This window comes from Setaria italica, chromosome III (genome assembly GCF_000263155.2).
Source record: "Setaria italica strain Yugu1 chromosome III, Setaria_italica_v2.0, whole genome shotgun sequence".
Classification (NCBI taxonomy): Eukaryota; Viridiplantae; Streptophyta; class Magnoliopsida; order Poales; family Poaceae; genus Setaria; species Setaria italica.
Window position 1 is genome coordinate 39,788,397 of NC_028452.1, and position 64,907 is coordinate 39,853,303.

Sequence of the window (64,907 nt, forward strand, 5' to 3'; positions counted from 1 at the left end):
TGTGCCAAGTGGCGGGTTAGTATAAGAATATGCCTGAAAACACTAGTTAAATGACACTACAATAATGAGTGTCAATACTTATGTGGACCTCGCGTATGGGGACCACGCTCTCATCGGTTTCAGGGCTTTTCCAATTGTAAAAGCTTATTGGGATGTTATCCCTTACAAGAAACCCAATTTGATTCACCAATTTGGTCTTAGCATTGTCTGGAGCAATTGATTCACCCTCTTGATTAAGTTCCATGATGGTGATACATCCCTCTAACTTTTTCTTCTTGCCTCATTTCTGTTTAGGCCTGCTCGATCCAGATGGCTGAAAATGAAAGAACTATTAATTCCCAATAATCTTGATAAGTAGAGAATTGAAATCATGTTTACATATAATAATTGCTATACCTCGCCTTGTTGCCCATCATTGCATCCCTTGGCAATTAGTTCCTCCTAATTGCCATCACCAGACATATTGAGGTAGATGCGAGTTTAGCTGTGATCGACCTGTTCGTTTGGGGACCTTGAGTAATCAAGTCCATTAGGTATTCCTCGTTCAATCGGGCCTGCTCGTCCTCTGATCGTGGCATTCTAACTAATATAATATAAAAAGAATTATTATAAGAAATAGTAGGCATCAACGATAAAAAGAATGACTAAAAAAAGAATTAAACACTTGTACAATTTGTTATAGTGAATTGCTTGTCATTGACAACCATCATAAAAAAATAGTTGGCATCAACAATTTTCTAATATTTTATGCACATTTATTGAAAAAGAATGACTAATAATTATACATTTTGTAACAATAATTAATAACTAAAAAAAGAATGAAACACTTATATAATTTTTTTACAATAAATGACTAAAATTTATTTACAGTGATTTGCTCTTGATTCACAACCACCATCAAATTTCTTGTAACTAATGTAGTATAAAAAGAATAATTCTAAAAATTAGTAGGCAGCAACAATTTTCTAATATTTTATGCACATTTATTATAAAAAAATGACTCTAACTTATACATATAATTGCAAAAAATGACTAGAAAAATGAATGACTGATAGTTATACATTTTATAATAATAAATGACTAAAAAAATGAGGTACTTATACAATTTGTTACAATAAATGACAAAAAAATATTTACAATGAATTGCTCATCATTCACAACCATCATAAATTTCTTGTAACTAATATAATATAAAAAGAATTATTCTAATAGTTAGTAGGCATCAACATATTTCTAATATTTTATGCACATTTCTATACCTTTTATAATAATAAATGACAAAAAAAATATTTACAATGAAACATAGTCATTCACAACCATCATCAAATTTCTTGGAATTTTCTAGAAGTAGGAAACCAATTTTCACTTATTTCTAGACTTTTCTAACAATTAACACGATTTTCAAGCATGGCATAGTCAATGTTGTGCATGGATCAAATTTACAATTAATAGGATTTTCCAACAATTTTTGTATAATTTCTAGCTAATTCAAGAATGTTTCTATATTTTCCCGCTAATCCAACATTTTTCCTTCAATTTCTAGCTAATTTCATATACTGCAAAAATTAAATAGGAAAAATAAAAAATATGACATCAGCTGGCTGCGGGCTTACGTCAGCAGAGAAAACGCGAGCCCGCGACCGGCCGTGCACGTTCGTGGAGGGGGCTGGAGGAGGCGCTGGCGGTGGCATTGGGAGGAGGCCAGCGGTGCGTCATTCGGGAGGATTGGCCGCCGGCTGCGGAGTGGGGGCCAGGAGGCGCTGGCGGCGGAGTGGGATGGGCGCTGTCGGCCGGGTCGGGTAGGAGGCTGGTGGCGCGTCATCGAGGAGGACGTGGCTGGCGGGTGGAGGAGGCCGCAACAAAGTGGGGGGGGGTGGTGGGGGTGGTGGCGTCGCCGGGGTGAGGAGGCGGTGGAGTGGGACGGGCGCCGGCAGCCGCGCCAGGAAGGAGGCCGGTAGCGCATCATTGGGGAGGACGCAGTCGGCGGGTGGCGGAGGAGGAGCACTGCGGTGGTGAAGTGGGGGGCGGCGGTGTTGTCGGGGAGAGGAGGCAGTGTTGTGGGGCGGGCACCGGCGGCTGGGATGTGGAGGAGGCCGGCGGCGCGTCGTCGGGGAGGATGCGACTGGCGGGTGGTGGAGGAGGAGCACCGCGGCGGTGAAGTGGGGGGCAGCGGCGTTGCGGGGAGAGGAGGCGACGGAGTGGGGCGGGCGCCGTGGCCGGGATGTGGAGGAGGCCGGCGGCGCGTCATCAGGGAGGACGCGACCGGCGGGTGGAGGAGGAGGAGCACCGCGGTGGTGAAGTGGGGGGCGGTGGTGCCTTTAGGGAGATGAGGCGGCGGTGCGGATCGATCAATGTACGGCTAATTAGTGTTGGGGGAGGAGGGGATAGGCTTATATGCCCCCTTTAGTACCGGTGCTTCCAGCACCTGGTACTAAAGGTACCGGTACTAGCCACCACCCGGTAATAAAGAAGTCTAGAGGGCGCGAAATGAAACTGCCGCTCCTTTAGTACCGGGTGTAGCTATCATCTGGTACTAAAGGGTTTGTAGCCCACTGTTTCAGTCCCTCCAACGCAATGTTTTATTTTGTTTCTCTTTACAATTGCCATTATATTTATTTATTGCATAGTAAATCAAATAAAATTCATAAAATTGCAAAAAAAGTTTGTTAGCTTGATGTTTATTTACACTACAAAATATTAGATGCAGTTAAATATCAAACATAGTAAAATTAGTAATTTTAACTTAGTAATAGGTCATAAATGGTCATAATACTTACGTTATCTTAAAAATTGGAAAAAATAAATATTTTGACTATGCAAAAATTTAGAAAAATAGTGCATGTAGTGTTTACCATGACTCAGTAATGTACTTTTTTAATTGTGTCTAAATTTATTCTTTAACATTTAATGGTGCTACAGAAAATCAAAATATTTACTATTTTAACCATGCAAAAATTAGTTCTTGTTTAATTAGGTGAGATTTTTGCAAATAGTATTGTTAATAAAAAGAAAATTGCATAAACTCATAGAATACATGACATATCATTACAATGTGTTATTACATTATTTTGTCACTTGACCACAAAATATAGTATAATGGTTCTAATATATTACACATCATCATCTAGCAGAACGTTAATAACCTTCCTCTTGACAAGCGTCCCTTGGTTGTGATCGAAGCGTAAATATGGAGCGTCCTCTTTAGGTAATAGGATGGTTGGGTTAACATCGACTGAAAATGGAGGAAGATCATCGAACTGATCATTATCTTCTGAAATGTCAGTTTTGTCCTCAACTCCAACGATTTTTCTTTTTCCAGGAAGAACTATGTGGCACTTTGGCTGGTCATCTAACTTATTAGAACCCTTCTTTATTAGTTTTCTTGACATGTCCTTCTCTGTATTCAATCTTGTTGAGGTCCACTATTGTCATCCCATAGTTCTCTGTTGTTACACCTCCTCTAGTAAGTTTTACCCATTGGCATCGAAATAGAGGGATTTTCAAAGGTCCATAGTCCAATTCCCATATCTTCTCAATGACACCATAGTATCTATCTTTTTTTCCATTGTTGTCTACTGCATATATATGGACACCACTATTTTGGTTTGTGTTGTTTTGGTCATGGGCTCTCATGTAAAATGTGTACCCATTTATCTCGTATCCTTGGAACGTCGATATTGAGATAGATCGACCCCTAGCCAACCATGCTAGTTGTTCTTCAATCGTGTCATCACCCATCAGTCATTGCCGCAACCAAGAGGCAAAAGTGTCAATGTGATGACGTATAATGCAGGCCTCAGTCTTCCCTTTGTTTGAGGACCGTACAATGGACTTGTGCTCCTCCATATATGAGCCACCAGGGATGATTGTTGCAGGACCGTGAAGTGTGCGTTATGAAATGTACTCCTATCGATGTCCATCCGAGTTTTCCTCCCTAGTGTGCCCTTTCCCTTGAGTCTCCCCTCATGGCATGATACAGGGACTCCAATCGAACTTAGGTCATCAATAAAGTCAATACAAAACTCAATAACCTCCTCTGTTCCATATCCCTTTGCGATACTTCCTTCTGGATGGGCACAATTATGGACATACTTATTCATAACTGACATAAACTCTTGAAAGAGAACATATTGTGTAGAAATATAGGACCGAGAAGAATAATCTCTTCAACAAGGTGACCTAGAAGGTGGGTCATGATATTAAAGAAGGAAGGTGGAAAGAGCATCTCAAAGCTGACAGGGCATTGCACCACATCATTTTGCAGCTTTAGTAGATTGTTTGGATGGATTGCCTTCTGAGAAATCATGTTGAGGAATGCACAGAGCTTCACAATTCACATTCTCACATGCTCTAGTAGAATACCCTTCAGTGCAATAGGTAGCAATTGTGTCAAAAGGATGTGGCAGTCATGTGCCTTTAGATTTATGAATTTCTTCTCTTTAATACTTTTTACTCCTTGTATATTCAAGGAGTAGTCTGATGGGTCCTTGATACTATTCAAGCATTCAAACATGCTTTTCTTCTCTTTGTTGCTAAGAGTGTAACTAGTAGGATGTAAGTAATGTCCATCATCTATCTTTTCCAGATGTAGGCCATTGTTGGTATAATTAACTAATGCGAATAAATCCGCAAGTGCATCGATACCATTGTAGCTTTCACCTTAGAGTATTCCAAGGATACCAAATCCAAGGGAACGTGTGTGCTCTAACTTCTAGTCTAGTCGATCCAAGGACACACCCAAATAGGTGGCAAGGGTATTTCCTATAGGTAGCACTTGAGGCAAGTTAGAGGTCAATCTCTCAATTAAAGATACTCGCTTCAGGCACCAGCTTACCCTGAATGAGTCAGGCACCTCTGGCCAACAGCTTTACGCCATATCCAAACGTGGAGGATTGCAAAGGACCAATAGGCTGTCACCACCTACGGCCTACCTCTAGCAATCCGTGGGATATAAGGCAAACAAAGAATAACCTCTAGCCTAGACACCATGTCTACGCTATTAATTACTATTGCAATCTAACTACGTTTGACATCTCGTAGCAAACTACAACACTCTGTATAAATACAGAGCGATGAACCCGCAAGTAAAGAGAACTGATCTCACTTGGATATAAGTACTACTTGAAGAAAGGAATCACGAATATGAACTTACTTACTACCAAAGGAAGCTAGCATCCATAGAGGTACAATCTTGGAGAAGGATGTCGACAAACCCGACGCTTCCCCGAACTACCCCTCACTCTCTCCCTAATCTAAGCACTAGCTAAGTAGCACCCCACCTTCGCAATGAAGCTCTACACTCTTCTTGAGACGTGTTGGTGGTGTGTCCTCAAAAGAGCCCCCTCCCGTTCTATTTATAGGCACTTGGGAGAGTGGAGATGCTCCAAGCATCTCAAGGGAATATTCTCCTCCAACTCCTCTCCTTGTGCCACCTAGCGCTGTCCTGAGGCGGTAACTCCTGGGGACACGGTCATAACTGCCTTTGGGATGTCACGAGGAGCCGACATGTGGAAGATGGGCTCGAGGGGCTACCAGAGTGGTTTGGCCGACCCTTGGTTGGCTCCCTTTCGCCGTCTTTCTTCCGGGACACTGCCAGGTGGGTCCCCAAGTGGGTACAGGGTGATTGGCGGTAAGTTTAGGTGGTTTAAGCCCTGATGTGGGTCCTCCAATCTGTGTGCTTGCTCCTGATTGGTTGAGAGTATGTTTCCTTGCTCTTGAAGTGTGTTTTCTCCTTTAATGAACCTAAATACAAATATTCACCAACACTTGTGGAATTCGTTAGTAATAACTCCTACCACTACTGTTGATGCTCGTCTTTTATGTGTTTATGTAGAGTTAACAGTTTAGATTTGGTACTTAAGAGTCATCAACAACCATCGTGTTGTTTCATACATTTCAGGTCCTGATATGCTTCAATTGTATCTTTTGCCTTTCCGTGTGTAACAAGGAAACCAAGCACGTTCACACAAAGATTTTTTTGCAGCTGCATCACATCGATTGCATTAGGACCTCAAGGAATTCTCAATCTCAATAAGGCAGCTCCCAAAATATAGACTTCTTCTTCCACATGGGTGCATGTTCGTCCTCATCGTTCGGAACATGTTGGCTACCAGAGCCCTTGCCAAAGACTACCCTTACATCCTTTATCATGAAAAAACACATTTACCCTTACAGTACATAGGCTTAGAACATTTATCTTCCATCCCTTCAAAATGATTCCCTTTCTTTCTTAACGGGTGGTTAGCCAAAAGAAATCAACAATGGCCCGTATAAAAAATGCTATCAGTATCATCTAAACAATGCGTGCATGCTTGATATCCCTTGTTTGTTTGTTCTGACAAATTACCAAGCGCGGGCCAATCATTGATGGTTACGAACAACAATGCTCATAGGTTAAAATTCTCTTTTTTGTCCTCATCCCACACACGTACACCTTCTTCCTTCCATAATAGCAAAAATTCTTCAATCAACAATCTTAGGTAAACATCAATGTCGTTGTCAGGTTTTTTTAGCCTTGGATAATTACCAGCATCATAATGAACTTCCGCTTCATGCACAGCCAGGGCGAAAGGTTGAACATACATAAGGTCACACGCCAAGTGCTATGACCACTACTAAACTTACCGAATGGATTGAATCCATCCGTATTTACACCAAACCTTATGTTCCTTGCATCCTTTTTAAACTTGGGAAATTCTCTATCAACTATTCTCCACTAGGACCAATCAGCGGGGTGTCTCATCATTTCATCTTGCTTATGTTCTTCCTTGTGCCAATGCATCAACTTTGCATGTGCCTTGTTTCTGAACAAATACTTCAAGCGCGGTACTATAGGAAAATACCACATTACCTTCGCAGGAACTTTTCTTCTTGCTGGGCTACCCCTCAACATCTGTTGGCGCTAGAAATCACTGATCGAATTCCCAGCGTCGAACACACGACCCGGGAGAATCTGCTTCGCTCCTGTTCGGGTGAATCGCCCTGGTGCGGTTCGCGCGGCGTGCCAGCCAATCTGACCTGTTGATTGGTAAGGAAATAGACGTGTCAGTTCCCAGGGGTGGCGATCGGCTAAAGTTCTGATCTTAGGAAAGCTTATCAGCGAATCGGCCAATTTGCAGTAATGAAGGAAATCGGCTATGAAGCAACCGATTACCAAGTAACATTTATAGAGAAAACTACTAGAGCAATCTAAACAACGTTAAGATAGCAACACTAGGAACAGATCCAATCGGCTATGTGGAAAAGCGATAAATTAAGTAGTAAGATATGATAAAGCCGAAGGTTCTAATTCCAAGCTGGATAACTGGTGATAAAACTAGAACAACAGGTAAAACCTAGAATCCTAGTGAATATCGATAACTAGTGAATAAATCTAAACGAAATGACAGCGATGCGCCCGAAGTTAAAGCTTAGAAATTACTCAATAAATGGAACTTACAAGATCAGCCAGAGGTCAAGTTGATGCAGCCCCGCCAACCCGTATGAACTCGTGAAAAAGAAGAAAAAGTGTTGGCGAAGTCGCCTGCTTGAAAGTAAGTACGAGGAAAAAGTAGTTTGTTGTATTGAGTTGATTGTTGTTTACAGATCTACAAAGGTGGCTATTTGTAGCCCCGTACAGATGACTTCTTATCCGACTAGAACTCTATCTCTAAATTTAAATAGAAAAACTTCTTATCCGACTAGAACTCTATCCCCAAATCTAAACAGAAAACAAATATTTACAAGTACGATTCGTACTATCTTTACGCGCTTCATGGGCTGACCCCCTCTTCATCTTCATAATCCTTTTTAAGCCCACATCGTCCCAATTACCTCTTTAGCAAGGAGGTAACCGATCAGGACCCATATGTCAAGGGCTCAAACTCATCCCGACCCTGAGCACTAGGGTCGGACGAGGCGGAGATCCTCCTTTGGAGGGGTCGGGCGCGTCCGATCCCAAACCTCAGGGGTCGGGCGAGACGGAGATCCTCCCTTGGGGGTCGGGCGCATCCGATCCCAAGCCTCAGGGGTCGGGCGAGGCGGAGATCCTCCCTTGGGGGTCGGGCGCATCCGATCCCAAGCCTTAGGGGTCGGGCGACGCGGAGATCCTCCCTTGGGGGTCGGGCGCGTCCGATCCCAAGCCTCAGGGGTCGGGCGAGGCGGAACTCCAAGGATCAATCGGTTGATCCTCGACTGTAGCATCATTTGGCCGATCCTTGACTGTAGCAGCAATCGGCCGATTTCCAATCGTCGCCCTTGTATCTCGCCGCATCTTCCGATCTTTTCTTCTCCTAACGCCGATTTTACACGTGTCAAAATTTGGCGTCAACACATGCCCCCTAGTTTCGGAGTAAAACATGGTCTTTACTTCGAAATTCTTTTTAACTTCACATCCGAAATAGACGCCATGAAAACATCCTTCCGTTTCGCGGTCTCCAACCTGATGATTGCAATCTTTTCGAAACGGACGCCCACGACAACCACTACTCCCGAAAAACTCGAAACGCCGGCGCGGTAAAAATTCCATTTTTACCCCTTCTCAGACCTTCTTTAAATATCAGCACATCCCGTACTCCTTATGAGCTCACGTCCTTCTTCTCCAACGCACAGGCTTTCTTCCTCCTCCAATACTTTCCTCAATCCTCCAATTCTCCATCTCCTCCTTCCCTTCGCATTCTTTCCTATTTTTCCAATGGCGGCACCTTCAGGCACCTCGCAAACGCGCGAAGCTCCAGAAATGGCGCTTTCGGCGAAGATTCCAGTGGCGACAGCGGCGACTCCATTGACGGAAGAAGGAGCTTCATCGGCGAAAGCTGAAGCCTCTTTCGAGATCCCATTGGCGGCTTCATCCTCTGCAGCTGCACCGGCGACTTCGCCGATTACGAGGAGCTTCTTTCCAGAGGTTATTACCGAAACCTTCCCTTATCGGTAGTGCATTTATCTTAGATCTATTTCTTACTCTCGCACCCCCTTTTCCTTTTTAGGCAGTAAGGCATCGCATCACCATTCGCCTCACAGAAAGCCTCGGCCTTATCTGCCTCGGGCCCATGGGGAACCCAGATCCTACCGACCTGATCAACTTGGAAACCCACAGGATCCCCTTCAAACAATCAACCATGGACCTAGATCAATGGTCGGGTACCTTTAGGTCTTGGCCGAACGAAACCCCTGGTTGGAGGGATTTGTACCAGCGGATAGCCGCCTCCAAGAAGCTCCAATGGGACGAGCACAAAATTGGCCAATGCATCGACCTATCCTTGTCCCAAATGGAATGGAATGAACCGTTAGTGATGACAGCTTCTTACTTTTGGTCTGATGCTCTCAACGCATTCTTGTTTGGACACGGACCCATGACCCCCACATTGGCCGATGTTGTCTTGCTGACCGGCCTGGACATCACTTCCCCAAACACTCCTTTCCGCCTTATAGCCGCAACATCACATCGGCTGGACACAAGGGGAATCGGCGGGTGGAAGGGCTTCATCAGATGCAACAAAAGGGCCGGATCTGTCGAGAACAGAGAGTATACGACCTTCCTGATGATGTGGCTAGAAAAGCACTTCTTCTGTGGGAGAGCAGCCGGTCCATCTACCAATACCTAAGCTCTGGCCGAAGCACTATCAATAGGGACTTCGGTTCCTCTCGGAAAGCACTTACTGGGAGCAGTTTACCACATGCTTCATCAGATCGGCATCAAGCTATCCCAAGGGGAACCGATTGGAAACCCAGGTGGGCCCTGGTGGTTCATTAACTTATGGCTGAACCTATATATGAGCGAGATCTCTCAGCAGCGAGTGGAAAATATGACTTTCCCCAGCGTCGAATCGGAAGAGAACCTTACTGTCCGACGCCGGTGCATGTCCTTTGGCGAAGCAGCATCGGCCTTCTCTGGTTGCTCGTATTCTGCGACCAAGGTGGCCGAATACTTTCGGTGCTTCTACAATGGCTTCAATGAAGATGTAACCGTCTGGTTCCCTTATCGGAGAGATGACTCAATCTTTGAAATCCCTCCTTGTTTTGACTCAATCACCGGCCGATTCAATGAAGATCTAACAGATGAGTTAATTAAACCAGGGATCTTACCGGCCAACTTCTTCTCAGGAAAAGATGCCCCTACGTATGAATTCTACAATCCTTCTGTTGCAGCACGGCAATTCGGCATGGGTCAACTGCCGATTCAGGCATACTTCATTGGCCGAGCAAAGTTCAGAGATGAGCTTACCAAGGGCCTTGACTACAGTCGGCTGCGAGATCGGATACCAGACTCTAGCACCATAGATCTGAATGACTGGATAGTAGCTCCCTTTGCTGTCCAACAATTCAAGTTATGGTGGGCCGAATGGAAACAGTACCTGTTCTGCGCCTCCGCATCAACGTACTGCAACCTCTTGGATCCAGCCAACATCGATCCAAACGCTGAGGTATTTTCCCCTAACCGATCTTCATTCCTTTGTTAATGCATTTAAATATGTACACTAACATCTCACTTTTATTCCAGTCTGAAAACCGTGTTCCCCCAACACACAGTCGGAGTGGTCGGCCAATAGAGGATCATCACCCCTACACCATTTTCCCTCTCATCGGCTATGATGCCCCTTCCGTGGATGTGATCGCCGGCCGATCGAAGCAAGCGCGGAAGAAGGTTACCAAGAAGACCAGTCGCCGAGTACGAACTCGTATAGAATCGGCCGACCCTCCATGATCATATCGGCAGAAACTTTGGCCGCCTTGCCCCTTCCAGCTGCCGGAGAAGTGGAAACTCAAGTCATCACGCAAGCTGGAGCGGTCGCTGCATCGTTACTGGTGGAGGCTATGCAGCTAAGCTTGTTGTCTCATTCTGCCGATTGCCATCCTCATACTAACTCATCTTATTTTAGACTGCACAAATCCCTCCTGTGGATTTGCAACAATCGGCAGCAACCCAATCGGTCATCTTTCAGGGAGCCGGCCTGAGCACAGCACCAATCATGGTGGAGCCTTCTACTCATGACGAATCAATGGAACCAGTCCCTGAGTCGAGGATAACAGCCTCCCGACCGCAACTTGAAGAAATTCGTTTTAAGGAGGTAAGAGGCTTCTTCTCCTTAGTTGGCCGATTTGCTACCATCATCGGCTGACTTGTCCTTCCCCTTGGCTTACTACTTTTCCAGGAACAGGACACCCCCAACAATAGCCTCTTCTCCTTTGCGGTCGCACTCTCCGATGACGAGGAAGTCGCCTCTCGCTAGGTCACCTTGAGCTCTGTCCCTGATGACGTCTGTGCCAAACTCGTAAGCATCGGATCCCTTCTGCAAGAGGACATCGGCCGATTGGTAGAAGATGCCTCGCCGATTCGGCAACTTTTTGGTGACGTCAGCGGGCGAGTACCAGAAGAAGCGGAAGAGGCCTTGGCGCCGGCTGCATATATCGAGTCAATGAGGATTCCGGTCTTTAGGTCCCTGCACCGTATGGCCGACCGTGCCAAGCTGACCAAGACTCGTGAAGAAGAAGACACATACAAGCGTCAAGCTCAAGAGGTGCATCAACGGATTCACTTTCTGGAGGATTCTCGCCCGGGGATCGTCGGCACGATAGATCGCCTCAAACGCCGAAGGGCGGAACTTGCCAAGGAGATGGAGCAGGTGACCAAGGCAATAGACGCCGAAGAGAAGAGGCTCCAGGAACTCCCCTCTGTCATCGCCGATTTGAAGCGGGAGAGGCAGCACTTAGCTCACGAAGCCCTCAAGCTCCACCGCAATACGTCAGAAGTCCCCGGATCGGCAGAAGATGACCAACGCGTCTTGGACTCTGCCGATCAGATCCGGCGTCGAGCGATCGCGGCTATCGATGCCCTTCTGGGTAGTACTGACAGTTCCTGTACAAACATTTAATACCCCCTTTGACCGTCCTTCGCGGCGCCCCCTTTTATTTATTACCTTTTTCACTTTCGATGGGACGCGTCTTACCAAACATCCGTGCCTCCCTTTCTTATAAATGCCGGCCTAGGCCCCCGTTCCGAGAGTACCAATCTAGCTCGACTTCATCTTCCTAACCCGCTTTCGTCGGTGCGCCTTTCAGTCATGTCTTCTTCATCCTCTTCCTTTTCCTCTTCCTCTGTCAACCAGGTGAAAGTTTTTGCCTTCATCCTTTTTCCTAGTTTAGATCTTCTAAAGGGAATCACCTTTTTTGATCGTTACTTTCCACAGCCACGGCGCCTTAGCCCTGAACTCGAACGAGCCATCGAACTCATGCACTCCGATGGACCGTTGTCGCAAGAGGACAAAGACTTAATCCGGGCTCATCGTAATGAACTCCAAGAGCATATCCCTGCTGACATCCGACAGATCTGGGATTTTCTGGATGGCAACGCCCGCCGGCGGCCTCAAGCCGACAGAAGTCATCCGCTTCGTCCACAAGTCATCCTTGAAGATGCAGCAGCAGGAACATCACGCCCGGCAATGGACCGGAGCCATCCTCTCCCCCGTCAAGTTGAAGCGAAGGCTGCGATGAAAGAGATAGAAGAAGAGTACATCCGTCTTCTGATAGAACTAGGTCGGGCTGAGAGAGAGCGTAAGAAAAAGCGTGGTTAATTATTTTTTGTTCTAAGGGCGACTTGTACCTTGTCGGCCGTGTAACCCACCGTCCGTACCGAATAAATACATCGGCCGATTTGGACGATTACATGTCTTCTCTAGACGAACCTTTTTGTATCGGCTGTGTGCTGTTTATCGTGGTCGATCCTTTATGCTCCGACCCATATACTAGGGTAGTACCTTTTCAAGTTCCTTCCGTTCAGAGCCCTAGTAAACTCTTCTCCTTCGATTGTTTCCAGAATATAAGCATTTCCTGGAGCACATCTACCGATTTTATACGACCCTTCCCATGTAGGGGACCACTTTCCGAACTTGGGATCTTTCGACCCAATCGGCAACACTAACTTCCAAACCAGGTCTCCTGGAGAGAATTGTTTGACTTTGACCTTCTTATCGTACCACCTGGCCACTTTCTTCTTGTTTTCCTTGATGCTTATCAAAGCTCTCAGTCGTTGGCCAGCCAAGTCATCAAGCTCCCTTTTCATGAGTGAGGAGTAGTCGTCGGCCGTCAACTGGCCTTGGAGCGAAGTGCGTCTCGACCCCGCCGTCACTTCCCATGGTAGTACTGCATCGTGACCGTACACCAACTGATAAGGGGATAACTTGGTGGACCCATGGCAAGCCATCCTGTATGCCCATAGGGCTTCAGTTAGACATAGATGCCACTTTTTCGGCTGCTCCTCTATCTTTCTCTTGATTAATTTTATTATTCCTTTGTTGGAGGATTTGGCCTGGTCATTAGCTTGGGCATAATATGGAGAGGAGTTCAACAATTTGATTCCCATATCGGCCGTGAACTCCTCGAATTCTCCTGATGTGAACATTGTCCCTTGATCGGTTGTGATAGTCTGGGGAATGCCGAATCGGTAGACGATATGGTCCCTTACGAAGTCGACCATGACAGCTGATGTTACGGCTCTTAACGGAATTGCCTCCACCCACTTGGTGAAATAATCGGTGGCCACTAGAATGAATTTGTGCCCTTTGCTTGATGGAGGATAAATTTGGCCGATGAGGTCTATTCCCCATCCTCTGAACGGCCATGGTTTGATAATAGGATTCATGGCCGACGCGGGCGCATGTTGGACATTCCCGAATTTCTGACAATCCTGGCATCCCTTATAATATTTGAAGCAATCTTCGAGGATCGTCGGCCAGTAATACCCATTATTCTTGATCATCCATTTCATCTTATGAGCCGATTGGTGGGCTCCACACACTCCTTCATGAATTTCTCCCATCAGAGTCTTAGCCTCCTCCGTTCCCAGACACTTGAGTAGGACGCCGTCAATTGTTCGGTAGAACAAGTCGTCCTCCAATAGTACGTATTTGGTAGCATGGAAACGCACCCGCCGATCCACTTTCTTGGATGGATCTTTCAGGTAATCGGCAATTTCTTTTCGCCAGTCATCGGCCGCGAGCTCTAGAGCCATAGCGCCTTGAATCGACCGATACCCAGATGCGTGTTGGGCGAGCTTGTTGGCATCCTCGTTGTGATTCCTTGGGATGTGTTCAATAACTGCCGATTTGAACTCTTTTAAAAGCTGCAGGCAATCTTCGTAATAAATCCTCAATACATCGTCCTTGCATTCGGATTTCCCTGTTAATTGATCCATAATAAGCATGGAATCCCCAAAAATTTCGACGGAATCAGCCTTGACTTCTCTTAGCAATTGTAATCCCTTCAGTACAGCTCGGTACTCTGCTTGATTGTTAGTGGCGGTCGCTTCTATCGGCAGAGAAAAATCGTAGCTTGCCCCCCGAGGCGATATGAGGACGATGCCGATTCCTGATCCGACCCCACATGACAATCCATCGAAGTATAAAGTCCAAGGTACCGGTTCCACGAAGGTAGCCTCTGGCCCGCAGTGTTGGGCGACGAAATCGGCCATGACCTGACCCTTGACGGCTTTCGCCGATTCATACCGAAGGTCAAACTCTGACAAAGCTAAGATCCATTTGCCGATTCGTCCTTTCAAAATCGGCAGTGACAGCATGTATTTTACCACGTCGTCTTTGCATACAACCACACATTCCGCCGACAGCAAATAGTGCCTGAGTTTGGTGCATGAGAAGTAAAGGCATAGGCACAACTGCTCCACTGGAGGATACCTTGTTTCGGCATCCAGAAGTCTTGTACTGACATAATAAATTACTCGTTCCTTTCCCTCGAACTCCTGGACCAGAGCCGACCCAATAGCTTTTTCATCGGCTGATAAATATAGTTTAAACGGCTTACCAGTTTGAGGAGGGACCAATACCGGTGGTGAGACCAAGTACTGCTTGATATCTTCCAGTGCCTTGCGTTGCTCTTCCCCCCATATGAACTCCTGGTCGGGCTTCAACTTTAATAGTGGTGTGAAAGCTTGGATTTGCCCAGATAAATTAGATATGAATCTTCTGATGAAATTCACCTTGCCGATTAGAGATTGCAACTCAGTTTTATTCTGCGGGGCCACGACTTTGTTGATGGCCGCTATAGTCTTCTGATTGATTTCTATTCCCCGCTCGTGCACCATGAATCCTAAGAATTGTCCGGCGGATACGCCGAAGGCACACTTATTCGGATTCATCTTCAGCCCATGTTTCTTAGTGCATTCCAACACTTTTCGCAAATCGGCCAGATGCTCCTCGTGTCCTTTTGACTTGACTACGACGTCGTCGATGTAGATTTCTACCAGTATGCCGATGAGTTTGTGAAATATATAGTTCATGGCTCTCTGATACGTGGCACCGTCGTTTTTTAAACCGAAAGTCATTACCACCCACTCGAATAAACCAAGGTGACCTGGGCATCTGAAGGCCGTTTTGGGTATGTCTTCTTTGACCATAAGTATCTGATTGTACCCAGCGTTTCCGTCCATGAAACTAATAACCTTGTGTCCCGCGGCGGCATCTATCAGCACATCGGCCGTCGGCATGGGGTATCCGTCCATTGGTGTGGCCTGATTAAGATTCCTGAAATCGACGCACACGCGTAGCTTTCCGTTCTTCTTGTATACTGGTACAATGTTGGAGATCCACTCGGCATAACGGCATTGCCGAATAAATTTTGCTTCGATTAGCCGAGTTATTTTAGCTTTTATATCTGGTAGGATTTTAGGATTGCACCGCCATGCAGGCTGTTGATACGGCCGATATCCTGGTTTTATGGGTAGCCGTTGTTCAACAATAGATCGGTCTAATCCGGGCATCTCATGATACTCCCAAGCAAAACAATCCTTAAATTTTCTTAACAAACTTGTTAGTTTACATTTGTATTCCGGATCTAAATTTGCACTAATATATGTCGGCCTTGGTTTGGTGCCATCGCCTAAGTCTATCATCTCTAATGAATCGGCCGACGTGAACCCGTGCCCTAGCTTCCCATCTTCTCGGGCGAACTGATCCATTTAATCTGAGTCTTCGGAGCCGACTGCTCGGATCGGCTCTAGGCCAAAATCGGACACCTTCAAGAAATCGGTATCCCATACTCTCCCGGATATGCACTTGACGGTTTCGCAGCTCCACTGCTGCGTGTCGGCTGCTGCGATGCTGTATGCGGAATCGGCGGTGACCACCTCGATGTTGTCGCCAACCCATTGTACAAGACATTGATGCATTGTAGATGGAACACAGCAATTTGCATGTATCCAGTCTCGGCCAAGTAGCATGTTGTAGGACCCCTTGCCATTAATAATAAAGAAAGTAGTGGGAAGGGTCTTACTGCCGATGGTGAGGTCGACGCAGAGGGCGCCGCGAGCGGGGGATACGTTGCCCTCGAAGTCCTTGAGTATCATATCTGTCTTGGTTAGGTCATCATCGCCCTTCCCAAGCTTCCGGAGCACGGCGTATGGCATGATGTTGACTGCAGCTCCTCCGTCTACCATTAACCTGGTGAGGGGTCGGCCGTTGACATGCCCTTTAAGAAACAACGCTTTCAGGTGTTGCCGTTTGTCATCTTCGGGCTTCTCGAATGTGGCTGTCATTGGCTCCAAAGCCAATTGCGCCATCTGTTCTTCCATCGCCGATATATCTTGTCAGTCGGCAGGAGTCATGAACTCCATCGGCAGTATGAAAACCATGCCGATGTCGGCTGCCGATTCGTCACCTGCCGATTCGTCGTCCCCTCTGTCGTTTCTTTTGGGGCGCCATACCTGAGACCTACCTTCCCTCTTGTCCGTCGTGTATTGTTGTTCTTCTTCCTGTTGTTCCCACTGGCGGAGATGCTGGATTCTTCGTTTTTGAGACTTGGTCAATCCGTCGGGACACCACCTGGGGTTCACTGGTTTGGTTCGTGGCCTGGCGCGTTCCCATTCCGGTTCGCGTCCTAAAGGGTTCTCGTCTGACGCTCGAGCATCGGCCATCTCTTCAAGCCGACTGTGGACACTGGCCCTGTTTTCCGGCCGGTCATGTCGATCAAATCTACCCCCCAGCCCATCATGGCGCCTGCCTTCCGACCGGTCATATCGGTCACTTTTGCCCCCCAGCCGATCACGTACGGGAGGGCGTCGGTCGTCTTGGTCGCGCAAGTTCCTGCTGATCGGCTTTGGTCTCCCGTCTCTGGAGCGAGACCTGTTGAACGGCCGATTGTTATGATACGGGCCGTTGCACTTTGGGCAATTATCGACCGAAGGCAACTTGAGGTTGCTTTCCCAACAGTGGATGAAGAACGGGCATCTCCAGTGATCTTCATGTCGCCGCATTGCTTCTTCCTGGGATCTTGAGCGTTCATGTTGCCGCTGATATTTGTGGAGCAGGAATTGGGAAGTAATGCGTGGTTCACCTGATCCGCCGTCATCGTCCTCCATCCGCCGCTTCCCCTTGACGTCTTCAGGCGTCGCTTGATTTCTGGGGTCTACGGCGCCACTCTTTTTAGCCGATTCGGATGTCAGCACCTTGGTTTGGAGCGAATTCTTTCCCGTGTCAACCATGTTGGTGGGGAAGGGGTGCTGATCGATCTTCATCGGCTTGGCAGGTTTTGTTGGCACTTCAAATTTAAGTCTGCCCTACTCAATGGCCATCTGTATCTGCTGCCGGAAGATTTTGCACTCATTAGTGTCATGGGATGTAGCGTTGTGCCACTTGCAATATTTTATCTTCTTCAGCTGTTCGGCAGAAGGAATGGTATGGTATGGCGAGAGCTTGATCTGTCCTTCCTGGAGGAGAAGGTCGAAGATTTTATCGGCCTTTGAAGTATCAAAGCCGAACGTTTCTGGCTCCTTTTTGCCGAACGGACATGATATCGGCTTTTTCCCTTTAACCCATTCTGCAAGACCGACTTCTGCATCTTCTTCGGCTTCAACCTCTTCCAAGTATGCCACCTTCTTCTGGAAATTCCTTCGTGGATCGAAAGAACGTACCTCTTGACTAGACAATCGGTGGACGATTTGGCTCAAGCTCTCAAACTCCTGTGAGGCGTATTTTTCCTTGATGTGAGGCAGGAGACCTTGAAAGGCTATATCAGCCAGCTGTGCATCAGTTAGAGCCAGAGAATAGCATTTGTTCTTGATTTCCCGAAACCTCTGCACATATGAGGATATCGGCTCGTCGCTTCTCTGCCTGAGGCTGGTCAAATTGGACAGCTTCATCTCATGTACCCCGGCGTAGAAGTATTTATGAAACTGCCTCTCCAGATCGGCCCATGTAATAATCGAGTTGGGTGGTAAGGTTGTGAACCACTGGAAGGCCGACCCAGACAAAGATGACGAGAAGAGCCGCACCCATAGAGCATCTTGCGCCGCTGCCTCTCTGCATTGGATGATGAATCTGTTCACGTGTTCTACGGTTGAGGTGTTGTCCATCCCCGAAAACTTGGTGAAGTCAGGAACTTTATACCGATGAGGAAATGGCAGTAAGTCGTACGTAGACGGGTACGGTGTCCTGTAGGTGTAAGTCTGCACCTTCGGCTTCAAGCCGAATTGTTCCTGAATCACCTCTGCTATACGTGCCGACCAGTCCGGCTGTTGCTGGAAAACTGTCAGCTGAGGGACTGGTACGTGCTAGTATATCGGCGGCGGGATGACTTGATGCTGAGTGAAAGTATGTGGCATTTGATGTGTTATAGCCGGCTGCGTATTCAGGGTCGGCTGTTTGAATGAGCCACTCGTTTCATCATATAGTACGAGCTCTGCTGCTTTGCTCATTTCTGGTGCGACAGGCTGGTACGGCGGCATAGTTGGTCGAGTGGCTGCCTAGAAAGACGCTTGGAATTGGGGACTTCCCTGGTTGGCCGATTGATCCTGAACGGCCGTAGCTGATGGTGCCCCCCAAGGCGCTGGATTAACCGGAGGGAACTGCGCGGAGGACAACTCAACGGGATGTGGCTGGAGGTGTTGTGTGCCAGTATACCCCATAGAGATCGATGATGAGGAAGCGCCTGGACCCCTAACTGGAAATTGGATCGGCTGAGAAGCCGAATTCAGATAACTCTTGTTTGGTGGAATCGGCGAAGCATATGCCGGTCCCTTGTACCCTTGAGATACCCCGCTAGCCAAGGAGCTGATGACGGCATTGTACACCGTATTTGCAAGCATCGAGGATTGATCGATGAAAGCTTGATAAACGGACTGCTGGACCATCTCGGACATCTTGTCCAAGTCCTCGGTGATTGTGATCTGGCGGGGAGTTGGAAACGGAGTCTTTTTGATAGTCTCCCCGCTTCTGGTGCGACTGAAGGACTGCAGGCAAGCCTTCCGGTAGTATGCCGTCTGCTTCTCTAGTTCTTCCTTCTGGTCGTCCCTGAGATCTGCCTCTGTCACTTCGATGACGTTATCTTCGGAGACTTCAGCAGCTTTCGACATGGTGGCGGTTGTATTGGTCCCACCGGGCGTGCCAAAAGTGTGTTGGCGCTAGAAATCACTGATCAAATTCCCAGCGTCGAACACACGACCCGGGAGAATCTGCTTCGCTCCTATTCGGGTGAATAGCCCTGGTGCGGTTTGCGCGGCGTGCCAGCCAATCTGACCTGTTGATTGGCAAGGAAATAGACGTGTCAGTTCCCAGGGGTGGCGATCGGCTAAAGTTCCGATCTTAGGAAAGCTTATCAGCGAATTGGCCGATTTGCAGTAATGAAGGAAATCGGCTATGAAGCAACCGATTACCAAGTAACGTTTGTAGAGAAAACTACTAGAGCAATCTAAACAACGTTAAGATAGCAACACTAGGAATAGATCCGATCGGCTATGTGGAAAAGCGATAAATTAAGTAGTAAGATATGATAAAGCCGAAGGTAAAACCTAGAATCCTAGTGAATATCGATAACAAGTGAATAAATCTAAACGAAACGACAGTGATGCGCCCGAAGTTAAAGCTTAGAAATTACTCGATAAATGGAACTTACAAGATCAGCCAGAGGTCAAGTTGATGCAGCCCCGCCAACCCGTATGAACTCATGAAAAAGAAGAAAAAGTGTTGGCGAAGTCGCCTGCTTGAAAGTAAGTACGAGGAAAAAGTAGTTTGTTGTATTGAGTTGATTGTTGTTTACAGATCTACAAAGGTGGCTATTTATAGCCCCGTACAGATGACTTCTTATCCGACTAGAACTCTATCTCTAAATTTAAACAGAAAAACTTCTTATCCGACTAGAACTCTATCCCCAAATCTAAACAGAAAACAAATATTTACAAGTACAATTCGTACTATCTTTACGCGCTTCATGGGCTGACCCCCTCTTCATCTTCATAATCCTTTTTAAGCCCACATCGGCCCAATTACCTCTTTAGCAAGGAGGTAACCGATCAGGACCCATACGTCAAGGGCTCAAACTCATCCCGACCCTGAGCACTAGGGTCGGACGAGGCGGAGATCCTCCTTTAGAGGGGTCGGGCGCGTCCGATCCCAAACCTCAGGGGTCGGGCGAGACGGAGATCCTCCCTTGGGGGTCGGGCGCGTCCGATCCCAAGCCTCAGGGGTCGGGCGAGGCGGAGATCCTCCCTTGGGGGTCGGGCGCGTCCGATCCCAAGCCTCAGGGGTCGGGCGAGGCGGAACTCCAAGGATCAATCAGCCGATCCTCGACTGTAGCATCATTTGGCCGATCCTTGACTGTAGCAGCAATCGGCCGATTTCCAATCGTCGCCCTTGTATCTCGCCGCATCTTCCGATTTTTTCTTCTCCTAACGCCGATTTTACACGTGTCAAAATCTGGCGTCAACAACATCACTAGGGTTATCTCGCCTGATCTTATAACGCAGCGCGTCGCACACATGACAAGCCTCCAACTTCTTGTATTCCGCACCACGATAGAGGATATAGTCATTAGGGCATGCATGTATCTTTTGTACCTCCAAACTCAGAGGGCAAACAACCTTTTTAGCTTCATACATTGAGGACGACAATTCATTCCCCTCAGAAAGCATGTTCTTTATGCTTTTAGTCAACTCATCAAAACCCTTATCAGAAACTCCATTTGTTACCTTCCATTGCAGCATTTCTAGTGTGGTGTCCAACTTTTTGTGCCCCAGTTTACAATCTAGGTACAACAGTTTCTTATGATTATGTAACATACGTTTGAACTTATTTTACTCCTTCATATTCTCATAGTCTTCCTTTGCATCTCACAACACATGAACGAGGTCATCAGTTTCACTTTCTTCTGACACCATCTCTTCTTCAGCCTCGCCCATTGCGACATCTGCAAAGGCACCTCCTTGAGTCCAGTCTGGAATGTAGTTATCATCATCTTCTTTATCATCATCTTCCACCATAACTCGTCTTTTCCCATGCTAGGTCCAAACAAAATAATTAGGCATGAATAACTGTATATGTAGGCTTGAATAGTCTTTCTGGATGAGTAATCCTTGTTATTTTTGCAATTTCTGCATGGACAACAAATGAAACCAGATGGCGGCTTGTTGGACTTTGCTAGATCAAGAAAATCATGCAAGCCATTAATGTACTCCATGGAGCGTTTGTCCATGTTGTACATCCATTACCGATCCATCTATAAAATATTACCAAACCAAAGATATTCTAATCATCCATAGAATTATGAAGCATAACAAACATGATACAAATTTCATAAACTCAAATGTTGCTGAAAGTTTAGATATAAATATACAAATTTAAATTTCAGACCCAAACAACATGATACACTACGACAAACCATCCACTGAGTACTATCTAGGAGGACTTTAAGCATCCTTAGGCAGCGAAGTCGAAGGTTAGCTGACCCAACCTCATCCTGTGGATTATTTGTACCTCTTGAAATGGTAGTACTCAGTGGACCTGAAATCTTTAGCTTATGGCTTCCACTACTAGCATCAAAACATAGACTGGATCATGCTATCTAGATGTGCATCTATGGTTGATCTAGTGAAAACTTCCCACCCACAAAGAGTTTTGCAACCTAGAGCCAATCCTAACTAGATACTATTCTAGAAAGTAAAGGCACTCAAGTTGCAAGTATGAAATGTGGAAACGTAAAGCAGTGGGTTAGGAAGGATGCAAACTCAGCATGATGATTTTATCCCGTAGTATCAGTAGGAAAATGCCACCCATAGTCCACATTGGAGCTACACCAAGGATATGCTCCCGGTCAGCAATTCTCTCCCGGTCAAAGTCTTGGACTCACCACAAAGGTTTTCGCTGAGCTGGATGAGAAGGTTTCCACAAAGGCAAGGCTCACCACTACTCTTCCGGTCACCTTGATGTTGTCTCCACTACGAAGATTCTCCACGAAGGAAGGGGCCTCCTCATCCCCCGCACACAGGTCATCGTCGCCACTCCACACCAAGCTGGTGTTGGTGTTTTGTACCCGGCAACCTACTGAGGGTAACCCGAGGTAGTAGATTGGTTGGTGGGGGGTCGCCGGACCTAGAGCTTGATGGTAAAAGCGAGGACACAAGATACAGATTTATACAGGTTCAGGCTGCCAGGGTAGCGTAATATCCTACGTCCTGTTTGGGATGTTGTATATTGCGCCCTGCGCTTGGGTGTTGTTTGGTGTTGGTTCTGAGGATGTCTGCCAATCTAGGTACCCCTGTCCTCCTTTATATACTTCAGGGGCGGGATTACTAGTTGGTTACAAGGTAGGAGTCCTAGTAGGATTACAGGGGAATCCTATTAGGAGTCCGTCTTCTTCCTTCCTTGTAGGTACTGGGGATTTATTCCCGACAGTCAGCGAGCCACCAAGGTCCCAAGGCCCGGCACACCAAGTTTACAATGGTGGTTCACTCCTTGAACCAATCACATGGTAGCAACACCTCGCACTCACTCTCTCTAGACCTATTCTAGCACTAATCACTCACTAAGCTTGTGCTAAGCCTTAGATTTGTCACTTTAGCACTTTTGGTAGTATGCATGTGTTCTTGATGAGTTTTGATCTTGAATGCACTCCTAAACACTCCAACAACCTTGAATGGGCGAGTAGAGGGGGCATAAATAGCTCAAGGACCTCAAAGAGTCGTTGCTCCAATGGCTAGTAAAAATAGTGAGCATCGGATGATCCAATGGTCACGTTTGGTAGGCATCAGATCATCCGGTGTCCCCTGCTGACACATATAGCCATTGGACCACCTACCCAAATTCATTTGACGCTCTGTCTTATGCTTCATCCGATGTACCATTGGAACATCTGGTGCTGAAGGAGTTTTACCTGAAAACTCTTTGGACGATTTCAAAGTAAATATGCTTCGTCCGACAGTCACCTCCACAAGGCATTGGATCATCTGGTGCTATAGGTCTCTTTCTTTCTGCTCTGCGCTCTGATGCTTGTAAAAATCATATCGTCGGATCATCTGGTGCTTGCTGCAACTCAAGTGGATTTTTTAGTTGTACTAATTGCTCCAACGCTTGTTCCAACGGTTGCTCCGATGGACCATCAGATCATCCGATGCTACTAATTTCTCTGTATTTTCTAGTATAATCCTAGATATCATGGCTTGATCGTTTGAATACCATGATTTGGATTGCTTGAATATCATGATTTGGACATTACTATGGTTTGGTTTTCATTCTTAGGATCTATAAAACCTACAAGACACATGCTTGACAAACCATTAATTTCAATGACTATATTATCACTCAATCACAAAATCTCTATAGTTTAATGGGCCATATTCGTTAAACATAAGTCAAGACGGAGCTGCCAACAGTGTTTTTTCTAGTCGCAACATGCGGCACATCGAGTTGATTGCTGCACCTCTAATCTGTGTCGAAGTCAATCTACAATAGTGTGTTTCAACAATCGTTCGGCTCTGAAGCAAGTTGATGAGTTTGTTATCTACAAAAGTTGATCCGCTTCACCGCTGAAGATTAATGCTCGGCCGTGTTGTTAATCCAAGGCATATTCGATTCTTTGTGCTATGCGATTTGGCAAGCTGGTTATCATCAACAACAAAGCCGGTCCGGCAAGGGGAACACTGCATTCTGTTGTTTTTGGCGGTTATGCCATATCCGTACTCAGCATGAAGGCCCGCATCCTGGGGAAGTGTGGTTTCTAATCTATACTCTGGAGTCCAGTTGAAGACGCCGATGCCGAGTAGAATTCTTGATTTCAAAATTCTGCGGTATCAAATCAGAACCCTGCCCCTCTCAAAAAAAAAAAGAAAATTCAGAACCCTGGCAGGAGTCGATTTTCGTAGTAAGTCGGAGGCAAAGCATGGAACTTGATGTTGCCACATTCCCACTAAAGAAGTTGACCCACGACCGATCAGCAGATCACTATGCCATGTCACTGCTACAGTGCTACCCCTTTATCAAAAGGCATAAATAAGACATCAAAGCGATGCATCAAAATCAAGAAACAGCCACCGTTATTCCCCGCCCCTGGAAGTCAATATGGCAGTATACACACGTGAAGCTGTGATGGATAGGGCTGCACAACAAGACAGCTCGGCACCAATAACAAAAAAACATTATGTGATTTAAGGAAGATTTGTAAAACATTACGAGTACACTCACCACTATGAATACACCTATAGTACACACACAATGTTACCTATGAGCACCTCCGAGAGACTGAATTAGCACATCTTAAGATTAATAAAGTCATCACAAACACATCATTGTCGACGGACACGTCGCCTAATACTTTAAAAATAATGCCGGTTAAATTTTAAAATAAAAAAATATGAGTACTCATGTCGAGTCAAAGATTCGAATCCAGATGGTAGATTCAACTACAAGAAATCTTAGGAACTATGTTAAGCTATGCTCATTTCTGCTCATTTCGCTGTTCAGTTGTTAGTTTGGACTCAGAAATGGTCGGTTTAACCACAAATCTGATATCAACTTGGTTGAGTCAACAATGAGCTCATTAACAACTGAATTCCTATGGTTACGAATTAAAAAAAAAAGATAAGTTGAACAACTCCTACTGCCCGATGTCACGATCAAATAAGCAAGCAACTCTCCATCAAGAAAAACGCCCCAGCATTATTTCTTCAGGTCTTCTTGCGAAATCCTACTAATTCTATGCAACATTGCTGCAGTATAGGTTCAAGCTTAAGAATTTGAATATATCGTTATTGTAGGTTTGTTGTACCAATTTCATTCTAGATTTAGTATAGTGAAATTGTTTTCAAGACTCTATCTAATACTGCTGTAGGTGTGTGAAATGGATTTACTTGAACCGAACGTGGTGATTAATACAAATCTTCTACTTGTACTAGACTACTAGTCCTGTCAGTTGTAAGTTTTTAAACTTTTAAATCTATCCATGAGTGTCACTGATATTACATAGCAATAAGTGCCTTGTTTTTAGTAGAATCAATTAGAACAAAAGAAATAAAATCAGTAAAAAGCAGAGGATCCTCTGCCCCCAAAAGCAAAGAAAGCACCCCTCTCTGCCTCAGGTGATGAGGAAAAGCAGAGGGTCCTCTGTTCCAGCAAACAAAAAAAAAATGAGGGTGGGCAACCTGAACAAAGGTGAGAAACCAGGGTTCGACCCCTGGTCGGCAAATGAGGGTGACTTGCCAGCTGCACTACAGGCCGCTTCTCTGTTCCAGCAAACTGATCGAGCGAATCAGTGATCCGAACCTGAGCTGCAGGATCGAAAGGGGGGCTCCATGTGTTGAAGAGGATGTACTCTATGGGGCTGTCCCCTTGACACTTATATTAATAAATATATGTCTATGCATTAAAATAGGGACGAAAAACGAAAGCTCTGCATGCCCCGAAACTCAGGTGGTAACTTTATACTAGGAAGAACGAGCGCTCCGCCGCGCCCGTATAAGCAGCACGCCTGAATAGAGGTAGATCGTCTCACGTGCAGTTATAATTCTGGAGCGTTTCATTGTGTTTGTTCGGCTTAAGGCAGAAATGCGGATTGTTCAGAGTGGGCTGGGCCTATTTCGCTGTTGCATACGTTGCAGTGTAGCTCAACGCCTCAAAGAAACTGAAACTCAAAAGCAATGATATGGTTTTCGATTTGACATAGAATCCTTTTAAATTGTATAATTAGCGCTGATATTTGGAACACGAAGTATGCACCAAAAAAGTATATTATATACTGCAACTAATTTTGTAAGCACCATTCCACAATGTCTTATATGAATAGCTTTGTAAGCATGCATATGAATTCTGATCGTCAAAGTGGTCCTGATGCCCTGGAAAATACCAAAGAAAAGAAATCGGCAGAAGAATTGCCACCTTACATGAGACACCCTCATAACACTGGTGCTAGTGTGCTGAATGGTACTAATGAGAAGCATATGCTTTAGGGCTCCAATCTTTTAATACCAATCCTGCAGTAACCATGTATTGAAGATGTACTTAGCTGTAACATGTAGCATATTATATACACAAAATTTATTTCAAAAAAGAATTAGTCGGGCATTTAATTTCTTAAAAGCAATATATTATCTTCATATTGTATGGCCATTTTAGTTATTGTTGTCATATGTAATTACCATACATGTCGTGAAGGGCCTAACCACATTATATTAGACAATGATATTTCTTAACTTCCAAATATATTCTGGATTATTAGAAAACATAACAGGAGGTACTGAGGTTTCATTTGGTATAAATACATAAAGGTTTTATATCTGGACTGATATACTATAATTTAAATCATGCAGCATCTTATCTTGAAAGAATTAGCAGGTATAAATAGACAAAGAGGGCCAATTTCAGTCTTCAAACATGCCAAATGAACTTTCATTCTCAGTATGTGGGCAAATGTGCAAGGATTTTTTGTCTACAATATTGACCTCATACCTGAAATGAAAACTGCAATTACTTTGCAGGCTCGACGTGTAGCGAACATGGCCCCATTAGACCATAGTTTGTGATTTTGGTGATTGAGTGACAACATAGTCATGGGGACTAATGCCTTGTCTAGCATGTATGTTGTAGGTTTCTAGGTCCCAAGAATACAAACCAAACCATGGCAAGGTTCAAATCATGGCATTCTTGATATCCAAATCATGATATTCAAGTATCCAAGTTATGGTACTCAAGTGACCAAGCCATAGTATCTAGGATTATTCTACGGTATTAAGCATCCAAATGATAGAGAAAATCCAGAGAGCAAGCATCCAAATGATGGTATCTTTGTTGTGCAAGTGACGGTATTGAACTCAGAAAAAACAGTACCATCGGATGTTCCGATGGCCCGTAGGAGCAAGCATCGGAGTACGCGTCGGAGCAATTGGTACAACTGGAAAATCAACTTGAGTTGCAGCAAGCACCGGATGATCCGACGATGGATTTTTTAGTAGCGTTGGAGCAATTCTTGGAGAAGGCAGAAAAAGATCTATAGCACCAGATGATCCGATGGTCAGGAGTTGGAGGCGTCGAACGAAGCATATTTACTTTGCGAAGTTCTAGAGAGGTTTTGGGTGAAACTCATTCAGCACCGGATATTTCGACGGGGCATTGGATGAAGCGTCGGATGAAGCATCGGACGAATTTTGATGTGCCGGTGAAGAACTTGGGCACGGGGAGGCCAACGGCTAGTTGCACCGGATGTTACGATGCATGCCAAAATAGACCATTGGAACATTCGATTGTATACTTTAACTAGCCGTTGGAGCAACGGTTCTTTGATGCCTTGGGCTATTTATACCCCATCCACTCATCCATTTGAAGTTCTTGGAGTGTGCTGGAATCCATTGAAGATCAAGACTCATCAAAAACACATTCAAGCCACCAAAATTGCTTAAGTGATTTATCAAAGGCTTAGCACAAACTTAGGAGAATGATTAGTGCTAGGATAGGTCTAGAGAAGAGAGAGTGCAAGATGTGCCTGCTTTGTGATCGATTCTAGAAGTGAACCACAGTTGTACAAGGTGTGTCGGCACCTTGGAGCCTTGGTGGCTCACCGGCAAGTCTTCAACCCTTCGGCTTGGTATGGCACGGCATCGACGACCGTGTGCGGGGGACGTGGAGACCCCTTCCTTCGTGGAGAAGCTCCTTAGTGGAGACGGCATCAAGGTGACTGGGAAACTTGGCGTGAGCCTTAGTGGCCAAGCCGTGGCAAGTCAAGGGGTGTCCTGGAAGAGATTTGGTGACCGCAAAACAATACTCTTATGTGAGTGCTTCAACAACATGGACTAGTGGTGGCTTAGTGCTTACCAATACCACGGGATAAATCATCGTGTCAAGAGTTTGCTTCCCCTTATCTCCTTCTCTTACGTTTCCGCATTATATTCTTGCAACTTGTGTGCCTTTCCATTCTTAGTGTAGTATCTTGCTAGGATTGGCTCTAGGTTGCAAAAATTATTTTGGACGAGGGTTTCACACTAGATCAACCATAGTTACATATCTTGATAGCATTAAGTTTGATGCAAAAGTAGTGAAAGCCATAAGTTAAGGTTTTAATTTGCCTCATTCACCCCCTCCCCCTCTTAGGCTACGAGCACCGATTTCTTACAAGACATCACCTACAGTATGCAACACAGTAGACATTCAAATCTGGTATCATAGAATGAGAAAAAGGATTCTATATACCTATGCTAAAACACATCAATTTGCAAAATGGACTTTGAATTTACCAATTTAGTCTGAACCCACAGAAAAGGCCGCTAGAACTGGCCAATGTCATGACTGTCAAGTGCTTTAGGTTGTCAGTGAACAAAAATTTGTACTGCAGCAAAAAGTAATCCATAATATTGTTACTGCAAGTCCATATAGGGTTCTCTTAGTGCAGGGACAGATGTAGAAACAAAAGTAAGAATAAAAATGTACACCGAGGTTACTTCATACTAATTTTGTCTCTAAAGCTGAAAAGGCAACATAGTTGTACCTGTTTGATAACTGCAAGTCCATAGAGATAGCCTGATAGTTCTTGCATTGCAGGATCAAAGGGCAGAAACAATAGCAAAAATCAAAAGCCACGCTGATGAGTTTGTTTTATACCAGTTTTGTTTGTAAAGCTGAAGAAGGAACAAAAACAACTTGACTACTAAAATGCAATTGCGCAGATGCAAATAAAAAGAAGAGGTAAACTGACATGGTGACATATGTGGTAGCTAATAAGAGGCAATCAGCACTAAAGATTAGTTAATTAGCGTCATGAAATAGGCCTATACAAAGATAACAAACTAAACTATTATGTTCATTCTTCGGCAGGCCATGAGCAATTTAAATAAAGGCAAATGATATATATACAATGTATAGTGGTGTAGGTCGCTCTCAGAAGAATAAAATTAATATTGCATTCAAATTTTGCACTAAATAAACCTGCTGAAAGCAAGGCAATAATCTGTAACATGTAGATACATGAGCATTATTTAGGAATTTCCAGGCAGCGCTTACCTCAATTCATATATCCTTGCCGAGAACCACAGGTGTTGCTTCTTTAGATATGATCCTGTTTTCAGTAGCAGCAGACAATGAAATGGATGACATTGTGAAATTTAGAAGAAGTTTGGATACATATACAGACAAAGAATTTAATCATCTATATCATATTAAATCACCAGTTGCTTTGATTATTAACTTGGATCAAATAATACCAGAAGACTATATCCTCACTGAACAAACTGATGCGAAATCGACATCTAGTTTAGGTGAGGATTACATGAATAATGAAATGAGCCAGCAGCAGGTACCTTGTTCTTTGCCGTGGCCATCAAACACTGAAAAGAGGAAAACTGGATAAATTATAATAGGAGAATGATAGTGAGAGTACCATGGAACAATCTGTATATAATTTCGGCGGAAGGCACTGACCAGGGGACTCGATGATGCTGAATCAGCGCTGAACTTGATGGGGGTTGGCAGCGCTGCGCAGCTCGGCCTTGCCACCGCGCTCGGCCCATAGCGTCGTCTTGCGGCTCGCACCTCGCAGGTGCGCCGCCCAGCTTGGCGTAGCTGCCGTGCGGCACGACCTTTGATCCTACCAGCGGCGAGCGAACTGAGTCTCTTCCACAGGAGCAAGTGGTGAGGCCGAGGGGAGTCTGGCGCCTGCTGCCACGTGGTTGTGTCTGTTAGAGATATTTGGTTGTTATCCTTTAGGATTCATGTTAAAGATAATCGAGGAATTATAATCGGTTTACACTCTGGATATCTAAAGATATCTCCAGCTTGTAATATTCGAACTCTGTACCATTATGACTATAAATATCAACGTGTAACCGTGGCGAGCTAAGATAGACAATCATGTTCCAATCTCTTTCCTGGTAATCAGAGCCTTTCTTTCCACAAACATCTAACCTCAAAGTCCTCCAACGTCATGGCGTCCACGAGCTTGGTGCCCACAAGTGCGGCGCCCCTATCCCTGGGGCTGGCTGTTTCAGAAAAGCTTACCCGGGAGAATTTTGTGCTATGGAAGGCTCAGATCCTTCCTACTATCCGTGGTGCCCAGATGATGGGATTCCTGGATGGGATGACTCCTTCGCCACGAGCAACAATGGAACGAACCGTTGTTGGTATAGATATGATGACGATGAAGAAGAATCTCCATCCAAGACCGCCAGTGCTGCTTATGGTGTTGGCACAAATTGGTACATGGACAGTGGGGCTTCACATCATATCACCAGAGAACTTGAGAAGATGACAGTACGTGAAAAATATGATGGTCATGATCAAGTCCAAGCTGCGAAGGGCTCAGGTATGAACATAAGTAATATTGGGCACACAATTTTACATACCCCAAGTAAACGCTTGCATCTCAAAAATATTCTCCATGTTTCTAGTGCTAGCAAAAGCCTTGTTTCCGTTCATCGTCTCACTTCCGATAATAATGCTTATATTGAATTTCATCCTAATTCATTCTTTATTAAGGGTCAGCAAACCAGGAAAATCATCCATCAAGGTAGATGCAAGGGCGGTCTCTATCCACTAGATGAGAATTCTAGAGAAAAACAAGTCTATGGCGTCAATAAAATTTCCTCATCAAGATGGCATAGTAGATTAGGACATCCAGCTTTTCCTATTGTACATCATGTGCTTAGAAACAATAAATTGTCTTATTTCCCAGATGAACACAATCAATCGGTTTGTGATGCTTGTCAAATGGCCAAGAGCCATCAGCTTCCCTATTCAAAATCAGCAAGTTTGTCATCATCTCCCCTTGATCTAATCTACTCGGATGTGTGGGGGCCGGCGCCCACTTCTGCTGGGCGGTTGTTCGTTGTGCTTCTCTATTATTTTTCGGTGGTGTGTTTTGAATTCCTTTGTGTCCAGGCTAGCGTCTCTAGCACGGTCTAGGCTAGGACCAGCACCGTACCACCATTGAGCGATTATTCAACTTGCTTTTGTGACTAACGTGGTGCAAGTATATTTCCTTGCTTAAGCCCACCTACAGCTCCACATATTCGACTACAGCTTGACAACTTTTTGTTGCTGCGGCACCGATACACTTCGCTCCACGGTTGTAGACTTGTTGGTTGCCGTCACCTCCTGTTTGGCTTGGTAAGAACTTGTAAAGGCTTGTTTGAAACAATTTGAGTTTGAGAGAATTACAACCGACACATCCTAGTAGTTGATAGGAGGATACATATTATTTTTGTGTTTCTTTTTTCTACTAATCATGGCAGGTGATACGGAGATTTTTAAGCTGTTAAAACTAGACTCTCATATTCAAGATGTCATTCAACACTTGTCGTTATATGATGGTAAGTTTTATCCTGAAGCTTATATTGATTGGGAGTTAAAAGTAGATAATGAATTTGATGAGCATGACCTATCTGAGAAACAAAAATTTATATTGCCTCTAATATTTTGACTGAATTTGCCTTGCTACAATGGAAACACATTTGTAGGCGTAAGAAAGTTCTAGAATCTTGGGAAGATTTCAAATGTCTTTTTAGAGATGCATTCATTCCTACATATTATTCTGATTATTTGCTTACAAAATTAGACAACTTGAAGCAAGATAGTAGGACTGTGAAAGAATACTTCCATGATTTTAAAATTTGTATCATGTTTGGTGGATTAGATGAATGCATGGAAGATGTTGTGAGTAGGTTCATGAGAGGGCTCAATTCTGAAATTCGAACCTTGTTAATTAACAATTCTTATAGCCATATTGGTCAATTGTTTTGTCTTGCTCTCAATGCTGAAAATGAGATTCTATTATCTGTGAATACTTGCAAGAATGATGTGACCCATTATATCTAAAATTTGTCCACTCTCCATGCTAATGAAGAGCAACAAATAGTGGAACCCATTGCTGATTTTTCTTTGTCACAATATGAATTACTTGGTGTTCCTTGTGATAAAGAGGACTTGTGTGTTGATGATTCTTTTACTCTTATATCACAAGTAGTGAATAAGTGTGATACTTTTGGTTTGGAACCATACAAATGTGCTGAAGAAAAACTTTTGGTTTGGAACCATACAAATGTGCACAAGACGAATTGAATTTGCTGTCCTCTTTAAATATTTTGGGTTATATGGAATTTGATATTCTGTGTAATGTAAATAGTCTAAAAGACAAACTTAAATTTGATTCTGGTTTGCCAAGTTTTAATCACTGTTCGCTTCATGCAATTGGCAAATATGATAGCAAAGGAGAATATTTGGTGCATAAAATTTATATTTCCTCTAATCTGAAATATTGCTCTAATCTGAAATATCCTTTTGGGCAACAATACCATGATCAAATAGAGGGCTGCACTAACACTAATAATGTCTTGCAAAGTTTTTCTAGTTTTTCCTATATGCAACAGGGTAAGGCCAAAGAAGGGGAGCATTACTAGTTGTGGCCATGCAGCATGGCTGTCGCTCTGTGCTCCAACATCAAAGCAAGCACCTTAGAATGCTATTGGAGCAAGTCGAGGATGACTTGCAGCCAAGAAGGGGAGAATGATGAGGACATCACCTACTCGGATACAACCACATTAGTAACTTGTGATTCACAGGTGAAACAATTCTTTACCATGATTGTATTTGATACATTTGATAAATTGATGTTGCACCATGATGTGTGTTCGTTGTCAATTTTAGAAATATATACGTGGATCAAAAATAGTGTTAAACACACATGGAAGGTATGGAGGATCAAAGAAGTAGATTGAGAGCCTAGTCCAAGTATTCCCAACGTTCTCCACCAGGCCACCACGTCACTTTTGGCCCAAGGAAAGAAAGAGATCCAATCCAACACGTTTTCGGGCTGGATTCGAACTGCAACTCTGTGCCAACTTGCAACAGCCGCCACGACCACATCCGGACTCCGTTTTAAGAGTTCAAGTACTTCTTGGAATCCTTATGAAGTCTATTTTCATATGGATCTAGACTCATATCTATATCTATTCTGAGGCGGCCACAATCAGCAAAATACTACCGAGAGGTTTTCTGTCCAGAGGTGCTGCGTCGCCTTATTTTGGCCCAATGGGCCGTGTATCAAGTTGGGTCCATTAGGGACATGTCCTAGGGTTGGAGCATGACCCCAACACCCCTCTGATCATCCTCCTAGGTATTAATAAGGATTAGAGCCGGCACAAACAGATTGAGTTTTATTTAGATCAAGTTTAGCTCTCACTACTTGCTTGTAAGTGCGCGTGCTGGATCAGCCGCCCGTCTTTCTGTCTTCATAACCCCACCTTATTGAGATTGAGTTGGAAACCTTCATCTTCATCTAGTAAATTCAATACTTGTTATACTTATTCTTGCTAGTTCTTCGATTGCTTGCAGGACGAGTGCCCTAGTGACCGGGTGACGCGCTCCATAAGATCGCGACAGCTATTGGAGGTGGTGTATCGGTTACTAAGGTGCAGCCTGGAAGGCTGTAGTCGGGCCGTGAACGTCATCTCCATCGACCAATCGAGTTATCCCACGCCTCTCATCGAAAGATCAGGAATAACCCCTAGCGGGTTCATATCAGTCTTTGTATTATGTGAGATTTATAGATGATTTTAGCAAATATACATGGATCTACCTTCTCAGGAATAAGTCAGACATGTTTTCTGTGTTTCAGAATTTTTAGAGTTTAGTTGAAAGGAAATTTGATAAAAAGATTATATCCGCAATCTGACTGGGGTGGCGAGTACGAGAAGTTGAATTCTTTCTTTAAGCAGCTCGACATCTCTCATCGAGTACCTTGTCCGCATGCCCATCAGCAAAATGGAGCGGCTGAAAGAAAACATTGACACATTGTGGAAGTAGGATTATCTCTCCTAGCGCATGCATCTATGCCACTAAAATTCTGGGACGAAGCTTTTCTTACTGCTGCATATCTTATTAATCTGCTTCCTAGTAAAGTTCTTGATTTTCACATGCCTACTGAAATTCTTTTCAAAGAGCAGCCGAACTACACTAACCTTCATGTTTTTGGATGTGCCTGTTGGCCGAATCTGCGCCCATATCATTCCTGCAAGCTTGCTTTTCGATCTACTCGTTGTGTTTTCATTGGCTACAACTCTCTTCACAATGGCTTCAAATGTTTAGAAATTTTTTCTGGTCGGGTCTATATCTCCCGGGATGTCATCTTTGATGAGCAAGTTTTTCCCTTTGCTAGCCTTCATCCTAATTCTGGTGCCCTTCTTCGTAAAGAAATCCTCCTGCTACTGCTGCATTTGCTTGGGGATGTACATTGTGCTGATCCTAATGTTACTAATGGTTCATCTAGCGTTGGTTTTCAGGAGACCTCTGGTGCTGCACAAGAAAATTTGGAGCTCTCTGAACCTGTATTGCCTGAATACACGGCACCACCAGTACAACTGCCTGCATCGGATCCCGTCACAAGTCCTGGAGCTGATCCGGCTGCACTGTCCTCCTTGAGTCCCAAGCGGATACGATCCGCAGGGGCAGCGCAGGTAGGACAGGTGCCGGTGCCGGAGACGCCATCCTCCGTGCCAACGACGCTCTCCGTCGATTGTCCCGCGCGCCCACGATTCAGCTCCCACCGGCGTCCCGCGCGCCCACGATTCAGCTCCCACCGGCGTCCCGCGCAATGGTTCTCCGACGCGTGGGCGGGACAGCGCGCCTGAGCTAGCGACCAGCACGCAAGACGGTACTTCGCCCGCGCAACTTTTGGTTCCCTTTGCTTATTTTTAAGCAAGATTCACATCAATATTTAGATACTAATTAGGAGTATTAAACGTAGGCTATTTATAAAACCCATTACATAAGTGGAGGCTAAACAGCGAGACGAACCTATTAAGCCTAATTAATCTATCATTAACAAATGTTTACTGTAGCAACACATTGTCAAATCATGGACTAATTAGGCTTAATAGATTCATCTCGCCGTTTAGCCTCCACTTATGTAATGGATTTTGTAAATAGTCTACGTTTAATACTCCTAATTAGTATCTAAACATTCGATGTGACGGGTGCTTAAAAATAAGCAAACCAACCAAAATGCGTCGAGCGCCTGGCACGGTCTGCCGGGATCTTCTGCGGCGGACGGTGGATCAGCTGTGGCTTCCCCACCAGATGTGACCAGACCAAGAACTCGTCTGCAAAGTGGTATTGTTCGCCCTAAGCAATTCACTGATGGCACTATTCGTTTTGGAAACTTCTGTGTTACAGGCGAGCCTGAAACAATGGATGAAGCCCTGGGTGATGTCAGGTGGAAGAAGGCAATGCAAGAGGAATATATGGCATTATTGAGGAATCAAACATGGCGCCTGGTACCTAATAAGCAAGGCAACAATATTATTGATTGCAAATGAGTTTATAAAGTGAAGAAGAAATCTGATGGCTCAATAGATCGGTACAAGGCGCGGCTAGTAGCAAAAGGTTTTAAGCAACGCTATGGGATTGATTATGAAGATACGTTCAGTCCAGTTGTGAAAATAGCTACAGTCAGATTGGTACTATCTATTGCAGTATCAAAAGGATGGTGCTTGAGGCAATTAGATGTTCAGAACGTGTTTTTACATGGTGTTCTGGAAGAAGAGGTTTATATGCGTCAGCCTCCAGGTTTTGAAGATCCGAGTGTACCTGATTATGTGTGCAAACTAGATAAAGCAATTTATAGTTTGAAACAAGCTCCGTGTGCTTGTATGCGAGGCTAAGTTCGAAGGTGTACAAGCTTGGTTTTGTGGCTCCAAAGTTAGATACTTCCCTGTTTATTTATAGGAAGGATCGAGTTACAATTTACATGATGATCTATGTGGATGATATTATTGTAACTGGATCATCAAAGGAGGCTGTGACATGGTTGCTTCAAAACTTGAGATAAGAATTTGCACTTAAAGATTTGGGTGAATTACACTATTTCTTGGGAATTGAAGTAAGTCGAACTAATGATGGGATTCTTCTGTCACAAGGGAAGTACACACAGGAAATCTTGAGATGGGTCGGGATGACAAAGTGCAAAGATGCACCGACCCCTCTCTCGGTGTCAGAACAACTGTCAAAGCATATAGGCGTGACACTTGGTGCTGAAGATAGTAAGAGGTACAGAGGTACTGTGGGAGCACTTCAGTATTTAACTCTCACAAGGCCTGATATTGCTTATGCTGTAAATAAAGTCTGCCAATTCCTTCATGCGCCTACCACAGAGCATTGGTCAGCAGTTAAGAGGATACTCAGGTACTTGAAACATACGGCTGATATGGGTATTAAGATACAGAGGTACAATTGTCGTCTACTTAGTGCATTCTCCGATGCTGACTGGGCTGGTAGTGTGGATGATAGAAGATCGACAGGTGGTTTTGCAGTTTATTTTGGAAGCAATCTTATTTCATGGAGTGCAAGAAAGGAAGTAACAGTTCCAAGGTCTAGTACCGAGGAAGAGTACAAATCTATGGCTAATGCTACAGCCGAAGTTATTTGGCTAGAGTCTTTGCTGGCTGAATTAGGGATTGGTTTGGATCAAGTTTCATGCTTATGGTGTGACAATCTTAGAGCAACATACTTATTTGCTAATCCTTTGTTTCATGCTCGTGCCAAGCATATTGAGATTGATTTTCATTTTGTGAGAGAAAGGGTAACCAACAAGCAGCTGCAGGTCAGGTTTATTCCCTCCAATGATCAGCTCGCCGATGGTTTAACTAAGGCTTTGCCTGTCTGCAAATTTGAGGAGTTTCGGCGCAATCTAAACCTCGAGAAAAGGAAGGTTGTAGATGGTTTAGATTGAGGGAGGGTGTTAGAGATATTTGGTTGTTATCCTTTAGGACTCATGTTAAAGATAACTGAGGAATTATAATCGGTTTAAACTCTGGATATCTACAAATATCTCCAGCTTGTAATATTTGAACTCTATACCATTATGACTATAAATATCAACGCGTAACCGTGGCGAGTCAAGATAGACAATCATGTTCCAATCTCTTTCAGCGTTGAGGATGGTAGGAGCGCGGAGGCCTCGCATCTTGATTGGGACGACTTGGAGCACATCCCCTACGCGGATCCGGCCTTCTCTCGCCGAGAATGAACCGCAGCTGTGGCAGCTTTGACGGTGCGAGGTGCCATCGCGGCTCCACCTTTGCGCAGGGCCGGATGGTGGCAGAGAGGAGGAGAGCAGCCATGGGGCTGAAGGGAACCTCTGTCTTTGAAGAGGCCGCTGACAGCATGGGAGGAGCGGAGGAGGTGAGGCTTGCGAAGGAAACGGAGGATAGAGACAGAGGACAGAGGGAGGAGGCGAGCTGCGGTCCGTTCATTTTTTTCAAGAGGCAAGGACAACGTGTCCGGCAGCGCGTGGAGCAAGCTGAGTCAAACTTCGGGCGCCTTTGGTAGGCGTCACCGGCTTTCGGTGAAGTCCTACGAGCCATCTCCAAATTGGCTGCACCACGGAAGCCCTGAAAATGCGTTGAGTAGTAGTGGAGGAGGGAGCCGGAGCTGAAAAACTTGGCTCCCCGCAGCTCCACCATCCTACCCGCGGGGGCAAAGTCTCCCCCCGCGTCCCTCGGGCAACATTGGCGTAGGCGAGCGGTCAACGGACGTGGAAAGGTGGCGCGGACGAGCTGGCCGGCGGCGTGCAGCGACAGTGCGAGCACATCGACGGTGTGGGTGAGGAAAGGGTTCCACATCTTCGATTGGGTCACCATTTAAAATTAAAACTTCCTGAGCTTCATGAATGGAGCCAAGACGATGAACTTGCTTGAATTTGAGAGAAAATGTTAGAAAATTAGCATTTATGGTGACGTGTTGCCTGCTAATCAAAGCTAAAGTTATGAAACCTAGAATATCTCTAGAGTCAGATAGTGATGGGGAAGCTTGTGAACATCTCTGGAGGATCACTGGAATTGTGTGTGATATATAGATGAGCTAGGCTTGAGGCATAGGATAATGTCTTCTGGGAGATCACATTGGTTGATAGCGGTGGAAAAGTTGGACCCATGTGTAATGAGGAAAATTATTAGATTAAGTCTCACATCGAAAATTGATAATGGAAGAGCATTACATATAAAGTGGTATGACCCTCACCTATCAAACTCGTCTTTTAGGTTGAGTTAGGCATGAAGCCTGAGTTATTTACGGTGTATTTGGATGGAGGGACAGGATGTGACGGTTCCAGTTTTGCATATATTTGGTTGGAGGGGCGGTGGGACAAGGACGACATCAAAGTAGAATATTCCTCGAAAAAGTGGGATGGATCCGTCTGTAGAAAATGGCCGGATGGATCCGTCCCAGTTCGATGGCGCAAACACCGTGACGCGAGTGCACGTTGGGGCGGTGGGGAGGGCGGAGCCCGGCGGCGCAGGGAGGCGCGAGCGCATGTCGGGGTAGTGGGGTTGGTGGGGCCCAGCGGTGCAGGGAGGAGACGGGGAGGGCGAAGCCCAGCGGTGCAAGGAGGAGATGGGGAGGGCGAAGCCCGGTGGCGTAGGGGATGCGGCAGCGGCGGGAGGAGCATGGCCGCGGCGGCGTGGGTGGCCGCAGCGGCGCGCAGGCGAGCGGGTGCGAAGCAACAGCGGCGGCGGCGCAACACGGCTAGGCAGCGCACAGGCGTGAGACTTGGCGGCGGCTCAGGTGGCGGCGCGCGACACAGGCGAGTGGGGGCGAGCGCGGCGCATGCGACGCTTGGAAGGATGGGTGCGGCGCAGGCGGCGGTGGCGCAGCAGGGTGCAAGGGCTCAGGGTGCAGCGTCGGGCCACAGCGGGATGAGGAAGGGGATGGGGCTCTAAGACTAGCAGTGGGTCCCGCGACTAACGGAATACAAACACCGTTTATTTCATCTGTTCTCGTCTCTCCAACCAATTAACGAAACTGGACGGCTAGGGGTGTATCTATTTCCAAACAAAGATTATAAAAAAATCAAGAAATCAGAAATACTAAGAAACAAGATGCCCACTATCAGAGGTTGTTTAAGTTGACTTAATTTTGAAAACTTTTTACTTGTGTTGTGCTGTCACTAGCATGTTAGTCACCAAGATAGAAGATCACAGAAGACATGGTATCTTGCATATTGGATATATTCTGTTAAGGACGCTTCTGTTACTTTCTTCTTCTCCTCTTGTTACTTTCTTTTTCTTCCTCTCTGGTCTTTCCTTTTCGAGTACCAATTGGTTTCTTACGTTGGCAGATTTTTCCAATTTGGGAGGGATCTCGCGTTACGGCGAGATCGAGAGCCCTCTCCATTTAGTTTTTGCGTTCTGTTATCAAGATGATATTACAAAGGACAGTTATCTATATCGATAACAATTTGGGGATTTTTTTGTTTCGAAAGTCAGGAACCAGCAAGTTTTTCTTATGGTGTCTGGTCCCTTCAAGCAGAGGATTGACTAATCTGTCCGAAGGTAAGTAGGTGGTACCTTTGGGGGCGGAGGGTGCTATTGACAATGACTGCAATTATAGCATTCACGTGAGGCACCAGTTGATCCAATAATGCGCTTAGCTGTTTGGATAGCGTGCAAGGCGGGCTGCAAACGAACATGGTGACAATGCCGCTTCTCTGGCAGATCATGACGAGTGTGTGGCCACGACGGAAAAGTCTGAAGGAGCTTCTTCAGTTCGTTTTTCATGGCTTGTTTCTCCACCATCTCCGTATTCTTGAGCTTCGACAGGAGGGCACTGACTCTACTCACACGTTTATCAAGCTCAATGCAATCCTCCTTATGCTGAAGAACCGTCTCTGATGCTTCTTTGATGTCGAGAGCAACTTCTGCTATTTGGTGTAATAGGCTGAGCAGTTGACCATCAGGAGTTAAGGATCGTTGGGGAACATGCTACATAATGTAATTATTTACATCATTAATAATGCAACCATTTTGTATAACATGATTAAATTTTAGTTAACATCAAAGACTAGACGATAATATTGAAATGCACAAAGATACTGTTCTCAAGTACTACCACTGATCAATGTCGTCTATGTATGGAAGTATCATACCTTGCGCTTTTCTACCATTGCACAGCAGGAACACAGGGTATCCTGATATGCAATGAATCACGCATGCTATCATCCACATGTATTAATTACCCAATGCATGATACTATCAAGAATTACGATTTTGTGACAGATGGCTATTCATACCATTGAGAAATCCCATTGGCTGTTACTTGTGACTGGATCGACTTCAGGTACGGGTGTATTAACCTGCAGACAAAATAATTCGTTATGAAGACAAAAAGGAAGAAAACTTTACAAGTATTTGTCAGGAAAGATTGACTGGAAATAAAACAAAATACAAAATACACTAAAAGACCGGGCACTACCGGAAAACTCATCATTCGTCCTGAGACTCAGTACCGGTTGCATTTTGGCCCGGTACTAATGTTAGCATTAGTACCGGACCAAACGGCTAGTCCCTGAGGAGCCCCCGTGATCCACTTTAGTACCGGGTAGAGGCTTCACCTGGTACTAAAGATCATCCCTTAGTACCGGTTGAAGCCTCCAACCGGTACTAATGTGCCTGAGGGTCTTTAGAACCGTGTGAAGCCTCCACCTGGTACTAAAGGGGTACCTCCCCCACGCTCACCCCCTCCCCACACATACTTATCCACTCGTCCCCCTCATTCGGCCTCTCACCCACACCTCTCTCTATTCTTCTCCCCACACAGATTGATCCCCTCACCATCCCTCTCCTCCCCCTCTGCTCGCCCCTCACCTCTTACATGTGGTGAGGAGCGGCAGCGGGGCAAGGAGCGGCGGAGGTAAGAAGGGAGCGGCAAGGCGGCGGAGCATCAGCAGGACATGGTGGAGTGTTGGCAGGCGTGGCGGAGCAAGCGGTGCGTGGATCTTAGAGTAGTGGCCACCTCTCCCTCAGATCCGGTGGCGACGGCAACCGGCAGCAGTGGCTGAGTAGCGTAAGTACGCCGCCTCCCTCCCTTCCTCTCTCTCTTTGGTGCGGGGCTTAGGTGCTGTGTGACTGGGGATCTGACGCTCGGGTGGATGACGGCGGGGTGCGGCCGGGGCTCCGGTGCTCGGGTGGACGGTGGCGGGGTACGGCCGGGGCTCCGGTTGGCGGATTTCTTTTTTTTATTTTTTAATATCCCTTTAGTACCGGTAATTTGACCTGTACTAAAGTCCCCCCTTTAGTACTAAAGTAGGATTACTGCTTGCACAATCAGTACTAAAGGGGGCTTAGGAATTGGTACTGAAAGCGCTTTCCCCAGTAGTAGGGTGTAACACCCTAATTTTCAACTTTTGCAAATTAATAAAATTTATTAGAATTTGCTAGAATTTAATTGCTTGTGTTTAAGGATCTAAGAATTTTCTAAGTTTGCATTTAATTTCTTAGGCATTTAATCTTTTCTAAAATAAGTTAATGAATCATAGCAGTTAATTGTTGCATTCATGCTGATGCATTGATTCTGGTTGTTTGAAATCAAATTTGTATTTGAATTAATTTGTTTGATCCCTTTCAAAAAATAGGAAAACCCTTTTTTTTCCTTCTCTTTTTCTCCATCTCCTTTCGGCCCACTCTTTCTTTCAGCCCGTAGAAGCAGGAGCGTAGCACCCTAGCAGCTGGCCCATCTCCCGCGGCCCCGAACCTCGCCGGCCCGCGTCCACCTCACCCGATGACAGACGGGGCCTGCTTGTCATACCCCTCCTCCGGCAACCCGCGCCCAACTCGAACTCGAGTCCGAGCTAGACCGCGCCTCCTGTGCGCCGTGGCCCGCACGCCTAGGCCGCCTCCCCGGGCCTATAAAAACCTGATGCCGCCTCCGCAACCCCAACTAAACCCTATCATCCTTGAGGTCTGCAGCGCCGCAAGCCTAGCCGCAGCCCGAGCTCGAACCTGCCACCATCATTTTCTGCTGCTGCCGCCTTCCCATCGACAAGATCACTACCTGGTGCTTCGGGAGCCACCCGTGAAGATCCCGTGCGCCCCTGTGCCTTCCTTTGTGTGCCCAAGCTCGTCGGAGTTGCCGCCGCCACACCAAGCTGCTCCGTCATGTCATCCCGTGCCGTCATCACCTTGGCCGCTTGGGAATCCGCCTAGATTGGTTCGCCGTGCCGCCATCTTCGTCTCGAGCCAGTCCATGTTGAGAATAATGGACCGCCGCTCGAGCTACGCTCAATTCCGGTAAGGCCGCCGCTCATCGCCACCGCGCGCCACCCGTCTTCTCCCAACCTACTACCTGCCATCCCATCGCGAACCAGCGGTCCAGATCGGATCTAACCGGAGTCAATACCGGTCAACTGAGCCACTCGAGCCACTTTTGCTAAAAATCCCCTGCTATTTTCTCTTTTTACACCTGAGGTCCTGCGCAGTTCAAAAGTAATTAGATCCTTTTTCTTCTATTTAGGCCCTACTCTTTTATAAAATCCCGTCTGCCGTCCTATTTGGTTCTTTACGAGTCATACCTTCTATTTATAAGCTTAATTAGATTTTAGCTCTCGGTTTTTTAAGTTTAGCCCTTGAAAGTTTAGTTTTCTTGCAGTTAAGCTCCTGAACCTTGTTTAGTTTATATCTTTAGCGTTTTAAATCCATTTTAAGCGATTCTTGTGCCTACGAGTTCGTGTTGACACATATATTAGTTTTTGTGCGCTTAGAAGGATCGTAGTTCGAGGGATTTTAAGACCAATGCTTTGAAGACTTTGAGCAGCAAGAGTAAGTTCAGGAAGGCAAGTCATTCCCTTGATCATAATTTTATCCAACCTTTACTTTCATATTCAATACACATATGCTATGCACTTTTAAGTTTATAAATATGATGGGTCTGTACCTAGTTTTATCCCTACACCTTGATCAACCAGGGTTTACTTTACTGTTGGGTAGCTCTTACTTAGTTGCTCTAACTGGGTACAGTGGTATTAATGAGCCAATGTTTAAACTTATTTTAGTTATGCTATACCTTCCATTAATACAAGATCACTATGCTTGATTGGAACATGGAGTGAGCACCCAGGAAAACAATACAACCATAAGAACTACATGGCTCTGGTCTTGGTTAATTAATTAGAAACTCTAGTTTGTGGTAGCTTTACCCGAAAGGGGCAAGAGGGGGAGACAATAGTTGGTGTATAGCCCGCTCCTCAGACTGTTCTGCTCTATGGTAGCTTCGCAGTTTGAGAGAGGTTTATGCATTCACTGATCATGAAACCTTAGTAACCTATCATTACAAGGGAATCTTTATAAATGCCTCGCAACATCCCTATGCAATCACATCTTGAAAGTGTGGTATTGTGCCTGTCCCATGCAATATGGTTAGGTCTAAAGTTCTTTTGAACTTTCACGCCACTTGTGGGTAAATTTGTACAACCTCTACAGAGTATAAAACTATTATAATAGCCGTGCTCACGGTCAAGAGCGGCCTAAACCCTCACATGATTAATCTATCGGAAGTTGAATTAAATTGTTGTTATTTATAGCTATTATCTTTATTTATGTTCATGCTTAATGCGGGTGGTATAAGCTTATATTTACTAATTGCTAATAAAATTTGACCAACCAAATAAAATGTTGAATTACTATTAAACCATAGCCTATCCTTGTATAGCCTTACACTACACATTTTGCCCGCTTGCTGAGTACCAATCATAAGTGTATTCACCCTTGCTAAACCGCTGCTCAGACCAAGTCAACTTTCAGGAGTTCTAGGCATACATATGTCACCAGTCAACTACCTGTGGAGTCGTCGTCATTGCTGGAATTCCGCTGCTAGAATAAAGACTCGTTTTGCTATTCGAATTAAAGACTTTCGGTCATGTAAGAAATCTAATTCTCTCTTTACGTTATGGCACTATCTATGGTATTTACTGAAGTCATTGAATGTGTGAAATTTGATCCTGACGCACATGTAATTTATTCATCTGATTATGCCTTTGACATAGGTCATACCTCATTCCAGGCTAAACGTTCGGCTCTGACTCTCTAAAATATGTCAGCTAAGAAATTTACAAAAGATCATTTTTATTTATTGTTTGAGCTAGGTAATAACATATATATATATATATATATATATATGTCTGTGTGTGTTGGGCATACATCCTCGAGCTCACGAGTAGGCTTTGTACGGCCCACTCAGGGATATACTCGGACGTGATCAGGACATGGAGGCTACGCCGTAGGGTAACGTAGTCTGCACGGACTCCTGAAGACTAGTTAGAATGCACAAGGAAACTACTCTGCCGATTTGGAATAGAACTCTGTAACCATGTTCGACTAGGACTCCATCCTGTAATCCTGCTCCCCCAACTATATAAGGGCGGGCCACCCCCTCTAGAGGACAACGAAGTACAACTCAATACAATCTACACACAAGACGTAGAGTATTATGCGATCTAGCGGTCCGTACCTGTCTAAATCGTGTCCCTTGTGTAACCATCGACTCCTTGATTCTCGACGACACCCACCGCACAAAAGACCACTTAGGGTACCTCCTAGGCGGGTTGCCGGTCTAAAATACCGACAGTATGTATCTTTGTGGAAAGAACATGGCCGAATATTGTACGTTCCAACAAATTTCCGTTTAGTACCAATATTAGTTTCATTGACATGGTCAAGGGCTATATCTAGCATCTGGTGTCTGTACCTTATGATGATTATATGGGCTTTGCAAGCATTTTTATGATGAAATTTAATCTTTTCCATGAGAGTGCAAATCGAAGGATGCATATTCTCTTCACAAAATGGTGGCATCTTTTTCCAACACGATATAGCAAGTCGGAAACTAAACATAGAAATGAGTGGTCGTGAATCTGAATAGTCACATCCCCTCCATGTTAATTTTGTGTCCACATTTAATTTGTCACAAGCATCCACGCATAATACCGTTCATATATACTCAGTGCTGCCGTATTGAAATAAAACTCATGAAGAGATCGGGACATACCTCATTCCAGGGCAAACGCTCTTCAGGTCTGCCTACGTAATATGCCCTAAGAAATACAAAAGCTCATTTTTTTATTTATTGTTGGAGGTGGGGGTATTAATTATTTATATCTTTGTTAAAGGGACATGACCGAATATTATATATATGTTGCAACAATCTTTTCTGATTTGTACAGATCTTAATTTCTTTGTAAATAATTAAGGGCTACCTCAACCATTTGGTGAGTATGTGCCAAATGATAATTACATGTGCTAGTAGTTTTCCTGGTTTTGACATTACCGATAGCTTGTCTATATGTGATACACATATAATTAAATTCAATATCATGCCTCTGTCATCTCTTGTTGGTAATTAAGCATTTTGATGATGGAATTTGAAATTATCTTTTCCATGAGAGTGTGCAAATTTAGGATAAATTTTCTCTCTGCCAAATGGTAGCATCTTTTGCAACAAGATATAACAAATGGGAAATATATAGTTGTAAGTCTGAACATACAAATTGTTGTAAGTCTGAACGTTGACATCGCCTCCATCTTGACTCTGTCTCCGCATCTGGCACAAGAATCCGCAAATAATATCGTTCATATATACTCAACGCTGACAAAATAAATTGCTTATATATAGTTAGTACCTCATATCGTCTCTGACATGTAGTCATTGAATAATCTATATATATGCGGGCCATGTCTATATATGATGTCACAAAAAAACATCTTTACCAAAAGTAACTAGGATGGTACCTGTTTGGGCGGACTTGGTGGTTGCATCGCTTGGAATCACTACTAGAAAACTGATCTCTCATCCCTAACCTTAGTACCGGTTGCGTTTGAAACCGGTACTAATGCTAAGGTACTGCCTCCTACACGCGACGAGTACCCCTTTAGTACTGGTTGGAGGCAACAACCGGTACTAAAGGGTGAGCATTAGTACTGGTTGCAATGCTCCATGCACCCTCTAGTACCGATTGTTTGCATCAACCGGTACTAAATGGGGCACTGTCTAGTACCGGTTGCTTCCACCAACCGGTACTAGTGTGACATCTCCCCTCTAGTACCAGTTCGAAATACCAACCGGTACTAGAAGACACCCATTTAGTACCAGTTTGTGACCCTAACCGGTAGTCATTTCCTTTCTATAAATACCTCCTTCTTCCTTTGGCCCGAGCCAAATCCTCCAGCTCGGCTTCACCCTATCCGTGGCACCATAGGGGGAGGTTTTGCCAGATTTGTGATCATTTCTTGGGGATTTCACTCATTCAAGTGTTCTAAAGGTTAGAAACTTCATCCTGCCTTGATACATGGTTATTATACTAAGTTTTATGCTTTATAGCTAGAGTAATTTATGATTTTAGAATAAGGTACAATGGGGAAAATTTTCATTTATATGAATGTGTTATTTAGGGGATTTCACTCATTTAAGTGTTCTAAACTTCATCCTCCCTTGATACATAGTTAGTATACTAAGTTTTATGCTTAAGAGCTAGAATATTTTATGATTTTTAGAATAAGGTACAATGGGGAAATTTTTCATTTATATGAATGTGTTATTTAGATCGCATATTTATGATTTATAGAATAAGCTACAAATTTTTGGATGCCATGATTCGTACTAGTCAAAGAAATTGATATGAGGTTAGAGAAATAATTTCATAGTTTAGTACTTTTCAAATAAAGATACAAAATTAGTCATTTTTAGAATAAGCTACAATGGAGAAATTTTTTATTTATATGTTATGTTATCAAATTGTAGGAAATAATGTTCATTTCTCGCTAATTCAAGAATTTTTCTATATTCTCTAGCTATTCAAAATTTTACTACAATTTCCACAGCTCAAGCTTCACCCTATCCATAGCGCCATAGGGGAAGTGCTACCGGATTTGTGACCATTTCTTGGGGATTGCAATCATTCAAGTGTTCTAAAGGTTAGAAACTTCATCCTCCGTTGATACATGGATAGTAAACTTCGAAAACCAATCCATGTGTATATACTAAGAAAAATTAGATTAAGTACTTCAATTCATTTTCTTATTGTTCAAAAACCAATTCATGTGTAATATTTTGTAGATGGATTGGCAATGAATGTACAACGCTAACAAATGTTCCATGGAGTACATTAATGGCTTGCGTGGTTTTCTCGATCAGGCAGAATCCAACAAACCGCCATCCGGTTTCATTTGTTGTCTGTGCAGAAATTGTAAAAATGAGAGGGATTACTCATCCGTTAAGACTATTCATGCCCACATATACAGTTATGGATTCATGGCAAACTATATTATTTGGACCAAGCACAGGGAAATAGGAGTTATGATGGATGACGATGAAGAAGAAGACGATGACAACATTCTTGACTGGATTCAAGGAAGTGCCTTCATAGATGCTCCAATGGGCGAGGCTGAACAAGAGATGGGTGAGGCAGAAGGTCTTCTAGATGAGCTAGGTCAGGTGTTGCGAGATGCAAAGGAAGACTGCGAGAATGTAAAGGAGTCAAAACTATTCGAGCGTATGTGAAATGATCATAAGAAATTGTTGTACCGATGGCAAACAGGGGCACAAAAAGTCAGGTACGACATTGGAAGTGCTGCAATGGAAGGTAAGAAATGGAGTTTCTGACAAAGGTTTTGATGAGTTAACGAAAATCATAAAGAACATGCTTTTCAAGGGGAACGAATTGCCATCCTCAACGTACAAAGCAAAAAAGGTTGTCTTCCCTCTAGGTTTGGAGGTACAAAATATACATGCATGTCCTAATGACTGTATCCTCTATTGAGGCAAGGAATACGAGAAATTGGAGGCTTGTCCTGTGTGCAACGTGTTGTGTTATAAGATCAGGCAATATGACCTTGCTGATGTTGAGGGGGAGGCCATCAAGAAAAAAGTTCCTGCGAAGGTAATGTGGTATTTCCCTGTAGTACCACGGTTGAAGTGCTTATTCAGGAACAACTCACATGCAAAGTTGATGTGTTGGCACAAAAAAGAACATAAGCAAAATGAAATGATCAGACACCCCGCCGACGGGTCCTAGTGGAGAACAGTTGATAGAGAATTTCCCGAATTTGAAAAGGATACAAGGAACATACGGTTTGGTTTAAGTACATGTGGATTCAATCCATTTGGAGAGTTCAGTAGTGGTCATAGCACTTGACCAGTGACCTTATGTATGTTCAACCTTCCGCCATGGTTGTGCATGAAGCAGAAGTTCATTATGATACCGATAATTATCTAAGGTCCAAAACAACCTAGCAATGACATTGATATTTACCTAAGACCGTTGGTTGATGAACTTCTACTGTTATGGAAGGAAGAAGGTGTACATGTGTGGGACGAGGACAAAAAAGAGACATTTAATCTACGAGCATTGTTGTTAGTAACCATCAATGACTGGTTGGCGCTTGGCAATCTGCCCGGACAGTGAAACAAGAGATTCCGAGCCTGCACGCATTGTTTAGATGATACTTCCAGCATGTATTTGAAGCACTGCAAGAAGGTCGTGTATATGGGTCATCATGGATTTCTTCCTGATAAGCACGCTCTAAAAAAGAAAGGGAAGCATTTTGATGGGAATGAAGAAGAAGATACTAAGCCCCTTCACTGTAATGGTAAACGTGTAGTTTCTATGATAAAAGATGTGAAGGTAGTCTTTGGCAAGGGTTCCGGTAGACAACCAGTTCCAAACGACGAGGACGAACATGCACCTATGTGGAAGAAGAAATCTATATTTGGGAGGTACCTTATTGGGAAGTGATGCACCGGATGAAAAATCCCTACGTGAATGTGCTTGGCTTCCTGAGTGTATATGGAAAGGCAAAGGATACACTTGAAGCATGTCAGGACCTGAAACTTATGAATTAATGAGATGCCCTATATCCGAAAAAGAGAGGTAATGGACATTACTTGCATCCTGCCAGTTATACTCTTAGTAAGGAAGAGAAGGAAAGCATGTTTGAGTGCTTGAATAGCATTATGGTCCCATCGGGCACTCCTCGAGTATAAAGGCATTAATAAATTTGAAACATAAGAAATTCATACATCTAAAGGCCCATGACTACCATGTCCTCATGACACAATTACTGCCTATTGCACTGAAGGGTATTCTTACAGAGAATATGAGAATGGCAATCGTGAAGCTATGTGCATTCCTCAACATGATTTCAATGAAGGGAATCCATCCAAACAATCTATGGTAGCTGCAGAATGACATGGTGCAATGTCTTGTCCGCTTTGAGATGGTCTTCCCACGTTCCTTCTTTAATATCATGACCCACCTTGTAGTCCACCTTGTTGAAGAGATTTTGTCCTTGGTCCTGTGTTTCTACGCAATATGTTCCCTTTCGAGAGGTTTATGACAATTCTGAAGAAGTATGTTCGTAACCATGCCCGTCTGGAAGGAAGCATCGCAAAGGGATATGGAACAGAGGAGGTAATTGAGTTTTGTGTTGACTTTATGGACGACCTGAGTTCGATTGGAGTCCATGTATCACGCTATGAGGGGAGACTGAAGGGAAAGGGTACACTAGGGAGGAACACTCAGATGGACATCGATGAGGAGACATTATGTAAAGCACACTTCACGGTGTTGCAGCAATCATCCCTGGTTGCTCCATACATGGAGGAGCACATGGCTAATGTACGACCCTCAAACCAAGGGAAGACTGAGGCCTGGATTACATGTCGTCATATTGAAACTTTCGGCACTTGGTTGCGGTGTAAACTAATGGGTGATGACACCATTGAAGAACAACTAGCATGGTTGGCTCGGGGTCCATCATGTCAGTATCGACATTCCAAGGATACAAGATAAATGGGTACACATTTTACACCAGAGCCCAAGACCAAAGGAGCACAAACCAAAATAGTGGTGTCCGTATCGATGCAATAGACAACTGTGGAAAAAAAGATAGATACTATGGTGTCATTGAGAAGATATGGGAACTCAACTATGGACCTTTGAAAATCCCTCTGTTTTGGTGCCAATAGGTGAAACTAACTGGAGGAGGTGTAACGATAGACAACTATGGGATGGCAATAGTGGACTTCAATAAGATTGGATACATAGACGAAACATTCGTCCTAGCCAATGACGTGACTCAAGTTTTCTATGTGAAGGACATGGCAAGCAAACCAATAAGGAAGGGTGCTAATAGGTCAGATGATCAGCTAAAGTGCCACATTGTTCTTCAAGGGAAAAAAATCGTTGGAGTTGAGGACAAGACTAACATTTCAAAAGATTATGATTAGTTTGATGATCTTCCTCCATTTTCAGTTGAGGTTGACCCAAGTATCCTGTTAGCCAAAGAGGACGCACCATACTTACGCCGTGATCACAACCAAGGGACGTTCGTCAAGAGGAGGGTTATTAACGTTCTATTAGATGATGATGTGTAATGTATTTGAACAATTATGTTCTGTTTTTAGTTATCAACAAAGGCATTAATGTAATTATGAATGGTTAAATCTTGTTTTTCCAAATACAATTCTCATATCTTGTTTAACTTTCTTGTCTGGCCAAAATATTATTTAACTGATTTTTGCATGGTTAAAATATTAAATATTTCAATTTTTTAAAGTACCATTAAATATTAAACAATAAATTTACGTACAATTAAACAAGAAAATGACTAAGTCATGGTAAACATGTTAAGAACAGTAGAGGCACTATTCTTCTAAATTTTTCATGGTCAAAAAATCTTTTTTTCCGAATTTTGAAGTGAATATAAGTATTATGACCATTATAACCTATTACTAAGTTAAAATTAATAACTTTACCATGTTTGATATTTGACCGCATCTGACATTTTTATAGTGTATATCTAATAAACATGAAGCTACAAGATTGTTGTTACAATTTTTATGAATGTTATTTAATTCACTTTGCAATAAATTAATATCATACAATTTTAAAAGAAAGGAAAAATAAAATGATGGGCGGGGAATTGAAATAGGATCATGCAACCCCTCTAGTACCGGTGCTTAACAACAACCGGTACTAGAGGGGGCATTTTCATTTCTTGCATGGGGAGACCCTCTAGTACCGGTTGTAAACTACAATCGGTACTAGAGGCCCCCCCTTTAGTACTGGTTGAGAGGGGCTCTAGTACCGGGTGTAAATTGGAGTACTAGAGGGGGAGGTTAAGGGGCACTCGGTGCTCCGCTCTAGTAAACACTTAGCCCTTTTCAGTACGTGCTGCACTTTGTCATCCTCCTCCCGATCTGCTGCCTCTCCACCTCTCCGCTGTCGCCGTCCCCATCTACCGCCTTCGTCGCTGCCGACACTGCCCCCCGACGCCAGCTCTCCCCCGACGGCGCCGCCTCGCCCCAACCCGACGCCGCCCCGACGCTGCCGCCCCACCCTGTCCCCGACGACGCCGCCCGGCCCTGCGCCCTTCACGCCACCCCGTTCCCAGCGAATGCGCCCTACAGACTTGCGCTGACGAAAGCTCCCGGCCGCTGTGATGTCATTATTTTTTTTGTATAAGTGTTGGAAATCATGCCGTGACGTACAAAAAATTGGAGGAAATTTGTATAAGTGTTGGAAATCATGCCATTTATTTTTTAATTTCCGCAGTAGTAGAGAATAGCTAGAAATTATAGAAAATTATTGGAGTAGCTAGAAATTATGGAAATTGAAATACTTAGAAATTTAAACCATGCCCTTTATTTTTTTAGAATTGTTTTTTCCCATGAATTGAAATACTTAGAAATTACCGACAAATCAGCCGTGACATCATTGTTGTACAAAAATGTTGAAAATAGCTAGAAAATTATCGAATATTATAGAAAATTATCTAGAAATTGTTGGAAATCATGCCGTTTATTTTTTTGTTTCATTCTATTTAAATGTTGTTTAATGTTAGAAATTTGTATAAGTGTTGGAAATTATGTATAAATGTTGTATAAGTGACATCATTATTGTTTCATTCAATTTTTGTTGTCATTATCTAGCAGTGTTTCATTCTATTTTTGTTGTCAATTCTTAGTATATGTAATTAGTTCTTTTTTATAAGTGTTTAATTATAAATTGTACGACATGTGATGTTACAAATTAGTCATTCTTATTATAAGTGTTTAATTCTTTTTATTTATTGTTACAAATTGTTATTTATTTAGTCATTTACTTATTTCAAGCAATTGTATAAGTGTTTAATTCTTTTTTATAAGTGTTTGATTATTTTTATTTATTGTTACAAATTGTTATTTATTTAGTCATTTATTTATTTCAACCAATTATATAAGTGTTTCATTCTTTTTGTGTCAGCCTATTATATTATACTAGTTACAATAGCACGATCAGATGACGAGCGTGACCCTCAAACGGCAGAGGAGCTCCTATATCAGATAATTGCTAAAGGCGGCAATCAAGCAAATGAAGAGATCGATCACAGCCAGGCTGACATCTACCTCAACCTGGACCTCAACCTGGCTAGTGATGGCATCGAGGAGCAACCAATTGCTGAGGGAGGCAATGTGGAGCAACAAGGCAAGGTATAGCAAGTATTATACGTAAACATTTTTGAATTCTCTTCATCACGCAACATTCCAATCACGGAACATTTCAATTGTCATTTTTCAGCCATCTGGATCGAGCAAAAGGCCTCAAAAGAAACGAGGCAAGAACAAAAAGGCCGAGGGCCGTATCATCATCACAGAAATTGCTGAAGATGGTGAACTGATTGCTCCTGCCAAAGTTAAGACAAAGTGGTGAATCAGATTGGGTTTCTTGTAAGGGATAACATCCCAATTAGCTTCCAGAATTGGAAAAAACCTAACATAGTCCCGATCGGCACAAACCCCCTCCTTTGCGTACCTAACCGAGAGAAGGCTATGGTACGGGAACAAGTAAAAGAAAACTTCACGTTCAAAAATGTAGACGAAGCTGAAGCCAAAGTGAAAGAATGGGGCTTGAAGAATGGTGTGATTGCATTTCAGACGTACAAGAAAAGTTTGAACAAAGAGTACATAAAGAAGGGGCTTGCACCTTATTTCAATAAACACCCGAAGATAAGGGATCACTGGAATTCCTTTGTACAGTTCAAGGAGTCAAGCAGTAGCCAGTGGTCAACTCAAACCAACACCAGCAAAGCCTAGAAGAAGCAATACTTCCATCATCTTGGGATAGGAGGTTACAAGTCTGCGGCCATGAAATGGCAAAGGATGAAAGATGACCTAATTGCTAGGGGAATAGTACCATATACTCTTGAATGGCCTGAGCGAGCAAAGAATTGGTTTTATTTTCATGGCGACAGGCTCAATCCTAAAGATGGATCAATTGTCTTCGAAAATGAAATAAGAGAAGCGGCTACTAGACATGATGACTTCGTGAAAAAAAACAACCAATGGATCCTTCGTGCCTGATCAAGAGAGGGATGAGCTGACAATGGCACTTCAAAATCCTGAACACCATGGACGATGCCAAGGCAAAGGACTCATTCCGTGGAAGTATGCCTTTCGTGAGCACATTGAATCATATAGAAGTCGCCAGAGAAGCAAGGCCGACCAAGCACGACATCTGCGAGAGCTGCAACAACAAGTAGCAGCATCTGACGCAAGAATGGAGGAAATAATAGACGAGCGTGTGGCCATAGCGCTGAGCAAACAAGCCAGTCAACAAGCAACTGCTGTAGCATTAGGACGACATGTCAACGTAAGCCTGACTCAGCGTTGAAGCAGTGTCGCTTCCATGGAAGCCGCAGCTGGAGGATCCACTGAGGTCATTGAGAAACGCCACCCCGTGGATGATATCACAGGGAGAGCCCCTTGTGAGCTTGTTACTCCCGTGAGAAACAAGCTCATAGTGGCTTATGGTGTGGCTGAGCAACCGACGCAAGGCCAAACACTACATGGCGTCGAGATTCAAGCTCGCTATGCTAAGGTTGGGGTGGACTGAGTGGCTGATGGTTGGGAGAACCTGAAACTAGAGATTCCTGAAGGTGACGGGGAAAGAATCTAGGAGAAGCTATCCATGGTTGGATTCAGTGGCCCAAGCGCTACATAAGGATTACACAGCTGAATCCCTCTACATTGGGTGCATCTCCTCAAGGCTCAAGGGCATGATCACCTACGCCATCTACCAGGGCACCCTCTCCACTACTAGACAGGTCTCCTAGCATCAGTCCAGTAGCAAAAAGGATCCAAGCATGAGTCCAACTCCCCCTCCTATGAAGAAATGTTTAGTTCCTCCTCCACCTCCACCTCCTAAGAAGAAGCAGAGGGAGAAGGTACCAGCTGAGAAATTACCTTATGATATGACAGATGAGGAGTGCAAGGCTGCAGCGGCTGCTGAGCATGAAAAATGGCAACAGGCTTGTAAAGAAGCATGGTTGAAGAAACAGAATCTGGAGCCACCACTGGATAAGCGTAAGCTTCGGTCTTTCATCAGAAGAATGGAGGCAGAGCAAAGGAAAAATCAAGAGAAACCTTCACTATCTGATTACGACAGGCAGATAACAAAGCAGGCAGCTCATAAGAGGAAGAAAAGTAGGAATCTATTTCTCAACTCGGAGAGCAATCCAACCAATCAGTTGCCCCGCTTGTGGTGCTTTCTGACTTTGACAAAAACCTGGTTGAATTCGCTAAAGATACAAATCTGACAGCAACACAACTTCGAGGAGAGGATGACATCCCAACGCTCCCTGCGCCTGTCAAATGAAATATGAGTATGGTAAAGAGCTCGTGTTTCCAAAGTTGGTGAAATATCTGCCAACAAAGATGTACAAGCTGCACCAATGGTACATGCAGGCTACATCAAATGGTTATGCCACGATGGAAGTTCAGGTTGGTGATCAACATTACTTCCGTAGCGATGACATCATAATGGTGGACCTAGAGGAACTGTACATGCTATACAATCAAGACGCACTAGACAAGTCACTGATCAGTTGTGGGTTCTATAAGTCTTTAGTATAATCCTCTAACTTCAAAATCCTCGCTCTAGTCAATTTGCGATATCTTAACTCCTATTCGATTTTGTATCGTGCAGAATGGAGATGCAATATTGTTGCAGAATGGATACCATGACGTAGGCTTCATGGACCCCTCAATTATTTTCTAGGATAATCTAAGGGATAAACCAAAACAGACCTTTAAGAAATATTTAAGTTCCTCGATAAGCATTGGGACAAGAGGTGCATATTACTACCATGGAACTTCGAGTGAGCATTTCTCCCATCTCTTTCTTTTCCGAACTAGCACTTAAACATAATACTAACTACCTTCAATTATTATTATCCTCGATCAGAGCTTAGTGACTGTTTGGGACTCTTTGAGGAAACCAAAAGGAAAATTCGATGACATCATGAATGCTCTGAACAAATGCTGGACTCGATTGCGTCAAACTCACAAGGGTGATTTCAAGGAGCAACTCGATTTGCATATAGATTTCCCTGTATGTGTTGAATTTTCACATCTCGTGACACTTCCTTTAACCCAACAAATATTTCATAACTTTTTCTCCCTATATATAGTGTGCAAGACAGTAGGAGGGTACTCATTTATGCGGATACTATGTTTGTGGGTGCGAAATATATCACCGAACAAGAAATAACCATACGTATACAAAATTAATTTGCTTGTACTTTAAAAATTAGTTTGCTTGTGCTTCAAAAACCAAATCATGTGTATATACATAGAAAAATTAGATTAAGTATTTCAATTCATATGCTTATACTTCAAAAACAAATTCATGTGTATTTACATAGAAAAATTAGATTAAGTATTTCAATTCATATGCTTATACTTCAAAAAAGTTTCAATTGTTCAACAAATTTAGATTAAGTATTTCTAATTCATTTGCCAATGACATAGATGATGAACAGGAAGGAAAAACTCCTCAACACCGAAGTTTTCAGGGCAATACAAGATCAACTATATGGATTCCTTCTTGTACCTGCCGCTGTGGTAGCTACAAGTTGTGTTTGTGGTGGGCTGCTATCTTGGTTTTCCTGCAAATCAGAAGATGGAGGGAAAATTAGGCCCCATACTAAGGACTATCACATGACAACATTAAACACTCTTCAGTTCTCAAACTAGCTGTTGATGTGATATTTCTTCACTTTCTGTAGTTACATTTTCTTCACCCATGTTTGTTGTAGCAGCAACCTCTACAATTTGTCCCCCATCTTTGTTAGCCTGCATTTCAATTTTGGTCAGAAAAATCATGAATGGAGTTTGAAAGTACAAAAATGATGCTGTTTACGCGTTCAAATTTTCGTACAAGCACTTAACCTGGAAAAGTTCCGCAATAAAAGTAGTATTCAGATCATTAATCAATTTTCACAAAGAGCCAAACTGGAATCCAATTAGCCAAGTCAATCTTCTACTGAATAACTAAAATTTGAAATTTCTCACATGATAATATATATTCTCATTACATATATAGTAACAAGTGACAAAGGCTGACCACACATAGACAATATCCAGAAAGAAAATGCAAACAGTTTGAACTGAAAACCATAGATGACTCATAGTGAAAAGTGATAAGGGATAGCAGAACTAAACCTCGATGTACCATTTCAAATTTCCCCATCTCATGGCAAAAAGAAGTTGAAATAATTACAGACTACCACAGAGCACATTTGAATAGCAGTAATTAAAGAGTTTGTACACTGTACAGTAGCTGAAACATGAAAAGCAGGGTTCCTTGCTAAATAGCTAGTTATCAATATGTGCGTACCTTGCTACAGACCACATTGGATTCCAAGACTCCGGATGAACTGCAAAGCATAGTAATAATGAGCATTATTTCATACCTAATGTGATGCAAAAGCAACTATAATCCAGAAACAGTTCAGAACTTACAGTCACTCATTAACAGGCGTATTGTTTTGTGTGGCGCAAACCTGCCGCTAGGGGTTGTCATGTTGTACAGTATTGCATGATCTCTACCTTCAAAGGGTATGCCTTTACTTCCTTCAAGAACATAGTCTGGCATACAAAGTAAAGAAAGCACATAAGTTGGTACCAATATATAGCCTTGAAAGTAAGCAAAAAGATTGGCGTTGCATTAAGAACAAGGATGATAAATACAATCTGAGGCACCAAATGGTTGGACTATACAAAAAAGCTTTTAACGTTCCCATGAACACGTATAGCAAACATGTTCACTATAATTATTTTCCTTGATGCATGCAAGGTAAAATGACAGGTTGGTGCAGTTGTAATCTATGAGTTGTCAATTTACTAAAAACTGCACATAAGCATCATCAGTTGTAATCTATGAGTTGTCAATGGTGCTCAACTAGTCATTAGTAAATTTAACCAAGAACATATCTCATCTATTACTATTTGACAGGTTGGTGCACATAATTAGCAGGAACCTTTTTCAGCATGTATAGCGCTGGCAATTACTGTTGCACTTGATAATTGCAGTTATGTCAATGCAAATCCTGACGCTGACCAATATATAAATATAAACAAACATATGGGGGCCCAGAGCCATGTACCATAAGTAGAACAAGCAATATTTCCACGAAGAGACGAGACAATGGTGCAGCTAAATCAGATATTCCCAACTTTTAACCATAAATTGCTACGAGTATGTCATGCAATGCGCAGAGCAATCCCATGTATACAGAAACATCCAAAAACTGATTGCTACCAAAACATGAACCCAAATCTACTGGTAGGATCAGGAGAGGCTACTTACGCCACTCCAATATATCGTTGGGAAGCGGGCGAGCCACGATCTGCAGCAGCGGCTCCTGCAACCCAGCGAAATTAAACCAAAACCAACCGTCACAAATCAAGCCACGGCACAGCCCAATCGAACCCATCCCCACCAATCGACCCCCAATCCAACTGGAGGTCACCTTGCATAGCGTGTGCCACTCCTTCTGGAGGTGCTTGAGTTAGCCACGTCGCCGTCGTGCGATGCGCCGGGCGCCCCCATGCCTATGCTGCCGGCGCCCGCGCCAGGAGGTCGAGCCTAGGCCACCCGCAGCGGATTCGCCACTACCTACGCCGGGAGGGAGGGGGCGCCGGCTGGAGACGGATGGAGGGGAGGGGGCCGTTGCGCCTCCTCATCCGCGAGAGAGGTCGACGGTGCGGAGGGATCTGGGGAGGGAGGCACAGTCGGAGGTGGAGGAGGGAGGCACGATCGGTTTGGCTGACGGAGGAGGAGCGTGTCTGCCGCGGCAGTTGGTGGAGGGAGGAGACGAGGGTGTGGCAGTTGATGGAGGGGCGCGGCGGTCGGTGGAGGAGGAGGAGGAGATGGGGGCGCGACGGCGGCAGCTGAGGAGATGCGGTCTGTGGTGGAGGAAGGTCTGTGGTGGATGAGATTGCGGAGATGTGGATGACATTTGGGGCACAGGTGCGGGATGGGATTACCAAGCTACCCTTAAAAATATGGGGGGATTTTCGAAGGAGGATGGGTAGTAGCATCAATTGACTATGCGAAATTTTAGGGCTGGCGCCATTGGACCAAAGAAGGAGGGGGGGCCAAATTGAATTCAGCCCAGCGCCTGAAAAGCTATGTGAAGCAACTTTTTTCAAAATAAGAAATTAAGGCACCTTTGTGAAGCAACTTGTAAATAAACTATATTAAATATGATGAATACATTTTTCAAATGTAATAGGCAACATATAAGTTGTCATGTAGGAGTTTGAATAATTTCTATGTAGATTTGGTATTTTTTATCATTTAATTGACTTTCTATGTCTTTATTGAAAGTAATCCTAAGTTGAACTATGTGTCCCTCCAGTAAGATTTGAAAATTGCCCAAAAATATTTTTTTAGTTTATATGTTCCATTACAGACCATGTATTAGAGATGGAGAAAAATTATGTTATCTTCTAGAGACAATTCAAAATTTTATCTCCAAATTAAAACATAATAATTACAATAATATCTAAATTTGATCCAAAAATTCTACAAATTGATGTGGCAATATATTTTTGGTTCATAATTAAACTTGTAATAAAAATTAAGTATTTTGATAAAGTTGGAGCATACATTGTTGACAAATGGAGACATCTCTCACATAGTTCGTAGTAACTCAAGTCAAATATGAAGTTATGTTACCAATTGTTATGCAAGAAACATGTTCTATCTATTCTTTTTTGGTGGAAGAAAAGAAGCTATATAAAAACGATACATAAAATATCGATTTTGTAATGTAGTAGGCAAACAAATGAGATTACATGAAAGGTCGAGATTTTACAAAATATTTGAAAAAAACCAACAAATTTGAAGTTACTATGACCGAGAAATACCAGTTACAAGTTTTAAGTATAGATTAAAAAGAAAAAAGATGCTGCGAGCAGCAAGCTCAGCGCGCCACGTGGTCCACGGCGAAGCAGCTCAACCATCCCAGTGCCACCACGTGGTCACGAGATGTCCACTAGAAATTGTATACATAGGATAAACCATCCTCACATCATCGCAACTGAAGTAGTGGTCTAGTGGTATTGGTTGCGCTCTTTGTGGTCTGAGGTCGCGGGTTCAAAAAGGAGGGAAATAAAAAAGTATGCTCCATCACGGAGTCAAACCGTGGTCTGCACCGTCCAACCAAAGAGCATAACTATTGAGCTAGTCACGTGTATTCATTTGTTATAGATCTAAAATTTTGTTTTATCCCTTACTAGGTAACTCCCTGGATGAGGCCGACTCTTGGCCTCCCCCATTAACCTCCTACTCCCCACTTAAGCAGCGTATCATGCGACGTGGCTGGACGTTGACATGGCCAGACGATGTAGCTGAAACCACTGGTAGAAAACTGAGCATTAGTCCCGGTTGGTAAGGGTCATATCTCTCGGATATCCATCCGGGATAAACCAACCGGGACAAAAGGGGGGGGTCTTTAGTCCCGGGTATTTTAACCGGGAGTAAAGGACCCCCTTTAGTCCCGGCTCAATTCCAACCGGGACTAAATTGCGCTTGCATGGCACTGGTGACGCCTGAATTTTTCATGCATGCATCACGTATACGTATAGTAGTACCGCGGCCCTTTTAATTTGTTAACCTTGTAGTTGAGATTTTTTAGAATGAATTAAATCAACTAGTATTTAAACGAATGGGATTTGTAATTATACAACTACTATATATATACACAATCCTTATACACAATTCAACTAGCTTAATTAGTACAAATCGATCATATATACAAATAAATCAAAGTATCTTCCTACGATCTTCCCGTCGTGGTGTTGCTGAGAGGAGTGTCTAATTGTCGTCCATCGTAATAAAATTCTCCTCTTGGATTTACCACCTCGTCCATTATGAATCCAATGAGACCTTCACATATTGCCGCTACTCTTTCTTCCTTCAAGAGTCCTTGTTGAATATTTAACATCTATAATTTGGAAATTTGTGAATGTTACATGAACAAATACATATAAGGAGCTAGAAAATAATTAACTAGTAATATATTTATTTTACGTACTTTAAAGTTGTGCGGCGTCATCTTCGGTCCCTTGGGTCCCAAAAAACTGTGCATGTGCTCACAGATGTAGTAGCCACATAGGTTATTCCCGGGTTCCTGTCTGAAGCACTTCAGTGCGGAAAAAAAATAAGTTATGAAATATTCATGTTATACAATGTAATAAATGTGCAGACTTCATACGTACCGGGAAGTCTGTGTTCCATGTAAGATCTTCTTTGAATGGACCTTTGTGTGTCCTTATGAATTGTTTCCATACGCTGCGGATTAGAATAATGAATGACATAGTGTAACAGGGATAAAATTTAGGAAATAAATTTTTGCATAGAGATAAAGGTCCAGAATTATTACAAGCCTAGCATGTCTTGCAATTCTTGGTAGTCCACCGGATCTTTCCGTAACGAATCAAAGACAGTGATGTGGCTTCTTTCAGGCTCAATTATAATAAGGATCCAGTGGAAGCTGCGTGCGTAAAATGTTCATGCATATTAGAGCTAACTAACATGTAGAGATAAGGAAAAAGACATCGAAAGTAGACGGTATACACACACTTACTTGAAGTTGTATGGAAGTAGTATGAAGTCCTTGAATGTTTGTTTGTGTAGGAAATTGTATATTTCGGCAAAGGTTTTTTCCGGCGCTAATTGTATCTGTTGTTGGTTAACTACAGATGGATCCATGAAGCCTACATGTAGGTACGCCTCTCGGCGGCATGTCTGAATTAGCATCCTACATGAAATGGAAGATGAAGTTAGTACGGTGACGCACGCCAAAATTTACATGTAGAGATAATAAACGGACACTTACAGAATCCAAGCGCTGATCAGAGAGACGTCCAGGGCATCATGATGGTACACTTCGTATATATCCTTGAAGTCTAGCCACAGCACTTTCTCCCCTTCACCGTGAAAATCTATCGGTTTTACCTTCATGCCGATCATCTCCCTCGATTTGGCGGATGCCGTCATGTACCATTGATGGAATTCGTACATCTTTGTTGACAGCTTCCGTACCATTGCCGGCTTCACTAGAGGCTTGCCTACCTCATAAGGCCATCTCGGCTCAGGGGGCGGTGCAGTTGGCGTCTCGACTTGCCCTATGCATTCATCAAGTCCCAGACCTGTTTCTTCCATGAACTTCAATATATTTTCTTGTTGATCCAAGGGCATTGCTTTTACCCGTTGAGCATCTTTCTTTGATAAATGGCTGAGGTCGGGGACTGAACCGCTGGAGGATGATTTTCCTTTTCTTTTATCCTTTTCATCAGCCTTTACTAGAGCCCGTTCATAGTTTGACAAGAGTGGTATCCTTTTCTTGGCTCCTTCCTCCATCCTGATAAAAAAGTTTAAACCCCGCCGACTTACTGGCGGTGGCTCCATCTCCCTTGCCTTTTTTAATTCGGCTTGTTTCTTGAACCACTCACTGGCCTCTCGTTGGATTTCTGCCCACTGTTCCGCATGAGACATTGCCTCAAAGCGTTCCTTGCGAGCCACTTCAGGGTCGACCTTTGTTTTCTTCTTTCGAGGCTGTCTTTGCTTGGGAGGCGGTGCTCGTGACTTCTTGAGTGGTGCTGCAGGTTCCTTCGAGGGGGCCGCTCTTGGTGCCGGCGACGGTGATCGGGAAGGGGTGTTGTTATTGTCGTCGTCGCTCCCAGCACCAGGATGTGGTGGAGATGGAGACCTTGATATAGATGGAAGCGACGGTCCTGGAGCAGGAGATGCCGGTCTCGAGGTATGAGGAGAAGATCGCTGCTCGGGATCTACGGGGAGCGGTCTTGAGGTCTGAGGAGATGGCTCCGTGCGGGAAATAATGATGTAGCGTTTCTTCCATAGAATGATCCCATGAAGCGCATCTGCCAATGTCTTTTCCCCGTCGCCTCCCGGGAAGTCGAGCTCTAGACCTTCATACTGGGCATCTACTATTTGCTCGACGCAGACGCTGGCGTAGCCTGTTGGAATGTCCATGCCATGACTGCTCTGCCCTGCCAGCATTGGTAACGCACTCCCGTACGCTACCTGTACATATAGCAGAAGTAAACAAGTTGAACTCCGATCTCGAGGCCTGGATCAATTGACAAGATTGCATAAATATTATGTATAAGTATACCTTAATAGTAAGGTTGCCGACCGGTGCATGCAGCTCACATGAGGTCCGTTGCGTGATGGCATCCACGGGGAACCGTTGCTCCTCCACGGGTAACCTGGGCGTCTGCGCATCGGGGACCCCTGTAGAAGCACAACTGCTCCCGAGGTGTTGAGAAGGGCTGGCGGTGTGAGGATTCGGCAGTGCTCCAGATTGCGCCAACTCCGCAACTGCGTCGGCCACCCGCCGATTGATTTCATCCATCATTCGTTGTTCTAGCATCTGCCGCCAGCTCTCCTCCATCTGTTCCTTTCTTCGCTTCCGGCTTCTGTAAGAGGCGCTGTCGCCTCGGAAAGCGAACTTCCACGGAACCACCCCGAACCCCCGGCAACGTCCTGGGTGCTCTGGATTACCGAGGGCCAATGTGAGCTCATCATTTTCTCGGTCCACCCTCAACCTCCCAGCCTTGGAATCTTCAATGTTCTTCATGAGATGTTCGGCCTTCTCACGTATTCTGTCATTGAAAATCAGCGTCCCATCCTCTTGGCTTAGGGAGCCTCCATGAGCGTAGTACCAGTTCTTTGATCGTTCGGGCCATTCAATAGTTGCAGGTATGATTCCCCGTTCGATCAGATCTTGTTCCATCTTTCTCCACTTGGGAATTGCTGAGCCATACCCACCTCGCCCCAAATGATGGTGGTAGCCCTTCTGACTAGCATTTGCAACGTTGGTCGTGATCTTTTTCACACCTTCTTCACTCCTCTTGTATTCAACAAATGCATCCCAGTGGTCCCTCAACTTGGGCCACGCGTTGAAGTCTGGAGTTTTGCCCTTCTTGATGTAGTGGGTGTCCAGCATCTTCTTGAATGTCTGGAATTGAGTAGCCATCTTCTTAAGTGTCCACGCTTTGACATCCTTCTCGCTATAATCTTCGGGGAATGTGAAATGCCTCTTCACGTCTTCCCACAGCATATTCTTTTCTGTCTCTGGAAGGGCGTACGGATTATCACTTCTGCCCTTCCATTCTCTGATGCTGATAGGCACGTTGTCCCGGACGATTGCCCCTATTTGACTAACGTACTTCTTTGCGACTTTCTCGGGAGCAACCGGCCTGCCCTCATCTGTAACTTCGGTGATGACAAGCCTCCCTTCCATCACCTTTGTACGACCTCGGGTCTTCTGCCCTTGTGTCGATCCGGAGGGCTAACAGTTTAAGATTCGTTAATTAGTACGTACTAGTAGCGGTGGCGTGAAACAATACAAGAATGGTTGTATATACCTCGCCGGAACCTTCCGCCACGGCAAGTTGTTGCTGCGGCTGTTGCTCTTCATTCACATCGGCAGATATGTTGAGGAACATGTCCGCCTGGGTGCCCTCTTCATCCGTGTATGATAGTGGAACGTTGTCGCCACTACCATCACCAGCGATTATCTGCTCCATGATATACCTTGCGGTCTCATCGTCTGCCATTTCAACTATTGCTGCAAACATACATGGAATCAGACATGACAGTCATAGAAATCGTCTTAATACAAATTTGTATATAATCACAGTTCGGAATCATACATGTATATAATGAAATCATAAAATAACATGAATCGTACAAAGTCCGAAATCTTTATACAAATTTCTATGAAATTATACAAATTTCTATGAATTTCTATGAATTTCTATGAATTTATACAAATTTCTACGAATTTCTACGAATTTCTATGAATTTCTATGAATTTCTATGAATTTATACAAATTTCTACGAATTTCTATGAATTTCTACAAATTTCTACGATTTTCTATGAATTTCTACAAATTTCTACAAATTTCTACGAATTTTGACGAATTTCTACGAATTTTGACGAATTTCTACGAATTTCTACGACGGCGATAAGGGCGGCGAAGGCGGGACGGCGGCGGTCAGGGCGGCGGAGGCGGGCCAGCGGCGGTCAGGGCGGCGGAGGCGGTTCACCGGAACCACGGGCGGTGCCTAAGGTACTACGTTGTGATGGGCGGCAGGACGGCGGCGATCACGGCGGCTACTCGGCGGCGATCACGACGGCTACAAGGCGACTCTCACGGTAGCTACTCGGCGGGACGGCGGCGATCACGACGGCGGGACGGTAGTTAACAACCTAACTACAAATCTAACTTAACAAACTAACTAGAAATCTAAAAATCTAACTTAACAAAATTAGAAATCTAAAAATCTAACTTAACAAAATTACAATTCCATCTAAAAAAAACAAAATTAAAAATTAAAAGAAAACGGCCAGCTCTCCCGGCGCACCGGCCGGCGCGGGCAGACCTCTCGCGCGCGGGGCGGCGGCCGGGGCGGCGGGACGGCGCGGCCGGGCGGCCTGACGGCGCGCCGGGGCGCGTGACGGCGGACGGCGCCGGCGGGCGCGTGCGGGACAGCGGCGGCCGGGCGGC

General features: G+C 44.2%; 2 protein-coding genes and 1 long non-coding RNA gene across 13 annotated transcripts; 1 reads left to right on the forward strand and 2 right to left on the reverse strand.

Annotated features, from left to right (window-relative positions):
* Nucleotides 1-25,956: 25,956 nt before the first annotated feature.
* On the reverse strand, nucleotides 25,957-29,875 carry LOC101755112. Of its 4 annotated transcripts, none has more exons than XR_001163614.2 (5): nucleotides 29,649-29,875; nucleotides 29,528-29,554; nucleotides 29,232-29,286; nucleotides 28,720-28,751; nucleotides 25,957-26,215 (listed from the first exon to the last, which is right to left on the reverse strand). It is a non-coding gene; the product is annotated as an uncharacterized LOC101755112 (long non-coding RNA). The 4 variants fall into 4 exon arrangements; XR_214935.3 differs by having other exon boundaries at nucleotides 28,720-28,760; XR_002676855.1 differs by having other exon boundaries at nucleotides 28,720-29,286.
* A 6,296-nt stretch (nucleotides 29,876-36,171) lies between these two features.
* Nucleotides 36,172-36,948, forward strand: LOC106804209 (uncharacterized mitochondrial protein AtMg00810-like). Its single transcript, XM_014804871.1, has one exon. It carries the CDS (start codon nucleotides 36,172-36,174, stop codon nucleotides 36,946-36,948), a length of 777 nt encoding a protein of 258 aa, XP_014660357.1.
* Nucleotides 36,949-39,398: 2,450 nt separating this feature from the next.
* LOC101755388 lies at nucleotides 39,399-58,320 on the reverse strand. 8 transcript variants are annotated; one of them, XR_002676935.1, is made up of 9 exons: nucleotides 57,833-58,320; nucleotides 57,670-57,724; nucleotides 56,823-56,948; nucleotides 56,698-56,737; nucleotides 56,091-56,153; nucleotides 55,912-55,966; nucleotides 45,529-45,584; nucleotides 45,033-45,078; nucleotides 40,088-40,347 (listed from the first exon to the last, which is right to left on the reverse strand). XR_002676935.1 is itself a non-coding variant. In XM_022825132.1 (8 exons), exons 1-8 carry the CDS (start codon nucleotides 57,910-57,912, stop codon nucleotides 39,581-39,583), a joined length of 807 nt encoding a protein of 268 aa, XP_022680867.1. In that variant the 5' UTR covers nucleotides 57,913-58,320; the 3' UTR covers nucleotides 39,445-39,580. The 8 variants fall into 8 exon arrangements, 3 of the variants coding, with proteins under 3 accessions (XP_022680868.1, XP_022680867.1, XP_022680869.1); XM_022825132.1 differs by lacking the exons at nucleotides 45,033-45,078; nucleotides 56,698-56,737 and adding an exon at nucleotides 39,445-39,976 and having other exon boundaries at nucleotides 40,285-40,347; nucleotides 56,910-56,948; XM_022825133.1 differs by lacking the exons at nucleotides 45,033-45,078; nucleotides 56,698-56,737; nucleotides 57,670-57,724 and adding an exon at nucleotides 39,399-39,976 and having other exon boundaries at nucleotides 40,285-40,347; nucleotides 56,910-56,948.
* Between the last annotated feature and the right edge of the window lie 6,587 nt (nucleotides 58,321-64,907).

What these genes read in the sequence shown, in the direction of transcription:
- LOC106804209 (XM_014804871.1), top strand. Translation starts at nt 36,172, where the DNA reads ATGACAAAGTGCAAAGATGCACCGACCCCTCTCTCGGTGTCAGAACAA.
- LOC101755388 (XM_022825132.1), bottom strand. Translation starts at nt 57,912, where the DNA reads ATGGGGGCGCCCGGCGCATCGCACGACGGCGACGTGGCTAACTCAAGC. An exon ending in CAACGATATATTGGAGTGGC is followed by an intron (nt 56,949 to 57,669) that starts GTAAGTAGCCTC and finishes TTTGTATGCCAG; the next exon opens with ACTATGTTCTTGAAGGAAGT. An exon ending in GCCAATGGGATTTCTCAATG is followed by an intron (nt 39,977 to 40,284) that starts GTATGAATAGCC and finishes TACATTATGTAG; the next exon opens with CATGTTCCCCAACGATCCTT.